We start from the raw sequence: 72,089 nt of genomic DNA on the forward strand, positions 1-72,089 counted from the left end.
ACAGAAAAATTTAGGTGTTAAGATCTGATAGAGGTGGTGAGTATATGAAGTAAGGTTATCTTCTTACTTCTTGGAACATATACTCCTCAGCAAAATGGAGTTGTTGGATGGAAAAATCGTCACATATTAGAAGTCACTAGGTGCTTGTTATTCCAAATGAATATGCCAAAATGAATTTGGGGTGATGTTGTCCTTACTGTGGATGTAACTTTTTGTGAAGACCAAGCCTACTTCTCAGAGTATTCAACGGCTTCTCTTCAGGGGGGGCGTATAATGTATTGTGAAGAGCAGCATTGGTTTGATCATCCTGGTTCAGTACCTAAGGAAAATGTTACTCCTCAACTGCAGGTTACTCCACAAATTCAGGTTTGTAGATGAAGAGACAAGATTCCCCGGGTAGTGGAATCAGAACCTCCTAAACTTCTTGCTGAGACAGCCTTAAGAGTTCGTGAAGATGATATTCAACTGATGAGTCAACAAATGCCACAGATATTGGCTGATGAGTCCACAAATGTTGAGGAAGATAAATACCCTACTCGTATAAGTAAACATTCAATTCGATATGGGTATTCTACTAATCTTCCGATTGCCAACTACTCATCGCCTGTCACCCTCTTATGCTACTTTTGCAAATAAATTATCATCCATTACAATCCCTACAAGGGTTGAAGATGCACTAGCTGATCCAAAGTGGAAGCAGGCTTTGATAGTAGAAAACAAAAAGCTTTAAACGAGAATTTCACATGGGAAGAGGTCGAGCTACTAAAAGGAAAGAAAATCGTTGGCTGCAAGTGGGTCTTCACTGTTAAGTACAAGTCTGATGGAACCATTGAAAGATATAAAGCAAGATTAGTAGCCAAGGGCTATACTTAGACTTATGGAAAAGACTATCAAGAAACCTTTGCTCCTGTTGCTAAGATGAACACTCTTCGTGTCTTGTTATCTTTGGCAAGAAAAAAGGATTGACCACTCCAACAGTTCAATGTGAATAATGCTTTTCTTAATGGTGATTTGGAAGAGGAAGTACACATGGACATTCCTCCTAGATTTCAAACAGACGCTAATGAAGGAAAAATATGCAAGTTAAAGAAATCCTTGTATGGTTTGAAGCAGTCTCGTAGGGCATGGTTTGGAAGGTTTACCCAAAATATGCGGAGATATAGATTTCGTCAAAGCCAGGCAGATCATACTAATTCCTCAAACGTTCAAAAACCGGAAAACTCACCATGCTTATTGTGTATGTGGATGACATCATAATGACAGGTGATGATATGGAAGAAATGGGGAGGGTGAAATTTTACTTGGCCAAAGAATTTGAGATAAAGGACCTAGGAGAGTTGTGCTACTTCCTAGGGATTGAAGTGGCAAGATCAAAAAAGGCATCTACGTCTCTCAAAGGAAATATGTCCTAGATCTTCTAGCTAAGACGGGAATGTTGGGCTGCAAGCCTATTGACACACCAGTTGAACCAAACAAGAAGTCGGAGAAGACACCCTCCGGTGGATAGAGAAAGGTATCAAAAAAGGGCATCTGCGTCTCTCAAAGGAAATATGTCCTAGATCTTCTAGCTGAGACGGGAATGTTGGGCTGCAAGCCTATTGACACACCAGTTGAACCAAACAAGAAGTTGGAGAAAACACCCTCTGGTGGACAGAGAAAGGTATCAAATGTTAGTGGGAAAACTGATTTACCTGTCTCACACTCGTCCTGATATTGCTTACTCTATGAGTGTTGTAAGTCAATTTATGCATGCTCCACGAGAGACACATATGGATGCAGTGTATCAAATACTTCGCTATCTAAAGTCTGGACCAGCAAAAGGACTGTTAGTCTCTCCGAATAACCACATGGAGGTTGAAGCATACACAAATGCAGATTGGGCAGGTTCTGTGATTGATCGAAGGTCTACCTTTGGTTATTGTTCATTTGTTGGAGTAAACCTAATAACTTGGCGCAACAAGAAGCAATCAGTCGTAGCTAGATCAAGTGCCGAAGCAGAGTTTAGAGCTATGGCTCATGGAATTTGCGAGCTACTATGGTTAAGAATACTCTTGTCAGAAATTGGTTTCAAGCCTAAAGGTCCAATGAAGTTGCACAGCGATAACAAAACTGCCATCAACATTGCTCACAATCCAGTCCAACATAACAGAACCAAACATGTGGAAGTGGACAAACATTTCATCAAAGAGAAATTTTGTTTGCAAACATTCTGACAAAAGGAGTTACAAGTCAACCATTCAACTCTTTCCTTGACAAGCTTGGTATGCTAGATATCTACGCACCAGCTCGAGGGGCAGTGTTGAAATATTAGTCTCATGGTCAGGTTATACTAGTTAGTGTATTATAGAACATGTGAAGAAAGCCTTCTTCACAGATATAATCTGCGTACATACGGTTACGTTGTGTAGGAATAGTGTACAGTGATTTGTGAACATTGTTTAGATATTTGTAGGGTATTCTTGTAATTGTGCATACTCAATCTATGAAATAGAAGGCTCTCACCTCTGAGTGGTTTACACTCTTCTATTCCCTCTCTCTTGATTTATGCAAAAGTGGTATGCCTGTTAAACTGATAGGATTACCCTTTTGTAGTTCTCTGCAATTGTTTGAGGTTGAGTATATGGGTGAGTGAATATAGGATTGATCCAACACAATATAAGTGTCTCTAACAGGACGTATGATTCCCTTCTGAGAATGACCACAGTTAGCTTTCAGTAATATCTGTAGAAATCAAGAGAGATTGTATGGAAGAGTATGAACCACTCAGAGGAGAAAGTCATTTTTTTTATAAATTCAGTTACAGGTATATACCCTTATTGTGTTAAATATCTAGGCTATACTGTTCACGAGACACTGTACAGAATTCCTACATTACCCAAACATATGTACACATGCTAGACTTGGCACAATCTTGTGCACACACACTATACTGCACTATTTCATGTAACCTGGCCATGAGACTCATGTTTCAACAATATTTAGCCTCCTGGTGACTCAGTTATCCACCTCACTGATTTATGTAGGAACATGAATACTTAATTTGGTATATATGACATGGATCTTACTGGCTATATGACTGTAGATCTACAATTTATCAATAGAGACAAACTTGTCATCACATACACAACAGCTGGGGTGCTTTTTGAAGTGTTTTGTGCCGTTTTAAAATAATGCTTTCCTTAATGTTAGTCCTTTGCTGGCGTGTTATTTTTTTGAAATTAGTTGAGACTTTCTTTTGCCATATTTCTGCATTTCTTCGATATTTCTAATTTTTGCTTTATTTATTTTGTTGCCATGTTCCTCTTTGAGTAGCTCACGGCTGCTGTGGTATGACATTCTACCATTGGGTGCAGCTGGGATATATTACAATGTATCATGCAGCTTGAGGTGTACAAGGTTCATTGGGTCTCTTCGCCATCGGTTAGTTACCATGAATCATATTGATATTTACTTTGTTTAGGGCATCTGGATGCTCTCTGGATTCATGGTGGATTGAGATGTCCACCTTGATTTGAGCTGCATGGACAAAACGTGGGACAGCTGGACCTTCTTGACTGGCTAAGGGCTATGTTTGGGTTTTAGGTTAAATGGTCCACATGAATATGATCGATTTTACCTGAAACCCAAAGATGGCCCTTATCCATGAACATGATCTGTTTTTTAATTAACATGGATGAGATTTTTCAAAGAACATTCATGTTAGCACTTAGCAGAAAGAAGCATCACAAACCCAACAGGGAGCATTTAATATTAATTGTTCCAGTGTTCATATAATGCTAAAGCCCAAGCCTGAGCCCCTTAACAAGGTCTCTTCGTATAAGACATTTTATTCTCTTAACTTTTAATTTAATTTTCCATGCATTTGACACAATTATAAGATGGCACTTTAACCTAGTCTGATGCATGTTATAGTAATAAGCAATAACTGAAGTTCACCAAGCTAAACAGTTTACATGAGATTGTATATTATTCCCTTTTGTAATGTCCATTGTACTTCATACACACGTCATAGTATCTGTTATTGAGGTTCGACTTGTGGATGGTTGATGTTCTGTATGTGAAGTTAAGAAGGTAGAATTGAAGTCGCATAGTATAAAGATATCTATCTTGTGTATATTTTCTCCATGATGTTAGTCTCTCCCTGTTGAGCTAATTATTGTTTATGTTCTTGGTGACAAGCATGTAAGCAGGTGATGAAGGCACTAGGTTGTGGAGTTCCTCAAGGGATCTAGCTAGGGATACGGATATGGAATGGGACTCGTTACTTTTGCGCTTGTAGCGGTCCTGGCTTGGTTCCCATTTGTCACAGAGTCCCAGACACAGCTGCTCTTCAACCAAGGCTTCAGCTAAGGCCTTCAAATTTTACAAATTCTGGCTGCAAAAAGCATAATTGGTAGGAGCTGGGCAACAGTGAAAATTCTGGTTGGCTGCGAACAAGTTCTGACCTCAAGCTGTGGATGTCAACAGTGACTACATTTGACAATTTGCGTCCTTGCATACACAATGTACACATAGTTTCCAGTTGATCATATCTTGCTAGGAGCTGGGCGTTTAGAAAATCTATGTATCCTTAATTTTCGAATCCCAAATATACACTTTAAAAGAAATCATATTAGGTTCTTGAAATCTTACGCATACTTGCTCGAATTTAGCAGACAAGGCGGCTACTCATCCTCAGGAGTCTTATGGATGTCAATGAGGGGTGAAGCTGGAATTGTAACACAGATGAGCTAAAGGTCTGCAGTGTACACGAAAATATTTCAAGAAATTCAGGATGAACAAATCGAAGATGGTTTGGATTTGAGTGCACAGAATGCAGGAGGCTGCACTCTCTGGCCGTTGTTTTATTGAGTAATGAGTAGTAACCGTCAGCATGTACTAGAACTGATCAGTGATGGACAAGCTATGAGATATGTTTCATAAAGTCTTGTTTGTTCGGTCTCCTTTTTTTTTTTCATTCTTTCTACGGCCTGCTGTTTTTGTTGTGTTTTGTTGCATCCTTGGCACCATTTATGAATATGGTTGAGCTTTCCTGAAAAGATTTTTCTTTTCTTTTAACTGTCCACAGCACCACAACTGCAGATACTGATAACTTTATTAGCCAAGGCCCAAGCCATATGGTGATTAATTGTTGCAGGAATATAAAGTCATGGAATGGTGTACCTGTGTAATGAAACCTGCGTAAGGATTTGTAAGGTGAAGATCAAAAAACTCACATGGCTGTTGAAACAAACTTACTCTGGGATCCAACTAGTTAAAAATACCATAACCTCTTTTTAGACGGTAACATTGTCATTGTGAAATGCATTTATTCACCATGTGATTTTCGTGGTTAACCTAATAATAGCTAAAAAAAAGATAAGAACTACACTCATTTTAGGAGGTAACACTAATAGGAAGGAATTATTCCAGAGTTATCTTGCTACAGATTCCCTAGGAGTGCCAATTGCTTGCTCTACAACAAGATATATCTTACTTTTTCCATCGTATCTTTACCCTTTTGAATCAACTATTCTATTTCAAAGTTTTCTGAAATCAGTCTCCAACTTTTTTCTCAGCATTGTAAACAAATCACCAAAGTAAAGGTGAAGATACAGTGACAAGACTAGTGTTCTGTTCTTTTAGAATTATTGTAGGGCAGTAAGGTGTTATGTTTGTAACATAATCTAGTGCAAGCTTATCGAGACTCCACATGTGGCATTTCAATTGAAGGATGAGGCCTAATTCTTACCTGAACCTACGCCTCAAACTCATTCAGTGTCACGCTATCACTATCTTTTTGTTAGTGAATCTTACATCAAACAAAAAGAAAGAATCCCGGTTAGTAATAGAAATCAGATTCAGATAAAATTTGAGCCACTTGCAATGATAAAATCCCATCATGGTCACCGATTTTTCTAGGCACATCAATTAAATCTGAAGTGTTGATTCTCCCACGCAAATTTGCTTTTCTAAGCCAGGTGGTCAAGTGGATGGATATATTACATACCTACTACTACTACTAGGCAACTACTACGAGAACGGAATACAACAGTACGGCCGTACTGATCCAACAGAGGTCGAATCAAACAAAAATCACATTAGTTGAGTCTACTTTGCTAAGGGTGGACCAATAGATTTTAAAACCTGAATGGGACTCCAAAAAAGCAATCAACAACTAGATTTTATTGATCCATAGTTGGTCAATTAATTTTTGTCCACCTCTAGCTTTTCTGCTAGTTGAAAGACAACTTCAATTTCTCTGGCGCATCTAGTTTAACCTGATTTTTGCTTGAAGCTCTTAAAGTTACCATGGTCCATGCAAAACAAGAGCGTTAGGATATTTTTACCGGCTACGTCATGATAGATAATCTGATGACACGAAGTATCTCAGGGATCAAACATAGAACTGCGACCAAAGTGAGTTCCTTGACCATAAAAGTGTATCAAGGCGACACTGCCTTGTGGCACAAAATGGGCCTTTTGACGAATTTATTTACCACGAGATGACCCGAAATCTGCCGCGACAACTCTATCCACATGGCATAATTTATGCACTGTAATATTTTTTATTTTTTTTCGACATAATTTTCTTTTTGATAAAAGATGCAAAAAAATCACCAATTGGGGCACTATCTCTTATAAAGACTCTCAAAGAAGTGGAGTTTTTCAACCTGACTGTTAAAGAAGTGAAATTTTTCGACCTGTGACACGATGGAAGTAGTAAAAATAAAAAGTGAAGAAGTTTTTTTTTTTTTTTTTTTTTGCGCTAAAACATTAACTATATTAATAAAATATTTCCTATAAAAAATACGAAAAACAATTTGTAACACAACTAAATAAGGCTTGGCGGTTCTTCATGATCCTCCTCGCCCTCCCCCCTTGTTTTGGACAGAATTCTTTTGGAGATTGGATCATACTTTTGCAGTCACGAACCAAGAAAACATTAGACGTTTCTCAAAAAAAGCCAGCCAATTGCATCTTTTCAAGTTAAGCATTCTGTTTCTTCTGGTCATGTTTGTGGGCCAGAGGTGGCTCTGGCATGCAGACAATTTTCATCTCCATCTATAAGGACCGATCATGTTCTATATCATCTGGTAAGATAATCAAAACAAGTATAATGATAATTTTATTTGTTTAGTTTAGTATATCATCCAAATTGAGAAAGATAACATTCTTTCCCTTGTTAAGGTAAGAGAAAGGAAATTGGATTTTCCTTACCAGTTTTAAAGGGTCTAAATTTTGTTTCCTGAATATTACGTTGTGCATGTGTTTCCATATAAACCAAGAAATCAAGATAGTTGTTTCAATGAAAACACCATTATGACTTTGAACAAGTAATCTAATCCTGAATGGAAAAGAAGGTAGACCATGCAATTAGATGATGAGTTAGGCTAAGAGAAAAACCAAATACTAGAAGCAAATGGACAGTTTGTGAACAGATGCTCCACATGATTAGCATTGCAAAGACAACACAAGGGGGAGGACCGACAAGTATATTTAGCGATTTTGTTACTAGGTGGAAGTGCATTCAAAGAAATAATTGCACCTTAGGTTAGCATTTTTAGATTATGTTTTTTCTTCCAAATTGGGTTTGAATGACCCAAGTATTTAGTCAGTTTTCTATGCATAGGCTTCACAGTAGAGGCTACATGCTTTGTATATATCCACTTTAGCTCATCAACATCTGCACTTGGAACTGATTTTTGAAAGTTTATTTCTTGACCACCAGAATAGTAAAAAAATATTTAAAGCCTCAAGTCGTAACTGAACTAAATCATCTTTCCCCAAAATAAAGTAATCATCTGCAAATAACATATAAGTTATTGGTGAGCAAGCAACGTTAGCTTTTCTCAATTTATTTCGCCAGTAGCTTCAAGGTTTCTAGAAAAACCTTTAATGCGGTTAATAAACAGATAAGGAGACAATGATATCCTTGTCTAATCTCCTAGTAGGTGAATAAGTAGTTCCAAGTGACCCATTAAGCATAACAAAAATTCTATGCACGTGAATCAAGATAGAGCCCATTATCTCAAGTTGTTTCACCTGTTATGAAGTCTTCAGCAACTCAACTCCTTGGGATCGTAATCAGAAACAATGAAGGACTAATCTGTATCAGTAACCTATTTATCAATCTTCAAGACCAACCAAGTCAATCAGAGATAAGTTAAATACAAAGGTTTTTCTGTTTAGTCAATATAAACTCATTTTTCCTGTTAGGTCAACTAAGATCAAGATTACCTAAATAACTAATCTTAGTTCAAAGACTATCAGAGTTGATCCAAAAGATTGTGATTGTCGATCCATAAAACAAACCTGGTGTCAATTAAAACAATCTTATTTTCAGATCGCAGTCAATCAAGTGCGCACGAAGTTATCACAAATCCCATAATTTGAAATGGATGCAAGTGATTTAAGAAATAAGAAAATGCTTCACAATTGCAACAAAACCAAGTGGCGAAGCAACATACCAGCGAAAAATCAGGAAAAAGCACAACTAGGAGCAAGAAAACGAAGCCTCAACAGAATAAAATAGCTGCGAGAATGGGAGCATTAACGATCAATACAAAGGCTCGATATCAACAAAAACAACAAGTTTTCGCAAGTACTTACCCATAATGCATGATGAGATATGTTCACCAGAATGCTGGGGAGAATGATTAACTAAAACTAAAAATCTACATAATGTGGAAATCGATACTGATTGTCGAATATTCTGAATGCCCTTTGCAGTAATTGACTGAGTGGTCGCTACAAAGGATGGGGTAGGATAAAAAAAACATCACCAACAAGAATGGGTGACTCTGCTCTGTAATGTTATGATCCGAGAGATATAGTGTCAGAGTAGCTTGATCATGTAAATATACTCGATGACAGAATTACAGTTAGTTGGATAATATTCTTAGATAAATAACACACGTCGCCATAAAATTACAATGGACAATAATTAACTTATAATTAAAGTTAAAAGTACCTTTTACGATATCGCCGCCTCTAATTTCCAGTACCTTTAGAAGGACGTCTGCCAAACTCTGCAAAAACATACAAGTTTGATAACCACATTCCTACAAAGCGCTCACCAACAGAAAATTGAATTTCATCATCCATGCCAAAAAAAAGTGAAGCAAAGCCCATAATTATGAAGGTAAAATCAGAATCAACAAACAAAATTAGGCCAAAATATTTTCAATAGAATAGAGGAAGGTGAGTGAAAAAGGAAGGGTACCAAGTACAACGCCAACATTTCATTTCAAACCTCTAAAAGATGTAAAAGTTTTTCTTTATAGTAAACCGAAACACCATTTAAAATTAGCATTTGGATGATTTTTTTTCTAGGTCTTCAATTGCAATCTGGTTGTTTCTATCTGAGAGTATGGAAACTTAAGTTAAGAATTTTTGTTTCAGGAAAAACATTGCTTAATGAGAGGATACAAAATTGATGATATTTGACGATGGTGAAGGCCTAGTGGATTTTGATGTTTGAGTGTTTTAAGAATTCACTGTTGTTGTTCTTATGTGTTCGGTGTAGAGTTAGAAAAGAGATAAAAACACCCATGAAAAAGGGCTTCTGAATTTTATTTCAGTTGATGACTTTTTTCTAAGAGATGATGAAATAATTTTGTAGATTTTGGAGGTGCTGGAGGAGGCGTTAATGGTCAGGAAAAGATATTGAGATTTTAAGATGGGTTTTGTTATCTTGTGCATTCATGCACAAGATGACACCCAACCATTGCATCGGGAAGGTACAAAAATAAATAAAAAAATAGGAGAGATGTGTTATCTTGCTTTGGATATTGTAAAACTTCACTCTCAATAATAACACATTTGGTAAATCTATGTTCATTTGCAATCTCCAATGCAAGATAACACATCTCTCCTATTTTTTTATTTGTTTTTGTACCTTCCCGATGCAATGATTGGGTGTCATCTTGTGCATGGAAAGTATTGTTGGATATTCTCCAAATCAAAGTCAAAATATGGCTCTTATGGGTGGGTTAACAAAATATATGCCGATTATGAAAACAATTTTTTTGATAGGTACACTTTCTCTTTGTGGTATTCCACCTCTTGCTTGCTTTTGGTCAAAAGATGAAATTCATAGTGATAGTTGGGTATTGGTTTCTTGAATTGACATATACCCAAGTCCTCTCTGTATTTTAATATAGAAATCGTGCATATTTCAATATTTCCCCTGAGAACTCATATTTAGTTCTACATTCCTTGCACTTATTATTCTATACTTATAATAAATAGATATACTTATCATAAGATATCTTTATAACATGTACAAATTTTAAATCGAGGTATCCGTTCTATGACAACTTTTGATTTACCCTCTATTTTTGTGCCTTTAGTGGGCCTAGTTTTCCCGAAAATTGTAATGACTTCCTTATTTCTTCATGTTCAAAAAAATAAGATTGTCTAGAAATTATTTTAACTCACATATATCTTTTGTGGACTAATAAGGTCATCAAATAAATAGTAATTACAATTGAAACAATTGAAAAAGAGACGTGAGTTAATATATGTTCTAAAGTCGAAAATATCATAAAAAATCCTAAAATAAAAAGGGAGTCCTTTAACACTAGAATGGAAATGTGTATTCCATTTCATTTTCATTATAGGATTTATTGTATCTCTTTTAGAAGATGCCGCCACTCGGACTCGAATCGAGATGCTCTAGCACTGCTTTTTAAGAGCAGCGTGTCTACCGATTTCACCATAGCGGGTTGCTCGAAAGCATAATAGCCCATCCACACTCAAACGTCGAGATTGTAAGGAGTCAATTCAATGTAATATTTTTTAGGAAAAATGCAAATCAAACTAAAGCCCCCATCTCATTTCTATTTACGTTCAATAATCTCTTATAGGATGATTTTCGTCTCAACGATTGACTTTTCGAGAGGTTTCCGTTCTCCCAAAACAGATTAGTCGGAACTAGAGAGTTCTGCTCTCAATTCAGGTATAGAAATAAAAAAACCCCTTTCTTTATTGATTCTTTTTTGATGATTTCATGGGTCCGAACAAAACGAAAAAATCTACTGTATCCATAGTCATTAAAAAAAACCTCAAAAGAAAAGTGAAACTTTCTATCAAGTACTATGTTTTTTCGTTTGACCAAAAAAACATAGTACCTTTTTATTTAAGAAATGAAAGGTTTCCTATCCTAAATACGACAATCGAAAGTGCCACCTCATATTGATCAGTTAAAAATAGAAGTTATTGGGAATCGTTCATCTTATCAATTTTGTTAGCAAATTCATCGAGGCATATTGATTTAGATTATTCCAATACTTGTTTATTTGTTTGTTGCACAAAAAAACTTTTTGACTTCCCGGTAGAAAGAGATTTTTCTAAGGAAAAAGCTTTTAGCGCAGCCAAATATCCTTTTCTTTTCCAAATGTTTTTACGAATACGCTTTTTTGATATAGAAGTACGTTTCTTTGGAACGGACATTTTAAAATAAAGAGGTTACTCATTGTTATAGTTGGATGTGAAAGACATGTATTGTTCAAAATGGGTCATTTTTTTCTTTAGCTATATATTTATCCCTAGATCATACTTTCTTGATAATATACAATATGGATGTGTGAGTCCCATATAGGATTTCCGGAGAAAAGGTGGATATCTTAATTTCTTCTTTATTTTCAGAATACTTTAATTCACATTTTTATTACATACAATATCCAAATAAAGAAGAATTTTTATATACTAATCTTCGTTCGAATCTGTATCTATGTCACCGTCATAAAAAAGGGGGCTACGGCTCATCGTATTCTATTTTATTTAAGAAAATAAAGAGAAAAATTGGAAAACGCTTACCTTAATTTAAGAGAAGAATACTGTAACTGTAACCTTTTTTCTATAAATTCATCAATTCAATAGAGTACAATACCCTTAATTAAATGAAAATTTCAAAATAGGAAAAAAGGAATGGGACTGATATGGAATCTGTTAATATAATAAACACTTGAGAAAAAGCCATTTAACTAAGTCCGTTTTTCAATTCTACACGAAGTCGTGGGTATCAAAGTGCCGAATATTGTAGTGTTTTCTAAAAGTATCCGTTGTTTTGGGGGAATAGAATCTAGAATCCACCTGAGAAGAATTAGTAAAGTCTTACAAATATACTAACTCAAATCACAAGGTCTTTTTGGGGGCTATGAATATGACCTCCATTGTGCATCTTGACCAATTGTATCGTTTCTTTGTGGATTTCTATACAGAGCTTTTGTATATGTGTCTCCGGGTACTCCTTTATAATTTCGTCCAAAAAGAAAAGTTCTTCTAATTCTATGAATTTTTCTAGAAGATTCTTTTCTTTAATATCATTCAAAAACATTTCGGGTTGCCTAGTATTCTACCAATTTGTAACCCAGGATTCCAGATTTTATTAAATGAGAGAAAAACCCACCAGGATAAAAATAAAATAGATGCAAGATATGTGAGGGTAGTGAATGTTTTCTTTTATGGCATTTTTAATATGTAAATTACTAAGAAAACCACCTCTTTCGTCGACTCTATCTGATCGAAAATTTCTATGAAGCATGAGTTCTATAAAATGAAGATTCCTTAGTTCTGTTCCTCCCCCCATGCTAACAAAACATTAATTCTTCGCAGTTTATTTCAAAATACTTCAACTGGTACGCGCAAGAAATTGGCCAATTCCGCCGCTTTTTGTTCAATTTCTCATGGAGTCAGATTCTCATCAGTACGAGTCAAGGGAATGGGTCCCTGACCTCTGATTTCCATATAAAGGACACGACGAGGAAAAAGACCCTCTTTAATTTCGATTCTAATCGACTGGACATCTCTTATAAGGAATCGAAGGAAGATACGACGATTTATTCCAGGAAATTCCCAACGAAAAATACACACTATTCCTTCTTTTCGATCAAATCGGTCATAACCACTACCTACATTCCACGAAATTGTGCACCATAAATAAGATCTAATGAATAGACCCGCGATCCCATAGAAAGACATAACGATGCCTTGTGGAAAAAAGAGGATTTCCTGAGACGGGAATAAGGATATCAAATTCCTACCAAGATAACTAGAAGTTCCAACCAATAAGAACCCTAGTGAACCTAAAAGAAGGATACAGGCCCAGCAGAAATTACTTATTTTTCGAGACCCCGTTATAAGTTCTATCCATATACGTTCCGAGCGCCAGTTCATACTAGATCCAGTTGCATTTTATTGTAATTGAGAGAATAAGCCAAATGAATTTTACTTTACTTTTTTGTTCCCGAAGTAACTCTCATCAACTAGCACTATTATGATTTGAACCATTAGAAAAAATTCATCAAATTGGTTAAATATAAAAGCGTCTGCTTCATAGGAATCTAGACAATCTTATTTTTTTTGAACATGAAGAAATAAGGAAGCCATTGCAATTGCCGGGAAAATTAGGCCCACTAAAGGCACAAAAATAGAGGGTAAATCAAAAGTTGTCATAAAATGGATACCTCGATTTAAAATTTGTACCTGTTATAAAGATATATTATGATAAGTATATCTATTTATTATAAGTATAGAATAATAAGTGCAAGGAATGTAGAACTAAATATGAGTTCTCACGGGAAATATTGAAATATGCACGATTTCTATATTAAAATACAGAGAGGACTTGGGTATATGTCAATTCAAGAAACCAATACCCAACCATCACTAAGAATTTCATCTTTTGACCAAAAGCAAGCAAGAGGTGGAATACCACAAAGAGAAAGTGTACCTATCAAAAAAGTTGTTTTCGTAATCGGCATATATTTTGTTAACCCGCCCATAAGAGCCATATTTTGACTTTGATTTGGAGAATATCCAACAATACTTTCCATGCACAAGATGACACCCAATCATTGCATCGGGAAGGTACAAAAACAAATAAAAAAATAGGAGAGATGTGTTATCTTGCATTGGAGATTGTAAAACTTCACTCTCAATAATAACACATTTGGTAGATCTATGTTCATTTGCAATCTCAAGTTTACACCATCTCTCATATTTTTTTATTTGTTTTTGTACCTTCCCGATGCAATGATTGTGTGTTATTTTTTTGAGACTAAATAAATGAGAATTTAGTAAATGAATTATACCTTAATATTGATCATTTATCTTTTTAAAAAGTTTGTGAACTATTAAGCCTGGCAAACCATAATCTTGGGATCCAAACTCTAATTTTAGCTTTATGGGAGACAAAATCTAAACATTTTTCTTCCATTATTCACATGAATGTTACAAAAAATTACAAGATTCCATAAAAAAAATTACCAGTACAAAGTGAAACCCCAACCATTAGTTATATGGAATTTGGTGACCTTGTAGAGTTTAATAACTCCATAGCAGTCGTGCGTTTTATTTCGTATGTCTCGGTATTACTTTCTCCTTAAAAACAAACGAACACATCATTTACGAAGGGAAAAGAATATATCTGACGAGAAATATGATCAAAATAAAGTCACTTACTTCGATCATAAAGTCGTGTACAATGCATGGGTACAGGTGCAACACGCAACTAGAAAAACCAAAGAGCAAACAAGAAAAAGAAAGGGAAAGTGTCTTCTCGATGGGTGGCCGAACGGCCCAAACACCAAACACTATATATTACGCCAAAACATGCATTATCCATTCCATTAGATTTTGTTTACTTGGGTGGAATTCATGATCTTGCCAATTATAAGCCACTTAATTAATTAACTCCCATCATCATCAACAATTATTGGAAGTTTGAAACATCTAGTGGAAATCTGAAGTGCCAACAACTTTAGCGAAATTGCTTCCACTAACGGTTCCTTTTAGATCAATTAACAGTTCTTAATTTCTTATGTTGTAAGCACATCCACTAAATGGGAGGCAATTTTTTTTTTATAGAAAAACTTAGGCAGGGCCTAAGGACAAGACAAAGTAGTAGCGGTGCTTGTGCCAAGCCTGCTTTCATAGTTCTTACACATAATAGCAATATTTAGAGACTGCAAGTTTTGAGTTCTATGAATAAGAGTAAGGCTAATTAAAACAAAAGATACTGGTTCGATTCTTAAGAAAGTGTCCTCATTTGTGCTTTGCAAGTCTTCATAATGAGTAATGTTGAATCTTCCTTTGATAGTCGGGGTGTATAGAGACTGAAATCTTATCAGAATTTCTTTGGATTCAACTTCTACTTCAATGTTCATGTGTTGCTTCTCATTAGCCCAGTTGAAAGCTAGGTCTGCACCTCCTGTTGCTCCCCATTCTCCCAAGTGGCCTGAGTGTCCTCTGCTATCAATGTTGTTTCTTTCAACATCCCAGATAATTAGTGCATAGATTTTTTTTTTGATTTTCAGGATCCTGTATTGTACAGATTTTGATAATAAAACCAAAATCATGTGGAGTATGTTGATTTAGATCATAAGGCACTGTAATGTCTGCCCGAATGTCAGGTTCTTCACCATTCAGAGGGAAGATATTTAGAGCATGAGTTGGTAGGTTGCGAACTCTGTTATAATCACAGAGGTGTTGCTTAATGCTGAGAGATGTTTGTTTTGCATTAGGCTTTATGTGATTGAAGATTAGATCACATCTAGCCTTCCAAATATACCAACAAATAATGGCATAGATATTGTAATTTTCAGGAGAATCTCCAGGTATGAACCAGGAGTTAAACCAATCCATGAAGTTTGTGTTGCTGTCAAACTTGCCATGAGCTGCCCCAAGAACTTCATGTCATACACCAGTTGCGGCAGGACAGTTTAAGAACATGTGTGTCATGGTTTCCTCCCCACTTTTGCAAATTTGACATATAGGATCAATGTGGTGCAGAATGCTTGCAGTATTTGCATTAGTGGGTAGGATTTCATGTGCACATTTCCAGATAAAAATCTTTATAACTGGAGCAATATTCATTTTCCATATAACCTCCCAATTTCTTGTAATGGTGTCATTCCTGTATAGGTTGTATATCTTTGCCTTATAAATGGATTTGACAGAGAACTTTCCAGTTTCATTTAAGTTCCATTGAATTGTGTCATCTTCCCCTGGTTGAGTGTCGAGAGCCAGGATGCTTTGAGCAGTGTTGATACTGAAAATGTGCTCAACAAGTTGAGTATTCCAGTCCCCTGAGGGTGCCATGAGGTGTGCCGGCATCTCAATATGTTGTGGAAAATGAGTGGGTTTTATGAGTTTAACTGTGGAGTTTGGGATCCAGATGTCTTCCCATATTCTAATTCTATTTCCATTGACGATTTTCCAATAACAATGGTGTTGTATGTTCTGTATGCCTTCAAGAATACCTTTCCAGATCCAAGAGTCTCAATCTTTAGCTTTAGTATCCATATTTAGAACATTTATCCCCAGCAAGTATTTAACATCCATTAGTTGATACCATAATGAGTCTTTATCTTGTTCCAGTCTCCATCCAATTTTTGTGATCATAGAGCTGTTGAAGAGCTCCATGTTCATGAAACCTAATCCACCCAGCTCCTTTGGTTTACAGATAGCTGTCCAAGCCTTTGGGATTTCCCATGTTTTTTCCCCAAAAAGAATATTTTTGAAGTTTGTTTAAGTCTTGACAGGTTTGTTTAGGAATCCTAAAGCAGTTCATTTGGTAGATACTGGTTGTTGAAGTAAAAGTTTTGATGAGAACTTTCCTACCAGCAGGATTTAGAGATGCATTTTTCCAACTTGATAACCTCAACTTCATCTTGTCAACCCCTGGTTTAAAGGACTTGATTTTTCTTCTGTGGGTTGATATTTATCATCCAGTTGCAGAACTTGAACTCCCATTATGTTGCTGATGACAGGGATGAGAGCTGGATCAGTGTTTCTGCTGAAGAAAACTCATGATTTATTGAAATTGATGAGTTGGACAGAGGTGTCACCAAATATGTTGAGAATGTCCATGAGATTTTGAGCTTCAACTTTGTTGGCTTTGCAGAAGACCATACAATCATCAACAAAAAATAGAAGATGGTCTATAGAAGGAGCTCCCCTGCAAATTTTTATACCAGAAATGATACCTAGATCTTCAACATGTATGAGAGTTCTGGATAAAGCTTCCATGCAGAAAATAAAGAGATATGGAGATAGACGGTCACCCTGTCTAAGACCTCTAGATGGAGTAAAGAAAGAGCCAGGATAGCCATCAATAAGAACAACAAAGGTGGTGGTAGATATGCACTGCACTATATTTTGGCACCAAAGCTCATTGAATCCCATCTTAAGCATAATAGTTTTGAGAAAATTCCAGTCAACTCTATCAAAGGCCTTATCCATGTCAATCTTTATCCCCATGCTTCCCTGTCACCTTTGAAACCCCTTTTGTATCTCATTGAATGAATTAGTTCATGAAAAATAACAATTTTATCAGAGATTTGTCTTCCAGGTATGAAAGCATATTGGTAGGGTAATATAATTTTGTTTAGGTATGGTTTCATTCTCTGGGCTAGAAGCTTGGATATAATTTTGTAGGAGGTATTGCGGAGACTTATAGGTGTGAAGTGGCTTGGGGAGGTTGGGTTGTCTATCTTGGGTATAAGGGAAATGAAGGTAGAGTTCATCTCTTTTAGCAAGTGGCCAGATAAGAAGAAATGTTGCACCATCTTGACAATGTCATCTCCTATCAGTTCCCATTGGAAGAAGTTTGGTGGAAAGCCATCAGGTCCTGAAGCTTTATCCTTTGCCACACTAAAGAGGATGGATTTGATTTCATTGTAATCTGGGGTTCTGTTCAGCATATTATTGTCAGTAGTGTTGATGGTAGTCGGTATTAGATTGATAATTTTTGGGTTGATGAGGGTTGTTTCAGCAGTGGCCATCCTAGTGAAATGCTTGGTAAAGCAGTTCTTCAAATCTTGATAATCTGAAATCCAATTTCCATCATTATCTTGGATGGTATCAATCTTATTTCTTCTAGTTCTGCACTTAGTAGCTCTATCGAAGTAGCTTGTATTTTGGTCACCTAGTTTTATGAATTGATCCCTACTTTTTGTCTTCGAAAATTTTTCTTCAATAAGTTGCCAATCCTTGAGCTTCTGCATAGCTCGACTGATAGCCTCATTTCTGTCAGTTCTGAAGTAGTTGTTATGTAACCAAACAAGATGCTGTTTGCAATCTTCAATGTTGGTTTTAATGTTGCCATAAACCTCTTTGTTCCAGACTCTGAGGTGAAGTTTAATATCTTTAAGCTTCCTAGAAATGAGAAAAGCACTGGAGCTAGTGAGGCTTCTTCTCCAACACTCAGCAATGATATCCCTACAATTCTTATGATCCAGCCATGGACCAAAGAATTTGAAAGGGATTTTACCAGTTTTCCAAGTTGGATTAGAATTGAGGAGGATAGGGTGGTGGTATGAACCAATAGCTAGCATATTAGATATGGTAGTATTGGGATATAAGAGGAGCCAGCTTTCAGTAGCTAGTATCTATCCAACCTTTGTTCAGTGAGAGCAGGACCACTTCTTTTGTTAGACCAAGTGAATGGACAACCGGTGGTGCCCAGATCAACTAAATCCAGATCAAGGATATTGTTTCCAAAGATAGTAGCTTCAATAGCATCCAAAGGTTGATTACTAAATGGAAGGCGATTATTTAGCTCAATCTGATGACATTTTATGAAATCTAGACAAAAAAAAAATAAAAGTCATGTCTTTTTGTCACGAATCCTTCCACATTCCACACTCGCTCACAGGGAACAAAAAGCTCTTTTAAAACGTCGCGTCAAATCGACTGAGAAAACCATGTGCCAATGAGACTTGGTTTCACAACCGCGCGCCTCCAGAAGTTTTTATTTTGAGGAAGATTAGAAAAGTGCCCTCTTGTAAATTGATAAGGTAGAAATTAGTGCCTAAGTGCTAAAATCTAGAAGGTTTTTTGTTGTTGTTGTTGTTGTAAATAAGATACTTCAGGTGTTGATTGGACATGAGAATCTAGAAGGCTAAAGAAAAAGAAAATACTAAAAACTACTTGGATATCAGAAACAAAAATTTTGATTGGGGAAATCAAAAGCAAAATGGTTTTGCTTCATAAAGAGTTAATTATTTTGTTTTAAAAGTCATTTCGAAATTATATACCCGAATTATCTTCTGATTTTTTACTAGTAAAAGTTAAAAGACAACTTCTAAAATGGTATCCAAACATGCTATAGAAGAAGAACAAGGTTTTGATGATCTTCAACCGGAAAAACAAATCTAAAATGATTATGTTAACGGTGAAAAAATTCTGAAAGATATATTTGAGTGAGAGAGAGTATTCCCAATACTGATATTAGATCCTAGTATATAATCTTCCCTTGATTCTCATGTCCTACTCTCGGCAAGTTCAAGAATTTTGTTAGATCCTTAGCAAAAAAACCTAAAAACTCTTCAAGTAACCTCCATCGCTTTACTCAGATCTAGTCTATTATGGACTAGATATGAGCAAAGAATCTATTTTGTTTTCATTGCTATTAGTTTTGTAGTGTATGGTTTTAATTTTCTTATGATTTTGATGTCATTTGACATTTTTCTTCGCTTTTGGAGCGATTTTTTTTTTTTTGAAATTCAAAGACCCATATATATATATATATGTTAAGCCAAACCGAAGGATACAAAAAGGGGAGAAACTATGTTATGTTGGTTGCTCCTCTTATAGATTCATAAGCTAGTGGAGGATTAATACGTACCCAACAAAGGTTTTTCTCCCAAATTTAAAACATTAATACAGTTTTGAAATGACGAAGGTACCAAGTACACCACAATATTTTCGATATCAACCTATTAAAGGCACACATTGTGTGATCTAACATAGCCAGGAACTATAAAGAAGATGACAACCATAAGATGTACAGCTCGTATATAGTATAAGTTCGAAAATAAACAAAATTATGCGATTAAACCAAATGTTTGATTAATGTACCAGTGTATTTACTTTAATCATAAAGACAAATCAATATAATGCGGAAGTAAAGTAAATCACACGACACAAAAAATGTTGTTAACGAGGAAACTGCAAGTGCAGAAACCCCATGGACCTAGTCCAGTTTTGAATACTCACATAATTAAACCGCTATACAAAGACTACAACCAGCTTCACATAGTTGAGACCAAGTGAATTAACCAAAAGTTACTCGGTTCCTTCAGTATCCCTGCGCCTACTAAGATAGAGTCCACTATCTTTATTCGGTTTACGCATGCTGCTAAGAATTCTATCACTCAACACCTATGGGTCGTATTCCGAAAAGTAAAGGACTACTATGTTACATTAACCACTCTAATCAATCTCAAGAAATAAATCAGAGATATGCTGAGTTATAAAGGTTCTTCCATTTAAATAATATAAACTCCCTTGTATCAGCTTAGATCAACTAAGATCAAGATTATCGAAATAATCAAATTTTAGTCAACAGTCTATCAAATTCGGTTTTTGAAGAGAAACAACAAGTGATAAACGAGCTTTTCGGATCCCAGTCAATGCAGTATCCACGAAGTATCACAAAGTTCAGAATAAAAATAGAAAAATCTTCTAGTCTTCGAATATTCAGTCTTCAAAGTACCTGCATAAACAACTTGATTTCACTTATGATCGATCACGCACAGAATGGAGCCTGTTACCAAAATATGATCACAGGTCTTATCTTCAGATTTTGAATTAAATATTAGATTTGGAATCGTTTATCATTGAACTAGTTCAACTGACCTTATATCAGAAGACAAGGATCACAGAATAAACAAACTAGATATATCTATCAAGGTTCAACTAAACTATTAGTCAATTAAATCAATAATCGAGAACTAAAATAACAATATGATTCTAGTTTCCCATCAACGGTACTTCAAGGCGCTTCTTGATCCCAAATAAGTCTTTAAATGAAGCGCACATAAGCTAACATTTCCCAAAGACGTTCTTTAAATGCACGGTAAGCGAGCTTTTCGGATCCCAGTCAATACAATATCCAAGGAGTATCACAAAGTTCATAATAAAAATAGAAAAATCTTATAGTCTTCGAATCTTCAGTCTTCAAAGTATCTGCATAAACAACTTGATTCCACTTATTATCGATCACGCACAAAATGGAGCCTGTTACCAAAATATGATCACAGGTCTTATTTTCAGATTTTGAATTAAATATTAGATTTGAAATCGTTGATCATTGAACTAGTTCAACTGACCTTATATCAGAAGAGAAGGATCACAAAATAAACAAACTAGATATATATATCAAGGTTCAACTAAACTGTTAGTCAATTAAATCAATAATCGAGAACTAAAATAACAATATGATTCTAGTTTCCCATCAACGGTACTTCAAGGCGCTTCTTGATCCCAAAGAAGTCTTTAAATGAAGCGCACATAAGATAGCATTTCCCAAAGCCGTTCTTGTGAATAGGAAACAATCATCAACGAGAAACATGTAAGAGATATTCAGGGCGTGTTTATTGATTTTTGGCACCAATTTTTTTTTTCCGAGATAGCTTTTTCTAGCAGCCTAGATAAAATTTTCATGCAGATAAGGAAAAGGTATAGGGAGAGAGGATCGCCTTGTCGTATTCCCCTCGAATTGGTGAACATTGGTCATGGGTAACCATTGAGGATAATGGAGAAGAGGGTTGCTACCGGATTACCGTAGAGATTCTAATTGAAAATTTCACACTACAGGATAATTGTTGTGGCAAGGGGGGGAACATGATTTAAAAACATAATACTATTAAAATTTATTAGTATCCAAGTTGAGCCGTAAAATGGAATTAAAAACATGATACTAATAAATTTTAATAGGACATAAAAACTGGGAAAACTACATTGAACTGTGTTGGAATGCTTTTGAGCAATGATATCCTCAGATACACAGATGAAGAATGAAATCATACCTATGAATAGATATTAGACCCAATATGATTTATTGTAAATAACTGAGGGTACAACTAAACTGTTAAGATATGAAATACCAGATTTTACAGTAATCAAATACTATCAGATTGACAAGGATACAAAATTAGACACACAAGATGAATTACAGTCAAGTAACTAAAGAATAGATAAAATGATTGGATTTCAAATAACTTATAAATGAATTCACTAATAGTAAACAAATTTACATAAAGCAGCTGAGTTCCAATGGAAGATGATAGTATGGGTCTTAAAACAATGGTACACAAAAAGGTATAAAGCAAAGAATTTGGAGCAATCACATAGCAAGAGGAGTAAATTACAGAATAAACATCCACAATTGTTTGGGCTACAATGTAAAGATATGAAATACATGGAATACTATCTTTAATACCGGAGATATAAACGAGTAAAGTACACTGATGAATTATCACACTGAAAATAATAAACTAGATTATATAAACAGGACAATTACAATAGAATTATATAAAAAAGACCAAGAAATTGCTGGGGTCTAAGAGAAATAACGACCATTAAATCAGTGTAGTATCAGTTTAGATAAGTAAAGAGATATCATATGGTACTGGCTAAAGGGAGGAGTTGTTGTGGTCTAAGAGAGGGAAATATACCTATCAAAAGCTTATTCAGGGATGATCAACATCACTTTTATGTTCAGGAGGATTAGATTCTCCATAGTGGGACAATCAGAATAAATATTGGGGGAAACCTTTACCTGATTTAAAACTGGATAATTTCTAATGTATCATATAAAAGGGATTGCAGCAACGAAACTAAAATATATAAATGGGCAAGAGAAACCTTTGAATTAAAATGAATTGACGCTTATAAATAAAATCAAACCTGGAGAAAAGAATCGACTCCCTGAATTTAATCAAATTGGATTAGGAAAAGAAACCCCCAAATAATTGTGCTTTAGAGTTTGAATAACGAAGATGCTCTCCGAATTTTTGTATTTGTGGCTAAACAACGACCAGCAAGTGGAGGAATATGAAATCTCGCCATGTAAAACCCAGATACTACAGTAAATTCGACGGCCGCTTCTTGGGGCTACATGGCTAGGAAACCAAATAGAATTGTCCCGACATGGAGAGGGGTGACTTTATTCTTAAATTCATTTAATTCAAGATAAACAAGCTCTGAACAAGCGAAATGGAGATATAGGGTGAGAGATGAAAGATTAAAAAGATTTGTTAGATGAGAAAACTTGGCAAATCATGGACATGAAGGATCATAAGATCAAGTTCTATTGAAATTGGTTGAACAAAATCCTCTTATTTCACTGTACTAATTAGAACTTATTGCAATGAAGTCTGAAAATTTAATTACTACTATGTAATAATTTCGTCTAAACACAGTGTACTCTAGACCAGATCGGGGGGTCAGAAATCCTTCTATGAGATGCTAAGTCTTACTGGTAAGCATAAACAGGCTTGAAATCCCAATTTCTTTAGAAAATTAGGGTTGGAATCCATCTAGGCAGAGTGTACAATTGTACACTCATGCTTGAAGCTAGCTTCCCCTTGACACTAGTGCAACTCTTAAGGTGATGGACTCAACCATTCAGGAGGTGATGCATTTTGTTATAGGCCTTCCGTTTCTTACGACTCTACAAACTGCTAGTGTCGCAATATACTGAAAATATTCAATCAGAGGCAATGCCAGCACATGGAAAGTGTAGGCAGCCGCGTATCTTGGGCTGGCTCCCAAACTTAATTATTCTGATAATATGAGCTCCAAAAGCCTTTCTTCTATTTAAAATTTGTTTTCCTCCATATAGATGGATTCCTAACTCCTCCCCTGCATCCATTAAGTATGATCCTTCTTTAAACTCTTCATTAATCGTTGTTATCGTTTGTGCGCCTAGTTGGCTCTCCTAATGTTGGCAATTCTGTGCATATACTGTAATAAGAAATAGCAAAAAAAAAAAAAAAAGATGCAAATCCAATTAGACCAAACCAAAGTGGAGGTAAGGATTATATCCTCTAGCATGAAGACAGATTCACCCCGCACTGGTGCTTACGGACTATCGAAGTCTATCTCCCAAGATACAACAACTTACTACTCGAAGTAGTAGCACTCCAAACTTCGAGAAACGACGAACCAAAACTTAAAATGATGAATTTTCTCTTTTAACACATACTTAATTGATGATTTTAGAATGCATTAGGATGATAACTAGGTTTATAATTAATCTATCTTTCAAGTGTGTGCATGGTATTTATAGGAAATACTAGTACCTCTTCAATGAAGAACCACGATGCTTCAGGTACCTCTTCAATGAAGAATCGTGATGCTTCGAGGATTTCCAAAAGGATGTGGCTTTCAATTCCAATTTGAATTCTTTAAGGGTTGTGTCCCTCCATTGGGCCGAGCGAGCGAAGCGAGGGAGGACCTTTGTATGGTCACTTTTTTGTAAATTGTACGTCATCATTGATACGAAAAGATTGGATTTGGTGTCCATGGTTGGTCTTTTTTGGGCCGAGCGAGCGAAGCGAGGGAGGACCTTTATATGGTCACTTTTCTGTAAATTGTAAGTCATCAATTGATATGAAAAGATTGGATTTGGTGTCCATGGTTGGTCTTTTTCACTTGACACAACTATCCATTCCTTTTAGTCTAATTACTGTAACTCATCATGTATCTTATCTTTTAGGGGTATAATTAGAAAGAAAACTTTAATATAACATATCTAAAAATCCATGTCTTGGAATTTTACAAATTTTATCTCGTTGGAAAGGTTATAAAAAAAATCTACGCATTGAGTACAAACAACAATATCAAAGTTAGAGTTTTTACGAAAAAATCGGAGGTATTTATTGTTTTAGGCACAATTTTCGAAAACTAAATGTATATCCTTTATGCAAACCACCACAAAAGGATACATAATACTTTATGTAGCCACCTTTTGGTTTATGCATCAACTAATTTTCCTTTGCAACTAATAAAACGATGTAGTTCCTTCGTTTCAAGAAAAGTGATACTTTCACTTTAAGCACAATTCTCGACAATTTAACGCATAGGCATATGCAAACCACCACAAATGATGCATAACACATCATGCAACCATATTCTGGTTTATGGATCGACTAATTTTCCGTTTCTGGAAAAATGATATTTTGACATTCCGTTTCAGGAAAAGTAATACTTTCGCTCGTTTCAGAAAAAGTGATACTTTCGCTCAGTTTCAGGAAAAGTGATACTTTCGCTCCGTTTCAGAATAAATATCACTTTTTCTGAAACAACGCGAAAGTATCACTTTTTCTGAAACGGGGAGAAAGTATCACTTTTCTGAAACGGGGGGTGAAAGTATCACTTTTATGAAACGAATGAAAGTATCACTTTTCCTGAAACGGGGAGAAAGTATCACTTTTCCTGAAACAGAGCGAAAATATCACTTTTCTGAAACGGGGCAAAAATACCACTTTTTCTAAAACGGGGCAAAAATATCACTTTTTCTGAAGCGGGACGAAAGTATCATTTTTTCTGAAACGGAGCGAAAGTATCACTTTTTCTGAAACGGAGCGAAAGTATCATTTTCCTGAAACTGAGTGAAAGTATCACTTTTTCTAAAATGGGACGAAGTAGTCGTAGACAAACACCATCTTCAGATTCTTCTTCGATCGGCCCTCCTATCGTGGCAACGATTGTACTAGTGCATCTAGTCTTAGGTTTCTTTTAGTTTCAAACTTGACTAATAGGCCCAATTAAAATTAAACCGAAAACAATTAATATAACCAACACCAAAATCCACTCGGTACTACTTACATGATTTTTCATTTCATATATACAAAAATTGGATTCAATTTTCCAACACCTAAATCACATGAAAAGATAAATAACATTTGAGTTCGACGGTTAGTACCCAATAAAATATCTGGCTTGATTGGGGTATACCCAGATTAATTGGGGTATACATAATAAGACAAAAGCTAGGTCATTTTAAAGTAAAAGAAGCCACCCCTTAATCTTGTATTTTCTAAATGACTAATACACCCTTGTTTAATTAACACAAAATATTCTGATTAGGTTAATTAATTGAGTTTAGATTGATTGAATAGATTAAAACTTCTGAATTTTAAGTTATGAATTATTTTTTTTGATTGAACTTTTGTGGGATGATTTTTGATGAATTTTTTTTTTGAGAATATCTCTTGCAACGAAAATGAAGCACACAATCGAAACACTTCTAGAAAGGGGATTGCAAATCTATATGAAATCATACTCAAAATCAAAGAAGAAATCAACACTTTCAGATATGAAAGTATGAAAAGTCGGCAAGGTCGACTAATGAAGATCATGCCGACCATTTTAGGTCGGCAAGGTAGACAAATGAAGAAAGTATCGGCTCATCATGGCCGGCAAGGTATACGAATGAAGAAGATGCGGACTTTATTATTTTTTGACACACATGAGACTGTTATAAATGCGTAGGTAGTCGGCATGGTATTGATTTATTACCTTGCCGACTTTTTGTAGTCGGCATTTATTAACTTTCTTACCTTGCCGGCTAGCATCTAGTCGGCACTATAGTAATCTTACAACCTTGCCGACTTTGGTTATCCCAAAAAAAAAATTGTATTCTAATAGATGCAATTCACTTTATTAATGCAATTTTGGTTACTACATTGATTAAAACATAAAATACAACTCCTTGACGACGGAAAAACGAATGCACTTAGCATGTGCATCAAGCCTTTGAACCCCTAGGCGACCCTAGTGGACGAGTTATAGTCTCGTGAGGGTTTACATAGAGATAGAGATCTACCCAGAAAACCTACACTAAAACCATCAATCTTCGTTGGAGGAATCCCATTCATCTCCGGGCTGCATGAAGTCCGGGGCATACTCCGGGATTTTGGAGACCATGAATTCATAGCTTGCATCGAATGCGAATGCTTCCCCCTTTTCGTCCAAGTAGCGCGCTTTCATGGCTTCATGCTACAAATACAAAACACAAACCTAATTTGTTAGTGGTGTTTAGTAGGAAGATCAAACAACATGGATCAAGTAAAATAAATCACAAAAACACTTACAAATTGTTCAATAGACAAGCTGAAGTTGGTAGCGTTGCAAATCCGGGGTTGGAGAGCTAAAAAAGCGAGTATCGAAATTTCGATGACTAAATGCCTATTATGGACTTGTTGAACACTTCTTCCATTAGGATTCCCAAACTCTTACCTAAATTTGTTGTGTACCCTAACCCAAAAGGTTACGGCATCCACCCTTATGGAGGACTCATGTCTAACTCAAGTTTCCGCACCAAGCTTTGGTGATTGCCAAATCTTCATTAGAATCAAATGAAGCCATTGTTGTATGTAGAAAGCTATTGAGTGAGTTAGATGGAGTGTATGATGATATGATCTTTGGAGAGTATATGCAAATAGTTGTGTGTTGTTTTGTGGAGAGAAGTAGTGTATTTATAGGATGGTGCCCAAATTTGGCCGTTATAGTGCATAAGTACAAGTCAATCAATGCAATTGTACTTGCAAAATTTGAATTTTGAATTCTCCGGCGAGGTTTCTGTTTCCCCAGTATGCCGACTAGGTCTGGCCGGCAGGGTCGAAATTTTGTTACCATGGCGACCTTATGATGATTTTAGGCATCAGGAGATCATTTTCTTCTATGTAAACGCCGGAAAGATATTTGGTCATTAGCATGCCGGCTATGATATAGTCGGCAAGGCCGGAATTTTGTTACTATGCTGACCTTATGATGATTTTAGGCATCAGGAGTTGATTTTCTTCTGTTTAACCATCGGCATGATATTTTGTCACTAGCGTGCCGGCTATGATATTGTCGGCAAAGTCAGATTTTACAACCATGCTGACCTTATGATGATTTTAGGCATCAGGAGTTGATTTTCTTCTGTTTAACCGCCGGAAAGATATTTGGTCATCAGCATGCCGGCTGTTGTATAGTCGGCAAGGTCATATTTTACAACCATGCCGACCTTATGATGATTTTAGGTATTAGGAGAAGGTATTTTCTGCAACACATAGCCGGCAGTGTCGATAACAATAATACCCTGCCGGCTGCTTAACAGCCGACTAGGTATTGATCTGATTACCTTGCCGACCCTGGTATGCAAATAATTTCTGCTGTCAGCGCCGACATGGTGTGGTCGGAAATGTAACTTAAAAAAAGCATGCCGGCATAAGTATTGAAACTTTACGTAGCTAAACAAACCGTTCATTCAACAACTGGAAATCCAACACTTGTTGTCCAATCACTTTCACCTCCCGGAATTCACAACCCGGAGTTCTTCACAATCACTTTCACCTCCTCACATTCATCCTCAAGATCCCAAGTCTTAATCACTGAACATGAAGCTTGGCACCTCATGAGACGGATGTCATGCTTGTGATCCTAAATACCAAAAAAACAAAATGAAAAGAAATACAAACACTTGACCCAAATTTAAGATAGATACATACTGGCATAAAAAACAAAGACGGATTGAGATTACTTACGATAGTATTATGGATCGTACATGCCCATGAGTCTTTGTATCCAAAAAGAACATTTCCACCATCTTCTGGGGTCCCCTTTGGAGACTCATCTGGTTTCATTCTAACCATCAAGTGAGGGGGAGGCATATGGGAATCAGTCGGTTTAGTGATAACCCTCTTCTTCTTTCCGGTTTCAGTTGAAGTTGAAGTTGAAGCTTCGGTTTGTTGAACAATAGCGAGAGTTCGTTCTCCATCTCCTTCTTCTTCTTCTTCTTCTTCCACTGCCTCTTCAACAATTTCATTTTCGATATCCTTATCTTTATCTCCATTACCATCATCATCATCATCATCATTACCTCCTCCAACATTATGCATGTCTTGATCACCATCATCATCATCATTGTTACCTCCTCTAGCAGCCAGAGTGCTTTCATCAACATCATCATCATCACCTCTTCTACCAGATGAAATTGATTGGTCTTCATCTAGAGTCTCGTCTGAATCACTGGGTTCTGATGGTGGTTCAGAATCATTCGATACACGGATCTTGAGCGTTCCCGGCACAACGTATGCCCCTCGATGTGTTGAAGTCAAGAATTTTTCACCAACAAGAGGAGGTCTTAAAGGAGGACTAAGAGCTTTCAGAGCTTTCTTCTTTTCCTTTTGCAACCTGAACAAGAACGAATAAGAAAAAAATATATAAGTCGGCAGGGTCGACAAATATAACCTTGCCGTCTACACAAAAGTCGGAAGGGATAATGCATGCCGGCTGAACAGCGTCCGGTAGGGTACTATTCACATAACCTGCCGGCTAATAACAAATATGAACACATTAGATACAAGGATTTTCCACAAAACCAGCCGACAAGGTCCATTACCCATACATTGTCGGCTTAAAAACAACCGGCATGGTTTTCCAAATACCATTCCGACTTTTAAAATTCAAGGTGTCAGGAGAAACAAAAAACTTGAAATACAGCCGGCAGGGTAAAAATTTACAACCAACCCGGCTTAAAAAAAACTGACGTCGGCAGGGTTCTGGGTTGAATACCTTGCCGACCCTGCAAGTAGCAGTTACAGATACTAAACAACCGGCAAGTTCTTCAACCTAATAGCTTGCCGGCCAACCCTAAATATGAAAAGTTGGCAGGATCGATAACATAATACCCTGCCAGCTGAATAACTGCAGATTCACAAATTTGATATTTTTGACCTAATTTGACATGCAAACATGTTGAAGTACTGGAGTGAGTTTAAGTAAACCCTTACTTTCTTAATCGCACCATTTCTCATTTTCCAGCGGCTACGATTTCTTATTCTTCAATCATTTTTTTCTTCTCTTTTTGTTTAACTAACTTTGCAAATCCAGGGTTGTATTCATTGGGTTTTCTATTAGCTTCTTTCATACGAGTTCCTTTCCGCCGTGGTGGTTCCATTTTTGAATATTAATAGGAACTTTTGAATCGGCGATTACGACGAATTAATCGACGAGTTTCGGTGGTGGGGATGGAGGAGCCGGTAATGTGTTTGAGAAGGAGAAGAAGAAGAGAAGAAGATGAAATGAAGAGAATGAAAACTGATTTAGTGTAATTAGAATTATAATGGAAAAGGTAATTTTATAACTTTATCCATTAGGCTTTCCCTTTGTCCTTAAAAAAGAGTCCACTTAGAATTGAGTATATCCAATATCGCGAGGGTAAAATAGAGGGTCCAAATACAAAATGATTATCCCGCAAATAATTCAGTATAGATACTTAGTGGGATTCCTTTGGAGTAAGGGAAGTATCGACCTTTATGCATCAATAAATATACTGTGTCAGTCATATTATATGGTCTTTACGTGTACGTTCTATTGCTTTAATTAAGCATACATGAGACAGATATAGCCCTCCTCTCATCTTCGTTTTCATCTTATATATACCTCGTCATTTGCCACATTCATGAGAGAAATTAAGAGAGGTCTGCTTTCTGTCTAGTTTTTGCATTTTTTGTGTCAGAGTCAGAGATAGAGTAAAAGAGCTGCTTCATTTCTTATCTTCTTGTAAACCATTAATTTTGTGTTCAAGAGAGATATGGAGATAGAAACAGTGGAGATTGGAAGACCTAAAGAAGACATCGATGAAGAAGATGGACATCAAAGAGAAGGTAATTGAATTATTGATGCTGAGATTAGCTCATATATTAGCTATAATTCACAGTACCTTCATTTGTACTAATTTTGATAAATTTTTAATTTAATTTAGTTCAACGTTAAATCCTAAATAAGTTAGTGTTAACTTAAAACGAATAATGATGCATGGCTAATCAAAAATTGTCATTAGCTCACAACAGATTGTTTAATTTCTTAGAAGGAGAAAAAAGGACTGCATATTTAATTAGTTGATCAATCAACAGTAGAAAGTATATGTACAAAGATGCACCAGTACCCAAAGGGGCCAAAAATTCACTGCTCACTAACGTTGTAAATTTTTATTTCAAAATTTGAACGTCGGACGAGTTTTAAATTCAGGGTGCATTATCAACATTCCGGCGGTGATTAAGCTGACTTACGGACTTAATTAATTCATGCATATTCCTTGATAACATAGAGTTTACGTATTTGAGATGCTTAATTACGTGTATTGATGTTAGACATGGTGGTGGTTTTGTCATCAGCTAACTAGCGTGAAGTGAACAAAAGGAAATGAATGCTATGGGTACTTTCTGATTTCTGTTTCAAGTCTTTTTCTGATAAACAGAATCGGTAAAGCCGAGGATTATTAAAATGGCCCACTTTTAACTAAGGAAAAAAAAGTTTGGTCACCCATTTTGAGTGCCCAATAGGGCTGAACATGGTGTCGGTTAACCGTTGGAAACCGACCGAACCAGACCAATAAGCAAGAAACCGAACCAAACCATTTAGATTTGGATTGGTTTGGTAAAAAATGTTGAAAAACCGACATTACTGGTTTGGTTTTGGTTTGACCTGAAAACAGAACCAAAAACCATTGGGAAACCGATTAATTTTTAAACTTAATTTCTACCGTCGATTTAAAACTATTAGATTCTACCCATTAATTTAGAGGATAAATAGAAATCCTAAATCTAATATTTCATTATGATACTCTCCCTCTTTCTCTTTCTCCTTCTCTCAGCCGCCTCCCTTCTCCACCCCCAACTACAGCTGCTGCTACTCGACTTTTTTCTTCCCGTCTTCCTTCTTTTTTATTTGTCAATATCTAAATTAAGATATATTATATATCTTCATTTGATCTCTAGAATTAGAGTAAGCTTTAACTATTCTTGATTTTTTTTTGTCTGTATATTTGTGTAAACCAATACTATCGGCAACTACGATTTTTTTATCTGTAAATTTGTGTATTTTTTTTTGGTTTGACATAATTATTGGTTAACCAAAAACCACTGGGACAAACCGAAACCAACTGGAACCATTTGGAAACCGAACCAATGGTTAATGGATTGGTTTGGTTTAGATTTTTAGAAACCAATAATATTGGTTTCGGTTTTGGTTTGGCTAGAAACCGAACCAAAACCGACCATGAACAACCCTAGTGCCCAACTTTATAAATCCCACTTGAAACTGAATCCGGAAATTATTACGAAATATAATCGTCACGTTCTTTACCCCTAGAACAAAATGATCGCGATTGTTTTCTATTTTGGAGTAGGTACGTGTTTTATTTAATTATAAAAAAAAAACACAAGGATGTGAATTGCTTTTCGGGTTTTTCCATGGTTTTAAAATATGATCATTTCAATTTTAATTATTATTTTATCGAGGTTTTATTGTATTTAATTTATTATTTCATTTTACCTTTTCTTTATCCGTTAAAAAGTTTTACTTATTGCTGTGGTAGTTTTCCTTTTGTAATCGAACAAGAAAACTGAAATATTGTTGCACAAATGCAGGCACAGTATGGTCGGCAACAGCACACTGCATTACAGCAGTGATAGGTTCAGGAATTCTAGCATTATCATGGAGTGTGGCCCAACTGGGTTGGATTCTCGGTCCACCAGTTCTACTCGTCTTTGCTGCCATCACCTATTATACTTCAACTCTATTAGCTGATTGCTACAGGTCTCCACATCCAGTCACTGGCTCTAGGAATCGGACTTACATGGCTGTTGTTAGATCCTATCTTGGTATAACTTTAACCCAAAATTTCTTCTATATGTGTTTGTAACTGCACAAAATTTATTAATTAACCTGGCCTGCAGGACTGAAACATGCAAATTCTTGTCATTTGGGTCTGAAATCTGTTGCTTTTGCTTGCAGGTCCTAAAGATGTATTTATGTGTGCAATAGCACAATATGCAAATCTTTGGGGTGCTATGATCAGTTATACGTTAACCGCTTCAATCAGTATGATGTAAGTATCAATTTGGTGACAACAACAACAACAACAACAAAAAAAAAAACGATTTTTAATTTTCAAGACAGCTTATGTTCTACATTTTTCAGAACTCTCATAATTTTTTCTCCTATATGAAAATTGTTTAGGTCAGTGACGAGATCAAACTGCTACCATGAACGAGGACAAACTGCAAAATGCACAACGAATGGAAATCTGTTCATGGTTATGTTTGGAGCAGCTCAGATTGTATTATCTCAACTTCCAAACATGGAGAAGATAACATGGTTATCAGTGATGGCTGCAACGATGTCGTTTGCCTATTCTATTATTAGCCTCTGTCTGTGTTTATTTAAATGGTTCTCTAACCATGGTGATGTTCAAGGTACTCCTTTTGGTATTATGGCTAGTCACGCAGTTGGGCTATCGCCAGCCTTAAAAACATGGAATGCCTTTCAAGCCTTAGGAAACATTGCTTTTGCATATACTTTCGCTGAGGTCATGATCGAAATTCAGGTAAATTTCGGATCAGTCTTTTCTTTTTCCTCCATAGAGTTAGTCTTTAGATTGAATTTACCTCCTTTGGAGTCATAACAAGGCTCGTAGTTGTACTTATTCATTCACTTTGCACAGGATACTTTGAGATCGCCTCCTTCAGAAAATGTAATAATGAAGAAGGCAAACTTGTATGGTATTGGGACAACTACAATCTTCTATCTATCGATAGGTTGTGTTGGATATGCAGCTTTCGGTAACAATACTCCTGGAAACATCCTTACAGGGTTTTACGAACCATTTTGGCTCGTTGATTTAGCCCACATCTGTATTGTAATCCATCTAGTTGGAGCTTACCAGGTAAAATCAGTCAATTTTTCTTTTGTGCACACTTTCTTCTCTTTGCTCTAGCACTAATTTACATTGTCTTGAATTTTTCAGGTATTCGCACAGCCAATATTCGCAACAATTGAAAGGAATATAGTATCAAAATGGCCAGAAGCAACTTTTATAAATAATGTCTACACCGTGAGACTCCCATTGACTAAAGGAGGCTGTCTGAGCTTCAACTTGTCGAAACTTCTAATTCGATCAATTTTTATTGTCTTGACGACTTTGGTTTCCATGTTACTGCCTTTCTTCAATGCCATCATGGGTTTGCTGGGTGCATCGTCATTTTGGGCTTTAACTGTATATATTCCAGTAACAATGTGTATTGTTCAAAGAAATATCGGGAGAGGATCATTGAGATGGATTATGCTGCAGAGTTTGTCAGGGTTTTGCTTCCTTGCATCTTTTCTTGCAGCAGTCGGTTCAGTTGCAGGTATAATAGATAGTCTTAAAGGTGCTAAACCTTTTCATATCGAATATTAAGGTTTATATGTAACCAGAAAGAAGTAAATATTGTAATTAACAACAAGAAAACCTAAGTAAATATGTTTCTTGTATTTCCTTTTACGTTGTCAAATATTTCTGTTCAATACAGTATTATTTTAGTTCGTAGGTAAATTATGAAGCACAATCATACCAATGAAGTTGCATATATTATCATTCTAAACTCACGAAATCAAACATGTAGCATTCATACTAGCACTTGAAACATAATGGTGTGGACTTAAATGATAAGTGAAATACGAAACGGCAGCTTCGTGCCAACTCTGATGGACGAGTTCAGCCTTTGCTTCTTCCCCAGCTGCCGCCAGTGCAACGTGCAGTGGTAAAAATGTTCAGGCCTTCGATGCACCATTTTGGTCCTAGGTGCCTTCTCTTCATAATGATTTACGTCTTCATGCCTGAATTAAGGATAACAAAAATCAATGGAAAGGCTTTCCAGGGTCATGCTTAGTTCTCGCTATCTTTAGGGAATTGGAAAACTAATTTGCAGCATTTGCGAATGGTACTCTCAAACGTGAAAACCCTACATTCGTTGCATGAGCAATCCACTTTGGGCGAATGTCCAACAGAACACCACAAACAATGAAGATAGCTCTCAAGCTATATATCTATATTATAAAAAGAAGTAGTGTGCGTAGCCTTACAAATCCGACCATCGATTTCGTCATCCCACAATGGAGATTGATCGGTTATATGTCCTATATAGACGTCCATCCGATCCCTTGGCTTCCTAATAAAAATATGATTCTAAAGATTATTTAACGGCGTTGGATCCTTGGATTTCTTAATTTGACTGCAGCGTCGGATTTCCTAATTTGACTAAGTTTCCGTTAATATAGCCTAATACTAAGTAGATGTATTTATAGAACAGAAGAGCGTCATTCTTTAACGGTTTCACCAACAAATGGTCTTCTATCTATAGTTCTTCCCCTCCATTAACGACTTCTAATTCTTAACTTCGTCTCTCTATATCATAATAATACTGAGTTATTAATACTAAGTTATTATTAGTTAATATAGGCTAATACTAAGTAGATGTATTTATAGAACAGAAGAGCGTCATTCTTTCACGATTTCACCAACAGATGGTCTTCTATCTATAGTTCTTTCCCTCCATTAACGACTTCTAATTCTTACCTTCGTCTCTCTATATCATAATAATACTGAGTTATTAATACTAAGTTATTATTATGGATGATTTAAAGGATGGATACGGTGAAATAAAAGAAAACAGAGCTGATGATTTTAAAAAAAAATTGGTCTAAAGAGGAAAGGAGAAGAAAGAAAATCTAATAGAGGAAGTGGAGTGAATTGGGTAAGAGGTTTTATGTTTAATGCAACCAAATATCTCCTTACTAATACATCTTCACGGAAAACATATGGCTAAGGGTCTGTTTGGCTTATGTTTGGTGGATGACCCTCCATGAAGATTATTCGTATACACCAGATATACTCTGGTCCATCGAACGTTCAATCATCCAATAAGCATAATGATTTGTACCATAACTTTCTCAAGAAACATTTAAGTTAGCCTCAAATAATCTAAAAGCTATTTTTAAAAAACAAATAAAATAAAAAACATGGTAAAGATTTATGTGCGAGATTTAATTGTCACAACCCCAACCAACAAAACATTAGGGAATGTTTAAGGGCCACGGTCGGGGCTGTAAGTCCCGACTAATTAAACCTGACCAACAAAATACTATAGTATCCTCAAGGGACCACGGTCGGGGTTGTAAGCCCCGGCTAATTTGACCCGATCAACAAAATACTATGGTATCCTCAAGGGACCACGGCCGGGGCTGTAAGTCCCGACTAATTTGACACAACCACAAATACTAGGGACGCAAGTCCGAACTAACTTATAAGCTCGATGTTTGACAGTTATAATCTAATTAGTTTTGCGAATGACTAAAAAAGATTTTGGTAGAATATGGACCAGCCGATCAAACAACAAAACAAAAACGAAAAAGGTTGAGCTCCGACCATCGATTTCGTCATCCCACGATGGAGATTGATCGGTTATATGTCCTATATAGACGTTCGTCCGATCCCTTGGCTTCCTAATAAAAATATGATTCTAAAGATTATTTAACGGCGTCGGATCCTTGGATTTCTTAATTTGACTGCAGCGTCGGATTTCCTAATTTGACTAAGTTTCCATTAATATAGGCTAATACTAAGTAGATGTATTTATAGAACAGAAGAGCGTCATTCTTTAACGGTTTCACCAACAAATGGTCTTTTGTCTATAGTTCTTCCCCTCGATTAACGACTTCTAATTCTTAACTTCGTCTCTCTATATCATAATAATACTGAGTTATTAATACTAAGTTATTATTATGGATGATTTAAAGGATGAATACGGTGAAATAAAAGAAAACAGAGCTGATGATTTAAGAAAAAAATTGGTCTAAAGAGGAAGGGAGAAGAAAGAAAACCTAATAGAGGAAGAGGAGTGAATTGGGTAAGAGGTTTTATGTTTAATGCAACCAAATATCTCCTTACTAATACATCTTCACGGAAAACATATGGATAAGGGTCTGTTTGGCTTATGTTTGGTGGATGACCCTCCATGAAGATTATTCGTATACACCAGATATACTCTGGTCCATCGAACGTTCAATCATCCAATAAGCATAATGATTTGTACCATAACTTTCTCAAGAAAATTTAAGTTAGCCTCAACTAATCTAAAAGCTATTTTTAAAAAACAAATAAAATAAAAAACATGGTAAAGATTATGTGCGAGATTTAAGTGTCACAACCCCGACCAACAAAACATTAGGGAATGTTTAAGGGTCACGGTCGGGGCTGTAAGCCCCGGCTAATTTGACCTGACCAACAAAATACTATAGTATTCTCAAGGGACCACGGCCGGGGCTGTAAGCCCCGGATAATTTGACACAACCAAAAATACTAGGGACGCAAGTCCGAACTAATTTATAAGCTCGATGTTTGACCGTTATAATCTAATTAGTTTTGCGAATGACTAATAAAGATTTTGGTAGAATACGGACCAGCCGATCAAACAACAAAACGAAAACGAAAAAGGTTGAGCCCCGGCCGTAGACCGGGGTGATACCTAGTCTCTCTCTATATTATAAAAAGAAGTGTTGTGTGTGTAGCCTTACAAATCCGACCATCGATTTTGTCATCCTACGATGCGTATCGATTGGTTATATGTCTTATATAGACGTCCGTCCGATGAGATTTAATTATTTTGGACGACATAGATTATGTCGTGGCCCGTACCAAAGATAATTTCAAGCTAGACATGGTTCTGAAATAGGCTCTGCCCGACTACCAAGGTAACGAGCCCTTATTAGTTCACCTGACCTAACACGCCTAAGCTACCAAAAAAGAAAAACTAAAGCGTGAAAGCGCAAAACAAAAACGAGTGGGACCCGTTTGGTTTTTCTTTTTTGTGAGCAGTGTACAAACAGGAAGAAAAAATTAATTTCCTTTTGCAACGTGGTTAAGATTTGGACTTAGACTTTTCTTCTCGGGATTGATAATTTTTTTATCCTTTTTTTTTGAAGCATCCTATTGATATTGAGCATCAATATTTGGGATATATAGTCGATCAGATACGGGCCATACGACAACGTCAGATATTTGCGAGACTACGACAGGGCTGTGGGTCCAGGCTAATTAGACCGACCAACAAAATACTGAAATTCGCGTAAAGGACTACGGTCGGGGTTTTAGGCCCTGGCTAATTTGATCCATTAACAAAATACCAGAATTTGCGTAGGGTACTACAACTAATTTGACCCGACAAACAAAATACTGGAATTTGTGTAGGGGACCACGGCCGGGGCTGTAAGCCCCGACTAATTTGACCCCATCAACAAAATACCCGAATTTGCGCTACAGCCCCGACAAATTTGACACGACAAACAAAATACTGGAATTTGTGTAAGGGACCAAACAACAAAAAGAAAAGAAATCAAAAATGGTTGAGCCCCGGCCGTAGGCCGGGATTTGCGTAGGGGACTACGGCAGGAGATGCAATTCCCGGCTATTTTGGCCCGACCAACAAAATACCGGAATTTGCGTAGGGGATTACGGCCGGAGCTTCAGGCCCCGACTAATTTGCCCAGACCAACAAAATACAAGAATTTGTGTAGGGGACTACGGCCAGGGCCATCAGCCCCGGCTAATTTGACACGACCAATAAAATACTGGAATTTGCGTAGGGGACCACGGCCGGGGCTGTAGGTCCGGACTAATTTGACCCGACCAACAAAATAATGGAATTTGCATAGGGGACCACGGCCGGGGCTGTAAGCCCCGTCTAATTTGACACGATCAGAAAACACTAGGATCGCAAGCCCCAAACAACAACAAAAAATCGAAAAAAGGTTGATTCCCGGCCGTAGGCCGGGGTGATACCTACTATCTATATTATAAAAAGAAGTGGTGTGTGTGTAGCCTTACAAATCCGACCATCAATTTCGTCATCCCACGATGGAGATTGATCGGTTATATGTCCTATATAGACGTCCGTCCAATCCCTTGGCTTCCTAATAAAAATATGATTCTAAAGATTATTTAACGGCGTCGGATCCTTGGATTTCTTAATTTGACTGCAGCGTCGGATTTCCTAATTTGACTAAGTTTCCGTTAATATAGGCTAACACTAAGTAGATGTATTTATAGAACAGAAGAGCATCATTCTTTAACGGTTTCACCAACAAATGGTCTTCTATCTATAGTTCTTCCCCTCCATTAACGACTTCTAATTCTTAACTTCGTCTCTCTATATCATAATAATACTGAGTTATTAATACTAAGTTATTATTATGGATGATTTAAAGGATGGATACGGTGAAATAAAATAAAACAGAGCTGATGATTTAAAACAAAAAATTGGTCTAAAGAGAAAAGGAGAAGAAAGAAAACCTAATAGAGGAAGAGGAGTGATTGGGTAAGAGGTTTTATGTTTAATGCAACCAAATATCTCCTTACTAATACATATTCACGGTAAACATATGGCTAAGGGTCTGTTTGGATTATGTTTGGTGGATGACCCTCCATGAAGATTATTCGTATACACCAGATATACTCTGGTCCATCGAATAAGTCATTTGAACGTTCAATCATCCAATAAGCATAATGATTTGTACCATAACTTTCTCAAGAAAACTTAAGTTAGCCTCAACTAATCTAAAAGCTATTTTAAAAAAAAAATAAAATAAAAAAACATGGTAAAGATTTATGTGCGAGATTTAAGTGTCACAACCCCGACCAACAAAACATTAGGGAATGTTTATGGGCCACGGTCGGGGCTGTAAGCCCCGGATAATTTTACCTGACCAACAAAATACTTTAGTATTCTTAAGGGACCACGACCCCGACTAATTTGACCCGGTCAACAAAATACTATGGTATCCTCAAGGGTACAGCCCCGGCTAATTTGACACAACCACAAATACTAGGGACGCAAGTCCGAACTAACTTATAAGCTCGATGTTTGACTGTTATAATCTAATTAGTTTTGCGAATGACTAAAAAAGATTTTGGTAGAATACGGACCAGCCGATCAAACAACAAAACGAAAACGAAAAAGGTTGAGCCCCGGATACCTAGTCTATATTATAAAAAGAAGTGGTGTTTGTGTAGCCTTACAAATCCGACCATCGATTTCGTCATTCCACGGCGCAGATCGATTCGTTATATGTCATATATAGACGTCCGTCGATCCCTTGAATTTCCCGATATTGTTTGAGCCCTATTAATTTATTAATAATAGCTTGATTTCTAAACGTGAGTTTCGCACTATTTCCGGAAATAGAATTTATCCTAATTATGGAACCAAAAAATACTGTCCTATTTTTGATACTAAAGAGTCCTATGTAAAAAAAATCCAAGCTATCATTAATAAATAGACAACTTCGTTTTCCATTGATAATGACCCGCAGCGTACCACATTCACAAACTTAGCTGCTTTCATTTGGAATGGATTTTAAAGTTTCTCGCCGAAACCCATTCAACCACGACACCGTCAGCCTTAGATCATATGAATGAAGTAGAGCCAATGAACAGACCGGCATCCACTGGTCCGTTCATCTGTCAGTTCCAGAAATCTGCACCAACATGGTAATGAATTCATGAAATTTATCACATTATTCCACTACCCCAGTTATTAAGATATATTGTCACGGTACCTTTAATAACGTGGTTTCCTAATGGCCACACTGTTTGTGTGTGGAACATTCTTTATATAGGTTGGTTTCCATAAATATAGTTACTTAGTATTATAAATATATATGATCTCATCCCACCCATTCATGCACAATGCATACCCATATAGCACAACAGGAGACATACCCATATATTCCTTAACCGGAGACTTTCTTGGACTGTAGCGCCCACCCGCTCATTGCCAAAGAGTGGCAAGAGGGAGACCCACAACAAAAGTTATAAAATCAGGAGAATGGGTTATCTTTAATGTGACCATTTGTAATCCAAATATTGTCGACCTTCTGATCGAAGCAAAAAAAAAAAGATTGCCAACCAAAAAAAAAAATTAATTTGAAGACCCTGTAGAGTTTACTTAATCATGACTAATTTTAATGCGGATATTATATTTGCCTTTAAATTTTCTAATCTACGGCCGTGGCCGTTGACCCCGGCCCTATCCAGCTACTATGATTCAACGAATTAAATATGCTACTGTGATTCGACTAACTAACATGCTATAATATGACACGACCAACTAAATATCGGGACCGTTCTGGTATGACCGAACTAACTAAATATGCTCCCGACTATTATATACAGACTAAAATTGTATGGGAAGATAGACGGACTAAAATATGTGAAGATACTGACCAACCGACCAAACAATAAAAAAAACTCTAAAAGGTTGAGCCCCGGCCTACGTCTAGATTATAAAAAGAAGCGGTGTTTGTGTAGCCTTATAAATCCGACCATCGATTTAGTCATCCCACGACACAGATCGATTCATTATATGTTCTATATAGACGTCCGTCCGATCGGTGGGTTTCCTGATTTTGGTAAACTACCATAAGATACGTGTATATTTTTCGATACGAATTCTTGGTATTTATTTGATTTTTGTAAACTACAATAAGATCCGTGTAGTTGCCATATTTTTGGATTTCCAAAATCAGTACCAATTTTTGGTATTTATAATAAAGTTAAATTCTTCTCATTGTACGTTTATAGGCTTATTATCTCCGATTCACCAGACCAATCGATACGCTCACCCCTTCGATCTTTGTTGTTTTCGAGTGTCTATTCATTAGTTATAATTTCATAGCGCAAGGCTATTATAAATCGGTGATTTGAACAGAGATGAAGAGAACACGAGGCCAAGGTTAAAAAAATCAAAATTCCTTCCACAATTAATCTGCTAGACTCTCCCTACATGATTTAATTCCAAACACTTTCACTATCCTAGGAGCGTACTATACTATGCATTGATTGACTATACCACACGTGACAAATCATCACTAAAAAAACACATGTTATAACATGTTTGCAACAAGAGGTAAACTGAAGGGCTTACACATCACGACAAAAAAGGCAAGTGTTTCTTTTTTTCCCTTCTTGGGCTAGCTTATATTCTTGAAATGTGAATAATGTTAATGCGACAAGTTTCTAAAGCAAATATCTGACATAAGCTTGATGACCTTTTAGCTTCCCGAACCTCTAATTCCAGAAAACAAAAGCGCAAACTCCATAGCAATTATCACCGATAATAGAAAACTTATTTTAACAAATTTCGTTCTTTTGAAAATTTATTTAGGTTTGCCGTAAGTATATTAACTCTATTAATGACGGATAACCTTAGCACCAAATATAAATTTGCAAAAAAGCAAAGGGGTCACGATCGGGCTTATGATCATGGTTAATTTGACCCAACCAAAAAAATACTGGAATTTACATGTAAAAGACCATGGTCGGAGCTGTAGGTCCTAGCTAATTTGATCTGACCAATATAATAATTGGAATTTTTATAAGGGACCACGATTGGGGCTGTAGGCCCCAACTAATTTGATCCGACCAACGACATACTGGAGTTTGTGCAAGGGATCACGGCCGGGGCTGTAGGCCCCGGCTAATTAGGCCCGACCAACAAAACATTGAGGCTGCAAGTCCCATCTAACTTATAAACTCAATCAAATCACGATTAATTTAATATTAATGCTGGACTGTGTTTGTCCCTAGACTTTTTAATCCACGACCGGGACCTAGGCCTGTCAATATATGTCCGATATCCGGAATCCGTTTCCGATTATTCGAAATCCTATAGGATTTTATCCGTTTTATCGGATATCGGATATCGGATAAAAATATTTATCGGATATTTCTTCCTTAACCTATCGATATCGGATTGGGCTATATCCGTTTGGTTAATATCCGATATCCGATAGAATTAGGGGTATAATTGTAATTTCGTCAATTCAATCGATTATCAGTCAATTCAGTCGAGAACCGAGTCATTTCCTTTTCTTTTTTTCCTCCTCTTCTCTTCTCAGTTCTCGATCACTCTCGATCAATCACTCACTCAGTTGCTTTGCTTATCAATCACTCACTCAGTTGCTTTGCTTATCAATCACTCACCCGCTCAATCAGGTACTGATTATCTTCTATTTCCATGTTCGATTTCTATGTCCGATTCTTATGAAATTAGGGTTTCATAATTATGAGTTTCCAAATTAGGGTTTCATAATTATGAGTTTTCAAACTCAATGAAGGCAAGAACTCTTGGAGTGATTCAATCTCACCTTGGAACGTATCCATTTTATTTATCTACGGGTATTTTGTATGTGTTCAGTTCTTATTGAAGGTGAGATTTTGCATACTCACTTTTGAGGTATGTCTCTTTGCTCTACTTTTGTAAATGTAACATTGGGTTATTTTCTCTCCACAAAAAGCTATCTATCTCCGCTTAAGCCAGCATCAAAGAAAAATCTGCAGAAGAAATTGGGGTTTCATCAATTTCAAATACGGAATCAAATTTTGTAAGTATATAATGCTCCTTAATGAAATACGCTTGATCTTCCTTTAGTTTCATATGATTCATTAATTTCTTCCTTTTAGGTGTTCTTCAATTGTTATTTAGTAAAAATAACGATGGCTTTCAGGTGATGGAGACGTTCCTCTTTATTTGGGTCAATGTTGACACCAAGGGGAATAAATTTTAGCTTTCTGCAACCCACTTACGGCTCAAGTGTGTCCACAATATAATTGTTCTTGGCTAATATCTACAAATTTTGTTGTTCAGGGCTTTGCATTCATTTCAAATCCGAGAATAATCATTAACCTCATCTCAACTCAATTGGTTTTTCAGGTGCTGGGTTTCTTTTTCGTCACGTGTCTTCTATGGTTAGTGTGAAGGAAAATTTGTTTAGGTACTGATATATTTCAACTAATAAGGCCTGAAATGGAATCAGATTCATTTGGCCTCTAAACTCATAATTATGAAGGCCGAGATAACGTATGATACTTTTATGGTTAATCGAACTCAGGTACTGATCTCTTGTTGTTAATGTTTATTGCAGACTCCCAAGAAAGGTGTTAAAACTCCAGTAGCAGCAAAGAAGAAGAATGTAAGTTGTAATCTCCAAGTGTTGTTAGTATTTTGATTAGAAAAATGATGTGAAGTTTAGCCAGATGTTGTATTCTCATGTCTCTTAAAAGCTTATCATGTATTATTAGTATTTTTCTGTGTTTTGTGGTGCATAACTTCACAAATTTTTAAGTTCCCTGCCGAACAAAGTCCCCTGTATCTCTAGGAACCTGCACTAACTTTGCACAGAATAGTTGGTATTGAGAGATGCATTGCTTCTCATCTTCATGTTGAAAACCAGCACTAACACCTGTATATGGTCTAAAACCACCAACTCCAAGACCAAGTTTGTTCTTTTGATGATCAGTAGCCATTTGGCAGTGCAGAATATATCCATCAAACCTCTTAATTGGTTCTTCTACAGCCCTTCTTGCTCCTCCTACAGTTTTATATGAGAGTTAGTGAGACACATCATTTTTTTCAACTGAGGTGTTTAGCTCATAGAGTTTAAATTAAACTGCATTCACCTGATGCCGTTATACTTGGACTAACCAAATTGATTCGCATCTGGTATTTCCGTTGACCGGTGATCCACCTTACACGAGCAACAAATTTATATATCCTTGAAAATAAATGTGTGTTATAATCTTATCAGTTAACTTTTGAATAATTAATTTTAAATTTTTATGATGAGTATCTTATTCTTATATGAATGTCGACTTCAATGACTTGTTATAATGCAGATGTGGAAAATTTGGAAACCGAAGACGAATGAAGACAAGAGAGTCAGAGGATGGAGATGAGAGTGACAGAGACACACAGTACTTATCATACTTTGTGTTTCCAGTTTTTACTTTCTTTAGCATTTGCTTGTGTTTCTTTTCATGTATGTGTGTGAATAAGAGACTTACTTAGAGACATAGCTACTTAAGTGTAACGTTTTAAGACTGTTTATGCGTTTGAAGACAATTCAGATGGTATGTATGAGAATTTCGCCTCAGATTAAAGATTACAGATTACACTGTAAGTCTGTAACTTGAATTTCATCTCTGATTACAGGTTCTTTTCATTTTTTTGTCACTACAGGATATTATCGGATAAATATCCGATATCCGATAGCTTAACCTATCGGATATCGATATCTGATTTTGATATCCTATAGGATATTCTCGGATATCGAATATCCGATAATGCTTAACCTGTCGGATATCGGATATCCAAATATCCGACGGATATTCTTCCATTGACAGCCCTACCGGGACCGTAGTCCCCGACTATTATGGTATGATAATACTATCTAAATACATAGACCAACCTTTTTAATATCAATGCGGGTCCACATGCTTAAGCCCCGACTATTATGACTCAGCTAAAATTTTGTGAAAGGATACTGACTTGCAGACCAAACAACAAATAAAAGATTAAAAGGGTTGAGCCCCGGCCTACGGCCGGGGTGATACCTAGTATATATATATATGCTGCATGCGTGAAATCCGCGAGCAGCTAAACATTAGTTTGTTGAGATTTGAGTAATGTTTGGTGCGCTGCCTCTCACAATAGGACGTCAGCCCTTAATTGAGGTAGGGGTCGTATATACTTATCCACGTCGGTGAAGGAAACCTATATGTATGTGATAAATTAGGATTTCAGGTCAGAAAACTCAAAACTCTGAACTGCATGAAAGAAATACAAAACCATGGAAGCAGTAAAGAAACCGCGTTACAATACCAACGATGAAGATAAGATCAGCAAGTTACCAGATTTCTTAATTCATCACATCCTCTCTTTCGTTGACATACAAGATGCTGTCCAAACCTGTATATTGTCAAAGAGATGGGGTAATATTTGGACTTCTCTTCCCTTTTTGACTTTCGATCGTTCAGTTCTAGATGAATTTGGTTATCCACGTTTTCTTGATTTTGTCGATTACGTATCAAGTCTTCGTGACAACAGATGTTTTGATATTCGACGGTTTCATCTTCTTGGTCTGTATGGAACATACAAATGTGATTTTATCGATCGTCTTCGTCGATGGATAATCGTTGTTGCTAGATCTAATGTTGAAGATATAGATGTGCAGTTTACCGGGGATGTATCTGATGACAATAAAGACTTTCAGGTTCCAAGTTGTGTCTCTACTTGTAAGTCATTGACAAAATTGGAACTAAAGTTGTCGACGCATGGTAAGATTTTTCTGTCGAATTCTATATCATTACCTCGTCTGAAATATCTGAAACTGGAAAACACCTCGTTTAACCATGATGAGTCATTAACCAAGTTATGTTCAAGTTGTCCTGTTTTGGAACACTTTGATTTAAGTGGCGTTAGTAGTACTACACCTTTAAACATCACTATATCTTCTCTTACACTGAAGCACTTCGAATTACATATCGACTATCGTAAATCAATACATAATACGTTGAGGTTATGCGCTCCAAATCTCGTGCATTTGGTTTTATCAAATTTGGACTATTTGTTGCTCGAAGATGTTTCTTCTCTGGTCACGGCTGATGTTGGTGTTCAAGCAAAACCACGATAGCTAGATGACGAGTTGCCTATTGTACATGCTCCGGATACATTCGAATTTCTAAAAACACTTCATAATGTCAAAAATCTAACAACAATTTTCACCAAGTACTCAAGGTATGTTCTCTAATTCTCCTTATTTATTATCGGTAAATTTTGATGTAGGAGAAAATTAGAAGATTGTTTTTTGATCAGTTTATTTAGTATGCACAATAAGAATATCACTAATTTGGATAGACTAGGATCATGATTTTTTGCATCATATAGAATTGAGGTAATATCGTGAACCTATAAGTTGTTGTTTAAGATGTAATATCGTGGCAACCAACTAGGGATCCCCGTTGGCTAGGAGGCAATTCTCATACTTGAGGTTAATAATTTCTGACTCAGTATGGGTGCTATAGGTTGTCCATGCGTGGGCACACATAGCTTTCCCTAGCGCTATTTAATCGGCGTTGCTGCTGGAAATTATACTCTGTGTGATGTAATACATCTCGTGTAACAATAAAACCCGCATTACACCCTTCATTTCATTTCTGCAAGCGTGTTAAAGTTCAATTTATAGTCTTGAGCGTACACTTAATCTAATGAAATTTCTATTGTTCACCTTTATATGTGCTAATGAAGGATGTTAGAAGAGTTCTGGAACAATTAGAAAAGCAACCTTTTCAGTTTTCTAATCTGCAATGTCTCAAGATGCAAAAGATAAGGCTCTCAACAGACTCTACGCAAGTCATTGCCTCCTTGCTCAAGAACTCGCCTATTGTCGAATCCCTCGCATTGGAACTTTGTCAGGTTAGTTATTATTTTTTTATTTTTTTTGTTGCTCTCCATTTTTAGTTTTAGTTTTGTTTTTTCTTCAGCGACTAATTCTTAAAATGTTAATCAATTATGTTTATCGTCTAGTACGTGAAATTCGATCACGGATATGGATGGGATGAGGGATTAAATTCTGGTTCGGAGTCGGAAGAGGAGATGGAATCAGATCTACACACTGGGGAGGTACATCAATTGCAATTGGCTTAAACTTTTTTTTTTTTTTTTTTTTTGAAAAAGGCAAAGATTATATTAAAAAGAAAAAAAGAGTGCCAAGATAGCACCCTTCAAGGATACACGAAGATAGACGATTAGACAGTTTACATCGGACTACTCCCTAAGCAAATTCACCCAATCGAAAGTTGTTTAAGTAGATTGGAGATTATTCACGTTGTGGCGTATATAACTGACATTATTTTTTTACGTTAATGTGTAGACAACTCTCGGCTTAGAAGGGATGTTCGCCAACACCATGAAACAACTCAAGTCCGTTGAGATAAGTGGTCTAGAAGGAAGTGATACGGAACTAAAGCTTATAGAAATTCTGATGAAGAATGCCGTTGTCGTGAAGAAAATGGTCTTGAAGAAGGATCCACATAGATCCATTAACGAGGTTACAAAGTGTAGGTGTAGATAATCCACAGGGCTAGGTGGAAAGATCCTAAGCTGTGATACACCAAAGAACAAAGACAAGCGAAGCACAAGATAGAACCAAACGGCGCAAAAAGCGAGGTATCGCGTGGGTCAGATGTGATGGCCCAATAGTTGTCGGATGTGACGTGACCCTTATCCTCTGACAGGTCGGGCGAACAATCAGAAAGCACTCGGTCAGACGAAGGAAGATGGTCAAACAAAGAAACGAGAAGAAAGAAGGGCGACATCGTGTTAACCAGACGATTAAGACTCAGCCTCGGGTGAAGAACTATCGGTCAAGCCAGAAAGTCGGGCGAGCAGTGAAGGTCCGATAGGGAACAGCTAAATTAATGTAATGTGACCAACATTGTAATTCTGTTGTATGTCGACCTTGGCCAATAAATATAAGGGCAGGTCGAGAGAGAGAGGCAGGTTAAAAAAGGAGAGAGGAACAAGTCATCATATTTGAGTTGTGAGAGCTTCACCACTTGAGAGGGGGAGAACAACTTGTAATCAAAGAAGAGAAATAATAACATTCATCCTTTCACCCCGTGGACGTAGGTAAACATACCGAACCACGTATATCCTTGTGTCTACATTTGTTGTGTATCTTCACTTTGTGTTAAATCATCTTCTACTTCGTTGGATGTGGTGTGTGGTCTTATGCCACTACATTCTGGCGCCGACTAAGGGGACGTGTAAGTTCTCCGGATACCTTGACTGCATGTGCCGACAGAGACGATCCAAAAGCTCCTAAAAACACTTTGCGTGTTAGTTGATGTTATGGGATGAACTCTGCTCGGTGAAAGTATGTATATGATCGTTTGGTTTGAAGTCTGTTGATATAGTTAAGTTTTCGTTGTTAAGATCGAGTCGTTAACAAACATTTTCAGTTGGGTCGATCCCGAACAGTCGACTAGTCTTGCTTGTAGGCGAGTCTGTTTTCGTGTCTTAATCTTCGTTTTCATAGTATTTTTTGCACTTGTCTTCGTATTTTGATCTTAGTTTTTGTCTTGCGAATTCAACAACGGAATACCCACAAACTTCCAAATAACATCTTTGATGTGTGGTTGAAGTTGCTTGAGGTTCCATTGTTGGCTGGGGAAAATGCCAAAACAACAGCACGACGAGATTATTGGTCGCCGGTGAAGGAATCCACGGAATCAAGGGAAGACATCCCTTTGTAGTTCCAAGGGAGTGCATAAGTCTTAGTCCAGTTTTTGTCGTGGCGTGCTAACCTCATAAAAGTATGAATTTGGACCTTTTACCCACAGAGAACTAGGTGTTAATGATTTGGAGTCTAGGGAATGTAGGACAAATTGTAGTTAATGCAGAGTCGTGGTACAGAAAGCGACGTTGTGCAACTTTGAAAGCGACATAGTATGATACCCGTCTAAAAGGAGACACTTAGAGTCTGAACAGGGAAAATTGGCGAGGTCAGCATGATAGAGTAGAGGGAATCGTACTTTTGAAACTCAGTTTTAGTGTCAGTCACCTTTTTCTTCTAAAACTGTACGTACTATAGAAACTTTTCAAAAACAGGTCAAAGTAAGGTGTTGTCTGTTTTCACTGACATAGGTAGGGACGACTCTCGGACTAACAGCACACTGTGTTCGATGGCTAGAACGTCAGGGATGGGAAGAACTCTGAGGAACCGCACGATCTCCAGCAACAACACGCAAGGAGGAGTAACTGGGATGAGGCGAGGGAGTGACGGGCATCCACCACCGGAGGAATCACGAGCTGCTGCAAGGGGTATGCAACTGTGGACGAGGAGATCGATCTGGACGAGACGATGACCCATCGTCTATGGAGATAATCGCCTCGCCCCCAAGGAGGGATGATCAAATAGATGGACTTACCGCGTCAGACACGGAAGATGATGAGGAAGCATTAATCCTGCATGCTCAGAAACGAAACATCAGACGACAAGCTGAGTATCAAGAATCCCTCGGGCAAGACAAAGAACGACTAAGGCGAGTACAATTAGGACGAGAAACAACTATCGGAATCGATCCGGCAACATCGACTCAGATACCCCCCACAATACCACCTCCACCACCTGTGATGACGGCACCACCCCCTGCCCATTTAGGCCATCCAAATGGTCACTCTAGCCATGAGAGTACAGATACAACACTACTCGGAATTCTAGAAATCCAAAGAAGGCAAGATGCGTCTTTAAGGGATCTTCAGCAGAGGAACCTAGCTCTAGAGTTCGAGAACTATCAGCTACGGAACTTAAGGTCGAGGTCGAGAGGATCTTCTAGCCGAGGGACATCAGGACACCAAGGAAGAATCGGGAAGCTACCACCTGCAGTAGAACCAAGCAATTCCGGTCGATCAGGAGCACCCCCAACACCACCTATCGGAAGATACGGTCCACCCGACGATGAAAGGAACGAGAGGAATAATCAACAGAGAAACACAAGGTCCGATAATGCGACTGAAGCCAACCTAAGAGAGTTAGAGGAAAAGATAGGGAAGTTGTCAGGAACCGGCGAAGAAGATAAGCTCGCCGAGGTCATAAGCGAGGCCGAGAGGACCCCTTTCACCCAAGAGCTAGAACTAAGGGCCTTCCCACCTAAATGCACTCTCCCCACCTTCAAATCAAGGTTCAACGACACGAGAGACACAGTTGAGCATTTGAAGATGTACACAATGTCCCTAATACAATGGAAAAACCATGAGGTGGTAATGTGCAAGTTCTTCCCTGCAAGATTGGAAGGCGAGGCAAGGAAATGGTTCTACAACCTCGAACCAGGAACAGTGGACAGTTACGAGACTCTAGTCGAAGCCTTCCTTGAAACATACATGCACAACAGCAGACCTCGGCCCAGGGTCAACAGGTTATTCACCTTGGCCCGACGGTTTAGAGAACCTCTCAGATCATTGACCGATAGATGTAGAAATTTTTGTACATAAATTGGGAAAGTACCAGTCGACCAACAGATATTCGGGTTCGAAAACACACTTGGGAGGTCGGATCCCATCTGGATATCCATGTTCACTGAAAAACCACAAACATTGAAAGAAATGAGGAAAATGCAAGAACATTTCATCGCCCTAGAAGAAATTCGGGAAGAGTCAAGGGATAGGGGAGTGCAAGAGGCTAGTGCGCCCCCCGAGTCGACATCAGACGATATTCAAAGGCGGCCCGAGAAGAGACCGAGCCCACCTACGCGAGGAAGTGGGAAGAAGGAATGGGTGGCTGAAGGAAAGAGGCCGAGGCACGAGGAGAGAACATACACCCCTTTGAATGCTCCACTAGAAGAAATCTTCAAAGAGGTCGAAAAAAGGAGTGACATCATATACCCAGCTTCAAGAGGGATACAGTTCGAGGAGACCAAGGATAACCCAGAATATTTCCATTATCATCAATATCGAGGCTACTCTACAAATAACTGTCGAGAAGTGAAAGACATCGTGCAACACCTTATTATAGATGGTTATCTGAGACAGTTCGTCCGACACCCAGCCCAGACGACCGCAACGCCCGATGCACCCGTTCATCAGGTCCGGATCGACAGATCCATGCAGTTTGTCAACACGATTTCCCATTTCGCCACTCAAGCGTACAATCTGAATCCTGGAATTATGTCAAGGATCCATAAGAGAGATCATAATGGGAAGAAAATTTTCAGTGTAGCAAAAGCTTTGCCGATAAAACCCTGGATGATGCGACCCATCTTTTTCTCGGCTCAGGATGTCCTGATGAACGACCAAGCTCACAGTGATCCCTTGGTTATCACCCTGCTGATTGAGGAATGGGGGGTAAGAAGGATATTAGTAGATAGTGGGAGCTCAGTCGAAGTACTCTTCTACGATACATTCAAAAGGATGGAGTTTTTAGATGATATACTCGTCCCATCGACATATCGTATCTACGGTTTTAATGGGACCGTAACCATCCCGAAGGGCGAAGTAACTCTAAGGGTATCAGATGGAGGTGGTTACCTAGATATTTTAACCACATTCTGCGTGGTTGATGTCGCCTCGCCCTATGAAGTTATAATCGGAAGACTATGGATCGCGGGAATCAAAGGAGTGGCATCGGCCTATCATCAAAGGCTACGATTCCCAACGTACAAGGGGATAGTTGAGGTCGTAGGAGATCCACAGGCATCCCGACAGTGCATGCAGGTCGATGCACGGATAAATGAGGAGCGGCGAGCACGACAAAGGGGAGAGAAGAAAAAGGCTAAATAAGCCAAAGTCGCAGAAGAACTGGAAAGAGTTATTTCGCAGGCGGTCATGAGTTATGAAGCACAAGGAAACGAGCCTTCATAGCAATTAAAGGAGACGACGCCGGTGAAGGAATCAAAACCAAACTTCTCGGTCGTGGAACCTACTCGGGAGATTAATTTGGGAACTGTAGAAGAACCAAGAGTGGTAAGGATCGAGTCCTTACTATCGGACGAACAAGTAAGGATCGACCCAAGCTTCAATCCGTGGCGGTGCTAAAGGAAAACATGGACGCATTCGCATGGAACATGCACGATATGGAGGGTATGTATCTGGAGGTATGCTGTCACCATCTAAGGATCGACCCAAGCTTCAATCCAGTCCGACAAAAGATGAGGCGAATCGTACCAGAATTACACACGGCCGTCGAGAAGGAATTAAAGAAGTTACAAGAATCGGGGATAATCAGGAAATCGCACTACCCACAGTGGATATCCATCATGGTCGTGGTACCAAAGAAAAACGGAGGAGTCAGAATCTGCATTGACTTCAGCGACCTGAACAAAGCCTGTCCGAAGGACAGCTTCCCTCTCCCAAGCATCGATCAACTGGTGCATCTATAGTGGGGCAAGAGGCGCTAACATTGATGGATGGATCAAGAGCACACCTCCTTCTTCACACCGAGGGGCCTATACTGCTACACCAAGATGCCGTTTGGGTTGAAGAATGCGGGTGCCACATATCAAAGATTGATGGGCGACATGTTTGAAGAACAGATCCACAACACCATCGAGGTCTATGTAGAAGATACGCTAGTAAAAAGTCGCCTAGCTAAGAATCACATTCGGGACCTGCAAGAAGTTTTCCGGACGATGAGAGAATATAAAATGAAAGTTAACCCGACCAAGTGCGATTTTTGGGTCACATCGGGCAAATTTTTGGGATATATCATCACTCCAAAAGGGATAGAGGCAGATCCCGAGAAAGTCAGAGCTATACTCGAGATGTCGTCACCTGCTACAATAAAAGACGTCCAAAAGCTGAACGGAAGTATAGCAGCATTGGGGCGATTTGTGTCTCGGTCGTCGGACAAATGCAAGAACTTCTTTAGCACTCTCAAAAAGGGAGAGAAATTCAAATGGACGGACGCTTGTGAGGAGGCGTTCCAGAATATTAAGCTACATCTCGCAAGCATACCAGTATTACAAAGACCCGAGCCATCGGAGGTCCTCACGCTATACCTCGGAAGCTGTCCTTCGGATAGACTTCCCTCTCCCAAGCATCGATCAACTGGTGCATCTATAGTGGGGCAAGAGGCGCTAACATTGATGGATGGATCAAGAGCACACCTCCTTCTTCACACCGAGGGGCCTATACTGCTACACCAAGATGCCGTTTGGGTTGAAGAATGCGGGTGCCACATATCAAAGATTGATGGGCGACATGTTTGAAGAACAGATCCACAACACCATCGAGGTCTATGTAGAAGATACGCTAGTAAAAAGTCGCCTAGCTAAGAATCACATTCGGGACCTGCAAGAAGTTTTCCGGACGATGAGAGAATATAAAATGAAAGTTAACCCGACCAAGTGCGATTTTTGGGTCACATCGGGAAAATTTTTGGGATATATCATCACTCCAAAAGGGATAGAGGCAGATCCCGAGAAAGTCAGAGCTATACTCGAGATGCCGTCACCTGCTACAATAAAAGACGTCCAAAAGCTGAACGGAAGTATAGCAGCATTGGGGCGATTTGTGTCTCGGTCGTCGGACAAATGCAAGAACTTCTTTAGCACTCTCAAAAAGGGAGAAAAATTCAAATGGACGGACGCTTGTGAGGAGGCGTTCCAGAATATTAAGCTACATCTCGCAAGCATACCAGTATTACAAAGACCCGAGCCATCGGAGGTCCTCACGCTATACCTCGGCGCAACTTCATATGCTATCAGTGCAGTCTTAGTTCGAAATGAAGGGAGAGAGGAAAAGCCTGTTTACTTCATCAGGAAAACATTAAGTCCGGCCGAGAAAAATTATACAAGGATGGAACAGATGATTCTAGCGCTAGCTTTCGCCACCCTAAAGCTAAGGACGTATTTCCAATCCCATCGGATCCGCGTGCTCACAAAATCACCTATTGAGGCGGTAATGGATAATGCAGGCCGATCTGGAAGGATCTCCAAATTGGGGGGGGGCGCAAATTCAACGGTTCAATGTTTTCTACGAAATGAGGACAGCGGTGAAGGCACAAGTAGTGGCAGATTTCTTGGAAGATTTTCCACTAAGCGACGAAGATGAGGTCGAGGACATACCCGGAATGGAAGAAGATCGAGAAGACCTGGCCGACATACTCGAAGCAAGTAGCCCATCACGTTGGGAAGTATTCGTCGATGAAGGGTCGAACAAAGATGGATCGGGACTTGGGGATAGTCTTTACCACACCAAAGGGACGAAAAGTGGTCCATTCGTTTATATTAGAATTTAAGGCGACAAACAACGTCACCGAGTACGAAGCTGCGATTCACGCCCTGAGATTAATCATCGAGATGGGCCTACAAGATGTAATACTAACTAGCGACTCGCAGTTGGTGATCCGACAAATCACAGGCAAATACGCCATCCACGACCCGATTTTTCAGAAGTACTAGGAGCTCTCCCAATTCTATATCGACCAGATCCCCAGCATCAAATTTCGCCACATATGCAGAAAATATAATCGACACTCGGACGCATTGGCATATATTGCATCCCAGCTCACAGACCCAAGTTTGGAGGGTATTCGTGTCATGAGACTCCTCGCCCCATCTATACCAGAGACACCCGAGGCGCACGTCGACGTGGCTATCAACACGGCCGGCAGATATCCGGACGGAGATTGGAGAAAGCCGATTCGTTCGTACTTGGAGATAGGAGAGTTACCCAAGGGGCGACCCGAGATCAACAAAGCGAAAAGCAAATTGGCCACTTACGAGCTAAGAGACGGAATCCTATACAGGAAATCATACCTGGTACCACTCTTAAGATGCTTAAGTAAGGAAGAAGGCCAGACAATCTTGAATGAACTACACTATGGAGCAGCCGGAAATCACAGATCGGGACGAAGTCTATCAGCGAGAGCGAAAACGATGGGATACTTCTGGACGTATATGAACGATGATACAAAACAAATGGCTCAAGCTTGCGAAGAATGCCAGCGGTTTGGTAAGAAGATACATCCACCTTCAGTAACTCTAAACTCGGTAGTAAGCCCCTGACCCTTCACAACGTGGGGGATTGATATCGTGGGACCATTACATGTGGGATCGGGGCAGATAAAATACTTAATAGTAGCGACGGATTACTTCACTAAATGGGTGGAGGCGGCACCACTGAGACATATCCGTGACAAGGACGTCTTCAGGTTCATTTGGGAGCACATCATATGTCGTTTCGGAGTACCGATGGCCATCGTCTCGGATAATGGAAAATAACTCCAGGGAGAAAACATCGACCTACTATTTAACACCTACAACATCAGAAAAAGCAAGGCTACCCCCATATACCCTCAAAGTAATGGGAAGGCCGAGATCACAAACAAAACTATCTCCGACAACATGAAGAAAACATTAGATGGAGAATACGGTAATTGGTGCGAAGAACTCTATAATGTTTTATGGGCCTATCGAACCACTCGAAGGGAAGCAACAGGGCTATCACCTTTCATGCTGACCTATGGAACCGAAGCGATACTAATAACTGAAGCAATGATACCCACCACAAGAATTGAAGTCTGGAGGCGAAACATATCGACAGATCTAATATTGGCCAAGCTCGATGACTTGGAGGAAACAAGGGAGATGCCGTTGCAACAAATGGAGAATTACCAAAGGAGATTACAACGAGAATACAACAAACGAGTTCAACCAAGAGAGTTTCAACCGGGGCAGTTAGTGTTGAAATATCTAGCCGATTGAGAACGTGACAAAAAAGGCGGTAAACTAGCGGCAAAGTGGGGAGGACCATACACAATCGTGTCTAAAGCTGGCGAGGGAGCTTATTGATTACTCAAACCAGACGGAAAACCCGAGTTAAAACCGTGGAACACTCAACATCAGAAACTCTATTACCCATGAGGGGTTCAAGGGAAACAGGTAAACATACTTGTCATTCATTTCTTTAAAACCGCGAGGGGTAGAAAATATGACATGAGTGACCAATGGTCATTCGTACTCGGGGAAAAGCCAGTGAGGAAGTGCCAAGGTGACTTACACTCGAATGGTGATTCGTACTCGGGGCAAAGCCAGTGAGGAAGTGCCGAGGTGACTTAAACTCGACTGGTCATTCGTACTCGGCACAAACCCAGTGTAGAAGTGCCGAGGTGACTTATAGCCGACTGGATATTCGATACTCGGGGCTAATGTCAGTGTGCAAGTGCCGAGGTAGCCTAAGGGTACTGGTGGTTGGAAGCCAGATACCAAAGGTTGTTAAGATATGATTTCTTCTCAGCTAGGTAACCTACTTACATCTGAAAGGTTACCCCCATCGCAGGTGGCCGTGACCACTTTCCCAAGTTGGTTGATCGATAACCACTCGGGATTATCGGGCCTAGACCTAGGGCGACTATAACCCTTCCACTGAATCTAAAAGATAGTGATGAGATACCTCAGCTGGGACATGGCATCGGGCCCGATGACCCTCCTTGTTGAGTGTGTTCGACAGAAAAGACACTAATAACCAATATATGTGACATCAAATGCAGGTGCGTAACATAAACAACAAGATAAGGCTGAAATTATCAACAGAATTGTCAACACAATGGAAAAGGCGGAAATTGTCAAGGAAAATAGAAAAGGAAAAACAAGCTTGGCGACGCAGCACCGCATTTAAAGAAATTGTTCAAAGAAGCATGTGACAAGTGTTCAAACGAATTACAACCCACAACAAATGGAAAATTAGTGGCACATCACTACAAAAGGCGTGATCAACTCCTGGGTGGAACAAAACCAGCCCCTCCCTTCCTCTGAGCAACCTCGCGGCGCTTTTGCGCGATGTACTCGTTTACACTGGCCTTGATCGCCTCAGCAAGCTCGCTCTGATGAGCATTTCTCTCGTCCACAATCTGCTGAGAAAGCTGCTCGGACCTCGACTCGGCGGCTTGGAACTTAACCTTAGTCTCGCCTCCAGCCTTCTTCCACTGCACCACCTCTTGCCCGAGGTTGTGCACATCTCGCTCCAGATCCTTAGCACGACTCTGCTCGGCTGTAACAAAACATTATAAGCATGTTAAACACGGAATATAGCAGAACACGGAGTAAAAACAACAAATTAACTCGGTTTTAAGGACACCCCAGTATGCACTCCAGAGACCTGATAGGGTTGAAAACACAGATTCTAACGACTCCACGTACTTGGACAACTCATCCTCGGCCTTAGGAAGCTTCAAAATTAACTCATTATAGTATTGTTCATTGAATTCATTCGAAGGGCAATATTTCTTGTGATCGCTCCACTCGAACCTCTGACGATTATAGGACAATTGTAGCATCGATAACTGGGCTTGGGTCCACTCTAGGTCACTGGACACCTTATCGAAACCCTTGGTCCTTTTAAGAAGATCTCGTTTGGACTGTTCGGTCACAACTTTTTCCCTTAAAATTCGTCGTCGATCTTCATGAAGATATCGATTTTGAAGCCTAAGGGAACCATTTTGACTCTCCAGATTATCGGCTAGTAACGTTTTATCACCAGCAAGTCTTTGAAACATGCCCAAGCGAGCCCGTAAGTTATCTATCTCCTCGGGGACATACTCAAACAGTCGATATCTGTCCAATTCCTCTTGAAGTTGCTGGATCTCGGCCTCCTATCGGTCTATCTTCCCATCCTTATTGGAAATTCGTTGTCGAAGATTCTCCACAAGATCTTTCTCGATATCCCATTTTCTCTTCATAAGCCTATACTCCGAAGAAGCGTCTAGATCTATACTAGATATTTCGGCTATAATAACAATAATTGACTCATGACATTGGTACGAAGAACTCAATCAACACAACTATATAAAAAATATACCTTGCGCATCGGAGAGTTTGATCTCCAGATCACGAGATAGTTCCTTCTCCTACTGAAGAGCAGCCTCCAACTTCCTAATCTCTTGTCGGCGGAGTGCAGCCTCCAACCTCGACCGATTCAACGCCTAAAAATTCCATCCCAATACGAGATTAGTAAGGCCCGATAACATCAAAAGGAAGAGTTCAAACAAACCACTTACCAGATTATCAAAGACCGGCGCAATGTCATGATACAGGGGCACGACAGCAATCATCTGCTCATCAGTATAGGAGCCGAACTCCTCCGAGTGTAATGCGCCAAGAGAATCACACATAGGGCCTGATATGGTAAAGGATGTCTGAACACCCGAGGGAGACCCAACATCCTTCTGGGGAAGCTTTTGGAGCGATGTTTGGGTCGGCCCCTGAGCTCCAGGCTGCACGATAGGAGTTACAATAGCAGTTTCCACAGGAACCTCCCCTTCCTTCTGACCACCAGCATCCTCATCAAACAGCTGCTCGTCCCCGAATATATCGTCCTCATCATCTTTATCGGGGATGTCGATCACAACGTCCGAGCTTTTCAGCACCACTCCCTTCGCCGCCACCTTCCCCCGAGGAGGATTATGCCTTGGAACCAAAACTTCACCACCAATAGTATCGGACCCTCCAACATCTTCATCCTCGCGCCTAGGGAATTTCTGCACAAGGTTCAACGTCAGAACACGTGAAGGAAAAAAACAGGGGCAAGTAATGTACTTAGAATAAAAGCTATATGTTTGTTACCTTCCCCTGGTCTTCCTCGACCCCTGTGCCAGCGCTCCTCTTCTTGGAAATAAAAGCCAATTTAGTAGGCTCGCTCTGAGGCTTAACCTACGACAAGAAAATGATCAATACACTAAGCTGATACAGCAGGAATCAAAGAAAATGGAAAGAAAACAACATACCCTGTCATCGTTAATCACCCAGAATGAATAAGGCTCCGCAGGAAACTAAGGAAGAGGGAATCTACCATGCAAAATTTGGCCGCGAACAAGTAGTGGAACCCGTTCCCAGTATGGGTCATTGGTGTGGCGAGCACGCTTGTTGGAACCTCTCCCAAGGGGATCAGCATTCAGCATCAATCGTTCAACACCCTCATGCATAGACTTCAGATGATGAGGGCTGGCAGCAAAACCAGCAAGGTCGCCATTGGTAGATGTCCCGCTCCTATAGTTCAGAATGAAATTAACAGAAGTATAATTGGAAGCATCTTCAGGCCTATAGGTCGACCAATCGGCCGTAGATCCATGACCCTCGCCTCGGTCTCTCCACTCATTCATCAGGCGGAAAGTGTTGCCATTCCACTGGGTCAAGGCCCGAGGCGGACGCAGCTGCGATAACACGTCATAGTAGAAAGGGCTAGCAGGGTTGTACAAAAGAAAGCGAAGACCGAGTTCTAATTTCCCACGAGTAACGATGACTGCCTCGGATGACTGCTCATACCTATCGACATCGGACTTCCTCAACACACCCGTTTGGCCCGACACTAGGGTCATCTCGTAGTTTTGAAGACCAAATTCTTCCTTCAACTATTCAATGAACTCATCATCAGAAAAATCTTTAGAGGCCCTCTTATCAGACCTACATGAAAAAGAAGGAGAATCATCAGGGAAAAGGGAATTTATAGCGCGATAATCGTGATGGGAAGGACTCTCAAGCCAAAACAGGGAATCAAGAGAAACAACATCGCCCTCGGAGAAGGTATCACTCACACACCTTTTTCAGTCATTGACGGAGAAGAAGTAGCCATGGAAGAAAGCGAACGGAGAGATACAGACGTTGGTGAAGAGAGAAGCAAAAGGAAGAACTAACCACGACTGTCGCAAACCTCACCAACAAAAACAGCAAAGACGAAGACGGAGAAGATAAGAGAATCACCAGAATTAATGGCGTCGGTAAAGTGGGAGGAAAAGAAAAAAGAAGAACAACACTTGGTTTCTCTGAAAAATGGCGAGCAAAGGAAAGAGAACATGAAGGTAGGTATTTATAGGGTGCAGCGCCTCAACCGAAAGCAATGGTTACAAATCATAAAGGGAGAATTAGTGGGAGACTGCATGGAGGAATTCTCGGCATGCTCGAGGACGTGGGAAGGTGGAGCGATTTTCTTTCCCTCGTGCCAAGCACACGAGCGAAATAAGGGGCATAAATGTAGGTGTAGATAATCCACATGGTAAGGTGGCAAGATCCTACGATGTGATACACCAAAGAACAAAGAGCGGCGAAGCACAAGATAGAACCAAACGGCGCAAAAAGCGAGGTATCACGTGGGTCGGACGTGATGGCCCAATAGTTGTCGGATGTGACGTGACCCTTATCCTCAGACAGGTCGGGCGAACAATCAGAAAGCACTCGGTCAGACGAAGGAAGATGGTCAAACAAATGAACGAGAAGAAAGAAGGGCGACATCGTGTTAACCAGACGATTAAGACTCTGCCTCAGGTGAAGAACTATCGGTCAAACCAGAAAGTCGGGCGAGCAGTGAAGGTCCGATAGGAAACAACTAAATTGATGTAATGTAACCAACATTGTAATTCTGTTGTATGTCGACCTTGGCCTATAAATATAAGGGCAGGTTGAGAGAGAGAGGCTGGTTAAAAAAGGAGAGAGGAACAAGTCATCATACTTGAGTTGTGAGAGCTTCACCACTTGAGAGGGAGAGAACAACTTGTAATCAAAGAAGAGCAATAATAACATTCATCCTTTCATCCCGTGGATGTAGGTAATCATACCGAACCACATATATCCTTGTGTCTACATTTGTTGTGTATCTTTACTTTGTGTTAAATCATCTTCTACTTCGTTGGATGTGGTGTGTGGTTTTATGCCACTACACAAAGTTTTACGAGGAAGTGGACAATATTCCAAGCGCATGTTCCTGTTAGAGAATCTATTATCACCTCCCCCTACTGAGTGAGGCTCCCTGCAGCTGCTGCGAAAAAACTACTGATCTCCTTTTGTACGGGCCTTTGAAATTTTATTTTATTTTTATCTTATTTTGAATGATAGCTTGAATTTACACGCTGATAGAAAATAGTGATCTTTTTTTTTTTTTTGAAGCAGATAGAAAATAGTGATAACCATCGCTTCTGAGTTAGATACGAGAGGACTAATTAGGATTTCACAAGTACAATACCTGCTGTACATTTAGTTCCACGGTTGCAAACAGGGATAAAAGTTAATAAGGTACGAGCTTAACGAGAATGAACACCAAAATCCATAAAAGACGAATCATTTTTATTTTCACCGAAATCCATATATGAATTTTGGTTCCCTAGCTAATAATTAGTGTAATGTTTATTTTGTTCTGAAGGCTTATTTTCCCACGTGTAATGGCTTATTTTCCCTAGCAAATTTGGTGTTCCTTCTTTTCTAAAGAATGCTATTATTGGGGACTCACACTCCAATAGAAGGGTTTCACTTAGATTCTTAGTGTCCAAAAAAGTGGTTATGGGATATCCAAACGCAAAAATAAAATGTCTAGATTACCCTTGAACTAAAATAAAAACTTAAAAAACCTAGTCTTTCTCTCCTCAATAAACCACCAGACGATCAAATTCATCATCAACAACCGAATCAAGAATTTGAAGAATCACGATTTCAAACTCCTCAACAAGAACCCATGGTTTATGTTAGATATTAATCGATAACCCATCTTGTTTTTACTCATTTTTGTGCTAAAAATAGGTTAGATTGAATGAAATTGAAGTCAATTAAGGTTTTAATTGCGTTTCTGAAGGTGTTACGGTTGGCTTCGCTAACCGTAATTATAGTTTCTGAAGATATTACGGTTAGGTTTGGATGATTCCAAACCGTAAATCTAATTTGCATGTGGTATTCCCAGCCGTAAAATTTGTATTTCCAATCGTAGGAACAAAATCTAAATCACAGGAAAATTTACAGTTGGTAATAAAAAATTCGAACCTAGCCATAAACTGAGTTACGGTTTGGAATTGTGTAAAACCCAACCATAAGCTGAGTTACGGTTGGGTTCGCAGTGCCATTTTCCCAACCGTAATGGTTCTACGACTGGGTATTGTCTCATTGATTACCAGTTACGGTTTGGAGTTCATCCAAACCTAACCGTAAATAGAGGTTACGGTTGGTAACGAAGCTCAAACCCAACCGTAATCGGGCATGTAAGTCGAAATATCTGAAATTGTTTTATGTACTTTAGCTAATTTTGAGCGAAATTGAACTCATGAGAGATAGTTTAGAGGTATACAAATTCTTTTTTTCTTCTCTCTAGTTTTTTTTCCCACAAAAACTTTGTCCCAAAAATCACCAAGTATATAACAAATTCATTAGTTTAATTATTATCTAATTAAATAAAATTAACATTAACTAAATAAGGGTTGTTTAGTCATTACAAAATTATTTGAGATAAGGGGTTTTTGATATTACTTATGGGTGACCTGTTTTTGTCCTATTAGGTGACGCCCCTCTAATGGAATGTGACGCCCCAATAATAGCCTTCTTTTTAAACAAGGCTTATTTCTAGCATCATGCAGCGGTCTTGGTTTGTTATCATGTTCAATCCATTACAGAGCTAATATAATGCAATAGTTTTGTTGGGTTCAGACCTTTCCAATTAAAATTGTACGTAGTGCAAGAGACTAAGCTAGCTAATTTAGTTGTCGTAGTGTTCTGATCCTTAGTGATTTTGATTCGCTTTCCCAGGACATAAGAGACTGCTTCAAAATTTTCATCCTTCATTTGATGGTATCCCAAGTTGAATCTTCCTTGGACCTCAGCATTATACTCCTCTCCTATTTCCTTTAGAGTTGCCTCATCTTCAGCTTGGAATTCTTTTGCCCATCTCACAGCTAGTTTAGCTCCTCTTCTAGCTCTATTTTCTGTTGAGCTGCAATCTTTGATTCTTCTTGCTCCCATACAGACACCTGTGCGATACATGGAAATGAAAGCATAGTTAGTATGAGGGTTGGGCTCAGTTTGCCCTTCCATGATGTTGGAACTCATGAAGCTTAAGCATACGGTTATGCCAAACTTAACCATATGATCGTTTGCAATTCTGTTTACCATTTCCTGGTCACAACTCTTGTAAAATAAGTTGTTCATGATGTGGTTTTGATTATGAATTACTCTCTTATAGGAGCATAAGTGTTGTATGATTTTTGTGACAATTTTTTTAGACAGAGGTTTGACCTTCTGGAAGACCAGGTTACGTCTAGCCTTCCAGATAAACCATCAGATGGTAGCAAATATGGCTACCAAATTCTCAAATTGGTAGTGTTTCATGAACCAGATATTAAGACAATTATTGAAGTTGGCAGCATCACCAAAGCATTGGTGTTGGAGACCAAAGAGATTTATCCAAACTTCTGATACCGAGGGGAAAGACATTAAGCAATGTGTTATGTCTTCTTTAGCACTCTTGCATAGATTGCAAGTGGGATCAATGTAGTTTAGAATGCCAGCAGTCTTAGCATTAGTCGGGAGAATGTCATGAGCACATTTCCAGATAAACATTTGAATTGAGGGAGAAATATCCAGTTCTAAATCTTTTTTCAAGCAGGATTGATAGTATCATTTTATACTTTTCCCGGATTTTCCTGTTATATAAGGATTTGACAGAGAATGAACCGTTTTCAGTTAATCCCCAAATGATTCTATCTACTTCCTGAAAGTTAATGACGGTGTTTTGGATACTAAGATGGTCATCAATATTGAACCATTGAGTGATTATAACCATACCTCATTCTCCATTGGAATTAATCACTTAGCTGACATAGTTAAGATTACAAAGGCATTGTTGAGGTTTAGCAATGATATTCTCTTTGTCATGAATCCATATGTCTTCCCATATATTTATGTTTGGACCTTTTCCTATTGCCCATTTGTAATATTTTTGAATATTTTCTGACTTCTAGAGCCAAGAATCAGTTCTTTTTGAAGTAATATTCATTTTAATCACCTCAGGATCGCTAAAGTGATTAGCTTTCATAATAGAAGTTCATAAAGAGTCTGGTTCAGTTACTAGTCTCCAAGCTATTTAGTTATTACTATTGAAGAATCCATGTTTCTGAAGCCAAGGCCTCGTAGTTCTTTAGGTTTGCAAACAAAACTTCAAGCAATGAAGTAAATGCCTTTAGGTTTTTCAGGATATTTTTTCCAGAAGAAGTATCTCTGGATTTTATCAATATCTTGGCGAATTTTTTTTGGAAGTTTGAACCAGTTCATCTGATAGATGCTGGATGTTAAAGTAACATTGGATATCATGGTAACTCTACATAAGGAGATAGGTTCCCACTTTTCCAACCATCCAGTCTGAATTTCATCTTCTCCAAGCAAGGTTTAAAAGCTTGGATTTTACTTTTATTAGTGAACAGAGGAGAGACTAGGTACTTATCCTTGATATCAGTTTTTGAACTTGCATAAAGTTGCTGATATTAGTAGCTATGCCAGGATCAATGTTTTTACTGGAAAAAATTCGAGATTTGGAGAAGTTAATCATCTGACCAGAAGATCTACTGAACTTACTAAAAATATCCACCCGATTACTGTACTCTTGTTGACAACTTTATTCGTTAAAGCAAGATCAAATGGAATCATACAATTGTTGTTAATTGCTTAAAAATGACTATTGTGAATGCAATAATATCGAGATAAGTTCATGGGATGAAATCCGAAAAACGGAAACTAAGTGCTATTTTTCTAATTTGGAACATTGGATATTAATCTAAATGAGCTAATAACTCTACATGTCACAATCTTGCCAAATATGTTGACATAACTTTCATAGGGCCGGATATTCCATCCTTACCGACCCATAAAAATAGCTTGTTTTATGAATTCACTCATGTCCAATCCACTAAATTGCGAGACGGGTGTCCACCCGTTAAATTCCTGGTTGGGCCGGGTGAAATCCACCGATGTGGACATTTTGCTCACTCCTAAATCTTGTTATTCTTGAAACCTGTTTTGAGGCATACTCATTTTTTTTTAGGCATACTCATTCATTATACTATATAGGGTGGTTTATAAAGGGTGTCTAAAGGTAGTGCAATTACCTATATATCCTTAAACAATTTAAATTATTGGAGTGCCCTTATCATCAAAAACCTAAAATCAAAAATCAAAATAAACTTTAAACTCAAACATCTTGGACTCAAATTCAATCAAGAAATTGATCAAGCAAAGCAAACACGAATCGAAGTGGGCGATGTTGGAGTGCGAAATCCAAATCTCAATTGCTCTTAGATGTATTTTAGAATGTATGTGCAACAAACCCATCTTGTTTTTGATCGATTTTATTTTGTTTGATCAATAGAATATGATTTCAGAGATGAAATTAGGGTTTTCAGAAGATCAGTTCGGTTGATCTTGGAGTATCAATTTTGAGACGAACCTAGTGTATGATTTAGAGAAACACTATGTTCGGCTAATGCGACTTTGATAGATTTTGTTCGAATCAGCCGAACCAAAATTCGTCAGTTACAGAGTGAAGTTCGGCTGATAACTTTTCAGCCAAACCTCAGTTTTTTGAAAATATACCTAGGTTCGGCTGAAAAGTTATCAGCCGAACTGTTCATCTGGTCAGTAGATCTGGGTTTCAAAATTTAAATTTTTTGACAGATTCAACTTATAAAAAGAAATTAAACTTCGTATAGAAGTCTACCTATGATTTGAATCACACATTTTGGTCACTTCTAATCACTAAAATCTCAAAATTCAAAACCCAAGTTTTTTTTTTTCACTTCTTCTTCTTCCTCTCAAGAATCCCAACTCTCTCACATAAATTTGATCTATCTACTAATTCACCACTAATAATATAATTTTTAATCAATCCTTAAAATTTCTAGGTAATCAAATCTAATCATTAACACCAGTTATGTAAGGATAGTTATGCCATTATCAAAAAGAGTGGATAAGGAGTGATGTTATTTTTTATTTGGTGACCCCATTTTGGCATTATTTAGTATGCCTCAAAACAGGTTTCTTATTCCGTCGATTGTAACTTTCTTTGAAAGCCCAAATGGAGGACAGAGAAAATAAAATAATAACTGCCACATGCACAGTGTTGGCTTCTCACAGATTTTCACCAGCATGTCAACACTTTGGTTATAAATTTCTGCACCAAACCGTGGATATCCAAATTACTCGGAACACCTGGAATCATAAACCCCGTAACAAAATTTTCAACATACAAATCACCTTGTGATAGCCCGTTCGGTCAGGGGTCACGGTTCTCGCAACCGTCAGCCCTTAACTGAGGTAGGACCGTAGGAGTACGGTCAGTAGATCCACGTCGGTAAAGGAATCCTATATATTCTGCACGGGGAGGTAATGAAAGGATAGAAAACCATGGAAGCAGTAAAGAGACCGTGTTATAATACCAAGGATGAAGACCGCATCAGCAAGTTACCGGATTTCTTAATTCATCACGTCCATTATTTCGTTAACATAAAACAAATCTCGTACGCAAAGTTAACAAATCTCTAGCTATATGCTGCAGCCTGCATGTGTGAAATCCGCGAGCAGCTAAACATTTTTGTTGAGATTTAACAAATGTTTGGTGCGCTGCCTCTCACAATAGGACGTCAACCCTTAACTGAGGTAGGAGTCATATATACTCGGTAGATCCACGTCGGTGAAGGACACCTATATGTATGTGATAAATTAGGGTTTCAGGTCAGAAAACTCAAAACTCTGAACTATTGTGCACAAAGGAAAAAGAAAACCATGGAAGCAATAAAGAAATAATACCAACGATGATGATCAGATCAGCAAGTTACCAGATTTCTTAATTCATCACATCCTTTCTTTCGTTGACATAAAACAATCTGTCCAAACCTGTATATTGTCAAAGAGATGGAGAAATATTTGGCCTTATCTTCCCTTTTTGACTTTCCATCGTTCAGTTCTAAGTGAAGGTGGTTATCAAGGCTTTCTTGATTTTGTCGATTACGTATTAAATTTCCGTGACAGCAGATGTTTTGACATTCGACGGTTTCATCTTCTTGGTAGGCGTGGAAAACATGATTGTAATTTTATCAAATGTCTTCATAGATGGATAATCGTTGTTGCGAGATCTAATGTTGAAGATATATACGTCCAGTTTAATGGTCACAAGTATAATTGTTGGATTTGTAATCCAAACACGGCTTACCTTAAACCTAATATTTAAGAGTTATTGTTGAACGAGTATGGTCTCATAAATACGTGTGAAAATGAAGTAGTGTGTCCTAGTATTGTGGAAGTGGGTTTTGCACGTATCAGTGTTAATGGTTTAGTTGGGTTTGCAATTTGTAGCCTATAAAAGGCACCATCTAATGTTAATAAAGAAGGTAGAAAGCTTTTAATCAATGTAATTCTTTTGTTAGTTTTTTGTTCAAATCTCTCTCTCACTCTTCTCTTGATCCATGAAATCCCACATGGTATCAGAGCTGGGGTTGAGAGTTGAGTTGAGGGAGAGGGCTATAAAGAAAAACAATTATAGAAGAGTTCAAAAAACAATTCACAATGTTTCAGAGAAATATGTTTTCAAAAAAAAAAAATGTTTGGCTTACAGGGGGTTAGTCCACGAGTGAGTTGGAGGAAGTTTAATGTATTTTGAATCTTTGGGATTTTGAGGGAGTGTAAGAAAGTATTGAGAGTTTGAGAGAGTTTGGTGTGTTGAGTGTAGGGAGTTTGAGAGACTCTCCCAAAATCTCTACTTTTTTGAGAGATTTGGAGTGAGGCAAAAATACACTATAAACTCCCTAGAACTCCCCAGAACTCCCCAAAAAAACAAACTCCCTATCATTCTAATTTTTACCACTAACAGGGAGTTTAAGAGTTTCTTTCAAACTCCCCCACGACTAACGGGGTTTTTTAGGGAGTTGGGAAGACTATTCTAAACTCTCCCACGACTAACGGGGATTTTAAGAGACTCCCTCGAACTCCCTCACGACTAACGGGAAAAAACACAACTACACCCAACTCCCCCAACTCCCTTGAGGACTAACACCCTATTAGTTGGTGTGTTTTTTTTTGTGAAGATAAATTGTTCTGAAGAAAAAAAAAGATGAGGATTTATGTTCACAATATGTAAAATTGCAAGATATTTTGTTTCAATTTATGGTTTTGATATTTTTCTTGCAGGTGTTAGTTATCTTGCCGGAAAGAAAATATTATGGTGTTATGTTTTAATGATGATGATGATGAGTATGCAAGATACTGGTTTGCATAATATGTTAGGTTAGTGGAAGTAATACGGGATGCAGATCCGCTAACAATGATGATAATGATGACGTGATGAAGATTGGTGATATATAGTTATGAGGATGATGGTGGTTGATGGTGGCAAACAAATGTTGCTGAAATTGATGATGATGATGATGACGATGATGATGGATGATGTAATGACGAAGATAATGATATGATGAAGATAATCATTATCATGAAGACTGTGATGAAGACAACATAATATTGAACGTGTTTGAATTAAGGGAAGGTGTTGGATTTGTAATCCAAACACGGCTTACCTTAAACCTAATATTTAGGAGTTATTGTTGAACGAGTATGGTCTCATAAAGACGTGTGGAAATGAAGTAGTGTATCCTAGTATTATGGAAGTCCTAGTATTGTGGAAGTGGGTTTTGCACGTATCAGTGTTAATGGTTTAGTTGGGTTTGCAATTTGTAGCCTATAAAAGGCACCATCTAATGTTAATGAAGCATGTAGAAAGCTTTTAATCAATGTAATTCTTTTGTTAGTTTTTTGTTCAAATCTCTCTCTCACTCCTCTCTTGATCCATGAAATTCAACAATAATGACGAATTTCGAGTTCCAGATTGTGTCTTTACTTGTAAGTCATTGACAAACTTGGAACTAGATTTGTCCACGTCCTATAAGATTATTCTGCCGAATTCTATATCATTACCTCGTCTCAAATATCTGAGACTTAGGAACACTCGGTTTAAGCATGATGAGTTAACCAAGTTATGTTCAAGTTGTCCTGTTTTGGAACACCTGGATTTAAGTGGCGTTCGTAGTACTAAACCTTTAAGCATCACTATATCTTCTGTTACACTTGAACACTTGGTTATAGGTGGCATTAGTACTACTGCAGCTATGAACATCACTATATCTTCTGTTACACTTAAGAACTTTGAATTACATATTGATAAATCAATTCGGAACACATTGAGGTTATATGCACCAAATCTCGTGTATTTGTTCTTATCAAATTTAGACTATTTGTTGTTCGAAGATGTTTCTTCTCTGTTCAAGGCTGATGTTGGTGTACAAGTAAAACCACGAAAACCAAATGACGAGTTTCCTATGGTACATGCTGCGGCCGATACATTAGAATCTCTAAAACCACTTCATAATGTGAAAGAACTAACAATATCATTTCAAGAACTCAAGGTACGTCCTTAAATTATCCTTATTTTTTATCGTCAAATGTTGATGTTGGCAAAAATTAGAAAATTATTCATTGATCAGTTATAAACAATTTAGCTATGTAAACTGTATCCATGTTTTTTTCCAAGTTATTTAGGTTTCTTCCTAGCTTGTAGCTATTTGGGTACTATGAGCTGGAGAAATCTGTTTGTATCGTTTCTGGTGAACCTATAATTGTTGTTTGAGATGTAATATTGTGGCAAATGACTAGGGCTAGCCCAGTTGGCTAGGGGGCCTATTCTCGTACTTGAGGTCTGAGAATTGAGTCCCCCACTCCTTAATAATTTCCGCCTCACTATGGTATCTGCATTGCGATGTATAATACCTTTTATATCATTTTTGCAAGTGTGCTGAAGTTTTATTTATAGTCTTGAGTGTCCACTTTACAACGTTATCTAGTTGAATTTTTTGACGGTTGACCTTTATATGTGCTAATTAAGCATGTTGGAAGAGTCGAGGAACTATTACAAAAGCAACCTTTTCATATTTATAATCTGCAACGGCTGGAGCTGCAAAAGATGAGCCTCTCAACAGAATCTGTGCATGTAATTGCCTCCTTGCTCAAGATCTCGCCTGTCCTAGAATCCCTTGTAGTGCAACTTTGTCAGGTTAGTGTTCTTCCTTTAGTTGCTCTCCTGTTTTAGTTTTTTTTTTGCGTTGTTTTTCAAAAGATTGATTGATTGTAATATTTAAAGTGTTAATGAATAATATGCATTATCTAGGACGTGGAAAACAGTGACAAATCCGAATCCGATGAGGCATCAGATTTTGGTTCAGAGTCGGAAGAGGAGATGGAGTTAGCTCTGCATAGTGGTGAGGTAGGTATCCGTAAATCTTTTTGCAATTAGCTTAAAATTCTTTTTAGTAGATTGGAGATTATAAAGTTGTGGTGTATTTACTGCCATTATTTTCATTTGTTTGGTTAATGTTTAGACAACTCTCGGTTTAGAAGGGCAGTTCACCAGCACCATGAAACAACTCAAGTTTGTCGAGATTAGTGGTCTAGAAGGAAGTGATAGTGAACTGAAGTTTATAGAAATTTTGCTGAAGAATGCCATGGTCTTGCAGAAATTGGTCTTGAAGAAGGACCCAACTGGATCAAGTATTGAGGACATTACGAAGTTTTGCGAGGAGGTGGACAAATTTCCAGTCGCCTGTTTGTCTTTGAAAATCTATTTCTTTTTCTTTAATTTGTGAAGGGGATATCATTATTCAAGGATAAGAAGTTATTGTACATCTTTTGCTAATAGATTAGACACCATAAAAGAAACTACATTATTACAGTAGTCTTCCGAGCTAACTTTAATAGTTCTGATTCTGACATGTTTAGATATGGCATCAGCCCCTTCATTACTATACTATCTCTGCTTACAAAAGAAAACCTGACCAAAAAAATAAGTTTCTCCGCAAAATGGTTAAGGTTATTCAGACACACTCAGCACTTTAAGATTTGGTCAAACATTTGACTAACCAAGTCCTTGATGAAAATCAAGGTAGAGGGAGAACAGAGAGGAAGAAACGCGGAACACACGAGAGAGACTACATTGTGTTTAATGATTTCCACACATTTCATTAACATAAAATTTTGCCTTGGCTACAGAAAATACAAGTTTTCCATTCGACTATGTTGGGGGACTTACCAAATCCGAGCCGCTATGTGCAATACGAAACCTTCACAAGCAATGAAACACAAATGCGGAAATAACACAACTACGCAATATAGAAGCAATCATACAAATACCGGCAATTACGTGGAAAAACCCCTCCAAGGTGAAGGGTAAAAAACCACGGGCAAATCTTCCACTATAACAATAATGGGTTACACACAATTCTCCCAATTTGGGGATAACAACAACTTCAAGGTGCATATAGCACTTGGATACCTATTTGCCTAATTACACTCACCCCTAAGGATGGATCAACAATTCATTCACCAATAAGATGAGATTCACTATCAATTTGACAGTAGCAAGAGTAAGATTACTTGCTACTAGAGTTTGAGCAAACCCTAGATTTTTCCCCTTTGAAGAGATGTGGAAATTGATGGAATAATCTTCACCACAACGAACCAAACGGATCTTTGACAAGAACCCTTTCTTCTTTTCTTCAAGATAAACTCAAATTTCACCAATAACAATGGTTGATGCTCACTTCTCCCTCTTTCTCTGCTGCCTCTCTTTCTAACACTAGTGAAGAAAAGAAACATCTCATGATGCCTTTTCTTATAACCAACATAGATTACTGCTATATAGCTCCCCCTATTTGATAAGGGAATACCTAGACTGCTGGGGTCCATGGGACGTGATATCCCAACAATCTTCCCCTCACGACTTATGGCAAGGCACCTGTCACCACCAAACCTGCCCTGTTGCAGAAATACATATGCTTGTACTTTGGTAGCGACTTTGTCATCATATCAGAACCATTGTCATATGTATGGATCTTCTTAATATACAAGGCCTTCTCGTCGAGAACTTCTTGTATCCACTGATACCTAATATTGATGTGTTTGGACCTTGAGTGAGAACTCGAATTCTTGCAGAGATGGATGGCACTCTGGATGTCACAGTAAACGATGAACCTTTGTTGCTTCACACCGAGTTCTCTAACAAACCTCTTCATCCATATCATCTCCTTGGAACTCTCCGTAGCTGCAATGTACTCTGCCTCTGTAGTAGACAATGCCACACATTTTTGTAACTTGGATTACCAAGACACAACTCCCCCTGCATAGGTAAATAAGTAACCTGATGTCGACTTGAGACTTTCTTGAGCACCTGCCAAATCTGAATCTGTGTAACCAACTAACTCTGGCTTGTCACCTCCATAAAAAAACACATATTAGAAGTACCCCTTAGATACCGTAGTATCCATTTCACTGCTTA

At 38.2% G+C, this 72,089-nt stretch overlaps 4 protein-coding genes and 1 long non-coding RNA gene across 7 annotated transcripts in view; all 5 read left to right on the forward strand.

The window, feature by feature from the left end:
* LOC113356051 (callose synthase 5-like) overlaps positions 1-4,986 on the forward strand; it is an 8,619-nt gene extending 3,633 nt beyond the window's left edge. Inside the window, exons 4-5 of one of the 2 annotated variants that reach the window (XR_003362782.1) lie at positions 3,313-3,420; positions 4,180-4,986. Coding sequence is in view for 1 of the 2 variants with exons in the window: in XM_026599063.1 (XP_026454848.1) it covers positions 3,313-3,420; positions 4,191-4,194 (112 nt within the window). In the remaining variant the exon portion in view is untranslated. The remainder of the gene's footprint in view (positions 1-3,312; positions 3,421-4,179) is intronic. The other variant, XM_026599063.1, reaches the window with a different exon arrangement.
* A 25,161-nt stretch (positions 4,987-30,147) lies between these two features.
* On the forward strand, positions 30,148-34,123 carry LOC113356052 (amino acid permease 8-like). Its single transcript, XM_026599064.1, has 6 exons — positions 30,148-30,434; positions 32,199-32,432; positions 32,566-32,659; positions 32,791-33,157; positions 33,275-33,496; positions 33,578-34,123. Exons 1-6 carry the CDS (start codon positions 30,362-30,364, stop codon positions 34,007-34,009), a joined length of 1,422 nt encoding a protein of 473 aa, XP_026454849.1. The 5' UTR covers positions 30,148-30,361; the 3' UTR covers positions 34,010-34,123.
* A 9,254-nt stretch (positions 34,124-43,377) lies between these two features.
* LOC113361216 lies at positions 43,378-43,738 on the forward strand. The gene is made up of 2 exons (XR_003365009.1): positions 43,378-43,419; positions 43,570-43,738. It is a non-coding gene; the product is annotated as an uncharacterized LOC113361216 (long non-coding RNA).
* Positions 43,739-45,273: 1,535 nt separating this feature from the next.
* On the forward strand, positions 45,274-47,556 carry LOC113359385 (F-box/FBD/LRR-repeat protein At5g53840-like). The gene is made up of 4 exons (XM_026603027.1): positions 45,274-46,089; positions 46,731-46,898; positions 47,010-47,105; positions 47,356-47,556. The coding sequence occupies exons 1-4, from the start codon at positions 45,274-45,276 to the stop codon at positions 47,554-47,556; spliced, it is 1,281 nt and encodes a 426-aa protein (XP_026458812.1).
* Positions 47,557-68,498: 20,942 nt separating this feature from the next.
* LOC113361217 lies at positions 68,499-70,495 on the forward strand. 2 transcript variants are annotated; one of them, XM_026604531.1, is made up of 4 exons: positions 68,499-69,168; positions 69,645-69,812; positions 69,927-70,022; positions 70,138-70,495. In XM_026604531.1, exons 1-4 carry the CDS (start codon positions 68,554-68,556, stop codon positions 70,399-70,401), a joined length of 1,143 nt encoding a protein of 380 aa, XP_026460316.1. In that variant the 5' UTR covers positions 68,499-68,553; the 3' UTR covers positions 70,402-70,495. The 2 variants fall into 2 exon arrangements, with proteins under 2 accessions (XP_026460316.1, XP_026460317.1); XM_026604532.1 differs by having other exon boundaries at positions 70,273-70,495.
* The last annotated feature ends 1,594 nt before the right edge of the window (positions 70,496-72,089 follow it).

The sequence above is a fragment of the Papaver somniferum genome, chromosome 3 (genome assembly GCF_003573695.1).
Source record: "Papaver somniferum cultivar HN1 chromosome 3, ASM357369v1, whole genome shotgun sequence".
Lineage (NCBI taxonomy): Eukaryota > Viridiplantae > Streptophyta > Magnoliopsida > Ranunculales > Papaveraceae > Papaver > Papaver somniferum.

Bases quoted from the DNA above. Each gene is read 5' to 3' on its own strand.
- LOC113361217 (XM_026604531.1), top strand. From the start codon at position 68,554: ATGAAATTCAACAATAATGACGAATTTCGAGTTCCAGATTGTGTCTTT. The intron at 69,813-69,926 runs GTTAGTGTTCTT...TGCATTATCTAG, and splicing joins TTGTAGTGCAACTTTGTCAG to GACGTGGAAAACAGTGACAA. The intron at 70,023-70,137 runs GTAGGTATCCGT...GTTAATGTTTAG, and splicing joins TAGCTCTGCATAGTGGTGAG to ACAACTCTCGGTTTAGAAGG.
- LOC113359385 (XM_026603027.1), top strand. From the start codon at position 45,274: ATGGAAGCAGTAAAGAAACCGCGTTACAATACCAACGATGAAGATAAG. The intron at 46,899-47,009 runs GTTAGTTATTAT...TTTATCGTCTAG, and splicing joins TCGCATTGGAACTTTGTCAG to TACGTGAAATTCGATCACGG. The intron at 47,106-47,355 runs GTACATCAATTG...GTTAATGTGTAG, and splicing joins CAGATCTACACACTGGGGAG to ACAACTCTCGGCTTAGAAGG.
- LOC113356052 (XM_026599064.1), top strand. From the start codon at position 30,362: ATGGAGATAGAAACAGTGGAGATTGGAAGACCTAAAGAAGACATCGAT. The intron at 30,435-32,198 runs GTAATTGAATTA...GCACAAATGCAG, and splicing joins AGATGGACATCAAAGAGAAG to GCACAGTATGGTCGGCAACA. The intron at 32,433-32,565 runs GTATAACTTTAA...TTTTGCTTGCAG, and splicing joins TGTTGTTAGATCCTATCTTG to GTCCTAAAGATGTATTTATG.